The following is a 72,089-nucleotide window of genomic DNA, read 5'->3' as shown; positions in this document are numbered from 1 at the left end:
CATATTTATTGATAATCTTATCAGTGAAATGAGTTATCGACTAAAAATGCAATGTCCTCCCTCCTTCGCCAAGATGATTGAGAATGGTCTGAAAATAGAAGACGCGATGGTAAAGAAAGGAGAGATAAAACTTTACAATAATTCTCACAACTACAACAACAATAACAATGACAAACCCAAGTTCTGGTCAAAGAATAGGAATGTCATCAATGGAGGAAATGACAACAATAGTGCTACAAAACAACAACCAATTTTTAATCTATCAAGTCAAATCCCAAACAATAACAATCAAGAAAGCAATAAAACCAAGTCTTTCTTCTCCAATCCTTGTAGGAAATTTGCAAACATTGGAGAACCATTGGAATCAGCTTTAAAAACTCTTCTTGCAAACAAATTGATTGTTTTACCAAAAGCAAGAAGTTATGAACCACAAGTCAAGCCTAATTGGTGGAATGACAATCATTTTTCTAATTACCATCGGAATAAAGGACACCAAACAAATGATTGTCAGAGATTGAAACAACTTATCCAGGATCTAATCGATAATGGAACTATCACAGTGGATAGCCATAAGACAAACGAATCACACCTAGCTTTCAAAACTCCACTTCCGAATTATGACAAAGGTGAACAATCTCAATTAAAAGATGACAAAGGAAAAGCCAAAGTGAACTACACTTATACATATGATGATGTGGTAAATGTCATCATCTTAAAGATAATCCACCTTCAGAGCCAATCAATGTCATTATGAGAAGCAAAGCGAAGGTCACCTTTACGGATATAACAAAAGACTCAACATCCACTTCACAACAATACAATTTAGTAGAGCAATTACAAAGAATATCCGCTCAAATATCAATTTTGGAACTTCTCAAAGTTTCACCTATGCATAAGGAAATTTTGGAAAAAGCTTTAGTGGAAACAACAGTTTCAAAAGACTTGGATGTAGATCAATTCCAAAACATGGTGGGATACCTTATAGCCCCTCATTGCTTATCATTTTCTGAAAATGATGATGCGTCCTTGCAACATCCTAACAATGCTCCTTTACATGTTGAAGTCGCCATTAATAAAACTCGTGTCAAACGTGTACTCATATATGGTGGAGCAGGCTTAAATATTTGTGCATTAAGTTTAATAAAAGTTTTGGGATATTCAGAAAATGCAGTAGATCCAAAGAAGAAAATAACTATTAAGGCTTATGATGAAGCAGAGTGTTCTTCTAAAGGAACTGTGGTGTTGCCAATCAAAATAGGACTTGTGGAAAAGAATACATTATGTCAGGTTTTAGATTTGAACCTCTCTTACAACATTCTTCTGGGAAGGCCATGGATTCACACCATGCAAGCAGTTCCTTCTACATATCATCAATGTGTAAAATTTCCTCATGAAGGACAAGAGGTCACTATAATTGTAGACTCTAGCCAATATTGCAATAATCTGAAGCCAACATAAGATACAAGAGTTTCACATAACAGAGAATCAGTATATCCTACCAAAGAAATTCAAGAAAAGTTATGGGAAACCTTTGAGAAAAAGCTCAAATTGAATGATGAAGGAATGGGAAAATATTATTTGCATAATTTTCCACTTTCACCTAAGTCATATGGAAAGCCTACAAATATCCAATCAAAGACCTCAGAGAAATCAAAAGACATGTTTAACGAAGCATTTGTTAGAGCTGGAATACTTGAAGAAGAAACCAAAGACAAGGACATTCTTGGTTGGTTGTACAAAGATGAAAATGAAACTATAGCAACAGCTGCAGAAATCAATATTCCCATAGAACAATATGGCAATGGTTATAAGATCATGAAAAAAATGGGTATGAAGGAAAAGGACCAATTGGTAAGCGACATCAAGGTATTTCAGAACCTATTTATCCCCACTCGCAATCTAAAGAAGATAAATCAGGACTTGGATATCTAAAATCAAATCAAAAGCAACATAATCAACAACAACCAAAGTGGAGAAAGAAATCAGTCTCTAAAGAAGAACAATGGCAAGAAAAGCTACATCAAGCAACAGAAGTAGTAGCCAATAAGCAGAAACAAGAAGAACATGAGAAACAAGAAGAAGAGATTGCAATCAAAAGAAAAGAAAAATCTTGACAACAAGTTCAAGGAATACGAGCAAGTGCAAAATTTGAACAAGATATTCCAAAAGCAGTGAAAATCGAGATGGCAGAAATAAGTGAACTCTTTGCACCATACAACATTCTGGTGTGGTATAGTGGTATAGTCCTAGACAATGGTTCAGAGACAAATTCAAATGAATATGAATGGGGTCCAGATATCTCATCTAGTATATCGAGTGAAGAAAGAAGTGAAGAGCAAGCAGCTACCACAAAAGAAGACTTGTCTATTACAAAACAAAAGATGGAGTTAGAAAGAAGACAAGAAGAACTCAGAATCCAGAGAAAAGAGGCATATACAAGACAACAAAAGAAAGGGGATGACAAAGACAAAGAAATAACGCCACAAGAAGCAAAAACAGATATGGATCAAGCATCTGGAAATATCAGATTTCTATCAAATAAAGAGCAAGATGTACCAAGGTATGGCAGAACCATAGAAGAACTAAGAGATAGTCAAGTAGAATTGACTATTAGTTCAGAAGAAGTTGAGTTTGAAAGAAGACAAAAGTTAGCAAAAGAATTATCTATATCATGTGCACAAGTATGTCAACTTCAAAATGCAAATGAATTTATTGAAAATAATCAAGAAGGAACTTGTAGTATTAAAGATGTGTGTGTTGATATAATTCATTCATTTAAGGGACAAACGTCAGATGAAGAGCCATTTGAGCGTGAACTACAAAATACTAGTACTGATTTTGTTAAGATAATCCTCAAGATCATTCTATCTATGACATTACCTACTCTACGCCAAATTATGACCATTATGTCATGAACTTTGAAGCACCTAACTATGACAATGATTATGACTTACCCCTTCTTCATCTTGAACTAATTGATTGGGATAATCTAGAAAACCCTAAATTAGATGTCTTTTTCAATGATCATGACTTAGTTGTGTATCTTAATGTTGTCAAACCCATAACACCTAAGATATCTTCCATTGCGGAATCAAGTAAAATTTCTTGCAGTCAGGACAATACCAAACTTTCCAGTCGCAAAATTGAAATAAAATAAGGAAAGAGACCTACTGTTGAAAACCATTTCATGGCAACACTAGATCAATCAAAAGGGAAAATAAAGGACGTATCTGATGGTGAAAACCTCTTGGAGGTGCTAGAAGATGGAAAGTTTGACATCCTCCCTGCATATTTTCAGGAGAGATTTGTTATTCTAATAGAACCAACTGAAGCAATAAACATTAGAACATCAAAGGATCCTAAGATACTTCATTATGATGCCTCATTATCAGATAAATAGAGGAAAGAATACATAGAATTCTTTAGACAAAGAAAAATAAATTTTGCTTGGTCCTATGCAGACATGTCGGGACTTAATCCAGATCTTATAATGCATCATCTCAATGTGGATTTAAAACTGAAACCAGTTAAGCAAAAGCTAAGGAAGATGCATCCACATATCGCTCTTCTTGTAAAAGTTGAGCTAAAGAAATTATTAGATGTGGGTTTCATAAGACCTATTGCCTATCTAGAACAGGTTTCAAGCATTGTACCAATGTCAAAGCCAGATAAAAGCATAAGAGTCTACACCAATTTCAAAGATTTGAACAAAGCATGTCCCAAAGATGATTTCCCACTACCTAGCATTGATATGATTGTGGACTTATCAGCAGGGCATGAGATCTTTTCATTAATGGATGGCTTCTCAGGATACAATCAAATAAAAATAGCCCCTGAAGATCAAGAAAAGACAACATTCACCTGTGCATGGGGTACTGTTGTGCGTTGCACACGCTCCCTGTCACCGACAGGGTCCCCCTTCCTGTTTTGAGCTTTCCGTCGTTGCCCTGCTGAGTTTCGCGTAGAGTTTCTCACATCTCTTCGAGCAAGTCTGCGACTGATCCATAAAGTGATTGATGTTAGAGTAATGAGCCGATGAGTCTTCCCAGCTAGTCCAGCTCTCAGGCGTGAACGCCAAGAGTTTTGTTTGAAGTTTTGAGAATTGCCTTGGGTAGGCGTAAGGTAGTAGGAATTGGCGAAGCCCGCCAAGCAAGAACAGTGCGCCTAAAGGTCGCATGAAGACCAAAGTCACTGTTCTTTCGCACAACAGCTGTGAAGCAGACTGCATAAGGTTTGTCGCCGCGATGTTTATAAGATTTGAATAAGAGATGATTTTCGCCTACTGATGAACGATCGAATTGCCTGGCCAAAATGCCTTAGAATTCTGAAGCCTCCTAAATCCAAATTTATGGAATCTGGCAAAAGGCTAGTCTGAGGTCCGATGTTTCGCGCAAGTTTTCAAAATTGCCTAAGGGGCAAATTTCGGACCCAGAGGCCCGAAGGGGTCAGAATTTCACTAAGTTAATCTTGCCAAAATCGCCTAGGGGGGCGAATTTCGGACCCTGGGGCGAAAATTTCAAAGTCTGATGCTTCCTATTTGGTCCGAAAATAATGTAAAAGCCTTTAAGTGTTGCAAAAGATGGTTCCATCTCCGAAATTTGAAAAAATGGCAAACGTAAAGAGCACACGCATATAAGCGTTCAGGTCCGGAGTTTGCCAAATGTGCTTCCAACTCTGAAAAGCAATTGGGCGTCCATTTTCGGACCCCAGGGCAAAAGGTATAGATGCAAGATGTCGTAAGGGGTAGCTCAAAGTCCGAAAACCCTTAATACACCCATTTTCGGACCTTGGAGCGAATTTTAAAAATGGAGATAAAATGCAAAGTGTTCCAAAGACGCTAAAAGCCCCGAAAATCACTTAGGTTCCTATCTTCGGACCTTAGCGCGAAAATGAAAAGCGGTGAAATCGCAACATCTCCAAAAGTACTCCCAGCTCCGAAATCCGCCTAAGCACTTATATTTTCAGACCCTGGGAACGAAAGTGGAGAGAGTAAAAGGCGTTTATTTTTTTGCGAAGGACCCTCCCAGCTCCGAAATCCGCCGTAGACTTATATTTTCGGACCCTGGGGAGCAAAAGGAAAAAACACAAAATATTTGAAAAGGGAAGCACTTGGTCCGAAATTCACCAAAAGTGCCCCCAACTTTGAAAATCACTAAGCAGTTACATTTTCGGACGCTGGGGAGCAAAAGGAAAAAACATGAAAAATTTGAAAAGGGACACACTTGGTCCAAAATTCACCAAAAGTGCCCCTAGCTCCGAAAATCACTAAGCACTTACATTTTCGGACCCTAGAAGGCATATGGAGAGTGGGCGAAATATTTGAAAAGGGACGCACTTGGTTCGAAAATCGCGAAAGTGCCCCAAGCTCTGAAAATCACTAAGCGACTATATTTTCAGACCCTTTGGACCAAAATGAAAAATGCGAAATGTTTCCAAAGGCGTTAAAACTCTGAAAAGCACTTAGAGCTTGTTTTCGGACCCTAGCTCCAAAATGAGAGAGAAAAGGAAATCGCGAAAGATGCTCCCAGCTCCGAAAATCGTTTAAAACCTTGAAGTCCTTCTTTTCGGACCTGGGAAGCGAAAATTAAGAAGGATACAAGTGTTGCAACTCGCTAAGGAAAATCGCGAAGATGCTCAGGTTCAAGGCTTTTTATTTCCGAAGGAGGGCGAATGCTTCGAAGATCAAAAATGCCTTCAGGTCTGAAGTTCCAGGCGAGGCGTTAAACTCTTGAAGTCGCAAAAATTGCGAAGGGTGGCATAGTTTTAAAAGGTTGGTAAATGCACTCAATCCTCCGAGGTTTTTTTTCAGATCTCCAAAACCCTTCCTTAGGTGGTGAATGCATCTAGCGCAAGCTTGCAAATAACGTTCAGGTCCAAAGTTTGTCTAAATTCACGAAATACACTCCATAGCGCCCAGACCTCCAGCAAGGTAGGATCGCGAATTTTCCAAACCGCAAAGGTGTCAATCCTCCGAAGTTTGCGAACAAGGAAGTGTCAAGTCCGAAGTTTTCCTTGGGCTCCAAGCTCCGAAATTCGCTAGAGGCTTGCAAATCGCGAAATATAAAACGCGAAATTTGCGAAACTTGCAAGGAGGAAAATGCAATTCAAAATTTGAAAACCCTCCGAGGTCCGAAAATAAGAAGGTAAAACACTGCATTAACTCCCTCCTGGTCATTTGAATTCATATTGCCAATTACCCAAGGTAAAACCATTTAAAAATGATAAATTCTCTTTTGTCCGGTAACCGTGAAAATTTAAAACAAAGAGATAACCGTTGGAACTCAAACTTTGCAGGATCGTCCATTCATTTCACGTGACAAGGTTGGGTAATCTCTCGCCATCCACTCCCATCAGGTAAGTACACTTTGTTGCATATGATCATTTGAAAAATGCTTAAATTGAATAGACAAATGCATGAAATTTGATCACAATGCTTGAATTCTTGAAAATCTGCATCTCTTTTGCTCATAAACGTTATTCAAAGCACTCAAAAATTCATAATTCACTCCTAAGGCTTCACCAGAAATTGCATCTCTTTTCAAACTTAGGAAAATTTCCATGCTTTGCCTCTATTGAAAATTAATCCAAAATCCAAAAATGATAAGTATAAATGTGCAGTCAGAAATCTTCATAAATATTTTGGTTTCAAATTGATCAAGCTGTTAGCTAGAAATATTGCTCCATGTCCAAACTAAACTTTAAATTAATCCCGGTAGGCTAGAGCATTTTGTTATCTAACCTGCATTACTTTTCTTGTATCACCTCATTATCCGCATCCGGTTGTGCAGGATAAATGCCTAAATCGGCAGTGGAATCATCAAAAACGCTTGCTGCAGCCGAAACCTCACGAGCATCCAAATCAGATATCCCACGTAAGGTTGAAAAGATGAGGTATCAATATCAGAAGGGAGGATTGAGGGAGTCAAAAGTTCAGAGCGTCTGGGACAACATTGGTGATACTGACCTTGGCCATATCGATATTCAGGACTTCAGGAATCGGGTCTTCTCGCCCAATGCATATGGCAGGCCTAGGCATATGGTGGAAAGTGGCATCGCCCAAGCGGCGGGTTTTCCTCCAGCAATACAAAACTATGAATTAGTAGTGGAGGTTGCCCAGCATTATGAACCGAATTCCAGACTAGTGCTCCTGGAGAACATGACTATCGCCGACTTCTCTCCTGAGGCCATTGGTGATGCATTTGGCATCCCCTTTCCAAACAATCCCACAGCTACAACCATAGACGAGGCACAAGGGGCATATGATATGAATCCGGCCTGATGCAAGGCACTGATCAACGAAGAATGGTTCAAGGAGAAAAAGCCTTCAAGCACCAGAATTGTGAAAAAGACCCCCATGAGTGATTTTCATAATGAACATGGGGATATGGTCACCTTACTCAGCTGAGTCATGGGACTTCCCAAGTCCAGCTACTTTGAAGAGTGGATGTTCTATTTTACAGAGTAGGTCTTCGTCGGGAAGTCTAAGTTTGACTGGGCCCAAATCATAAGCGATAACATCCACACTCAGCTGATTGAGCTCGAAACGAAGTACTTCACCATGACCTCTTATTTGGTCTATATGTTCACCAAGAACCAGCCACTGCCAGGATTGATAATGAAAGGTGAAATCGGGAATGGGCCCGGTCAGGTGAAAGTCTATGATTGTTACCCCCAGCTGCACTACCAAGATATAGCTCAGAGGGAAAAGAACAGCCCGGCTTATGCGGTTGGTCAGTATGAACGCGTCAATGATGCCTTCACAATGCGCCTGGTCAGGCTAATGCAGGGAGGGTTACACATAAGGCTCTCGAAGCAAGCTACTACTTTAGTGTAGAGGTATGGAGCCTGGTTCATTCAGTTCCCAAGGTTTTCCTACATCTGAATAGCTGGCTTCGATGGTGCTCCCCTCTGACTTCCACGGTATCCAACCGACAAAGTAATTCTTATGGAGGTTGCAAGGCAGTCACGCTCGACCGACATCTTACTCTGAGAAAGCAAGCAGGCTGGATTCACATTTCCTATGATCATAGGCAGCCATGATGTCCATCTGAAGACCCCTACCCTAGCAAAGGAGTCCATTGCAGAGCTAGCCTCTTATGGCCTACAGGACCATTTTCCAAGAAGGTACTTCGATCATGATAATCTGGCAAAAAGAGCCTATGGTCGAAGGTACAGAGCAAAGGAGTCAATTGAAGACTATTGGAAGAATTGCTCTGATGACTACGAAGTCAAGCAACGGGAATATTCTAGGTTGAGTGTGCAACAAATGCGACTCTTTGAATACCGTCGGGTCCCAGATCAGCTCACAGACTCAGGGAATTGCCTCCAGGTCCGAGAATTTGAAGCAGTAAGGCATCTCTTGCCAAGCATTGATTGGTCCCAGGACCCAATCATAGATTTTGAGGCAATTATGGCAGCCCCAGCAAGGTACATAGATCAGTGGTTACATCAGCAAATCGAGAGGCTAGTCCATGAGGGAGTCCAGTTCACTTACCATTTGATGGGCAGCCTTGATTCTCAGCCTTTACAAGACGAAGGAACATCTAGTCCACCCCAGGAAGGAACTAAGAAACCAGAGAAAAGAAAGAAGGCTAAGGCTTACAGAGGGACTCGGACATCCAAAAGAACAAGGAGGGAAAAGATTCCTATAAAGAGGTCGGAGGTTGTCTCCTTTGATTATAGCATCACAACTGTCCCCATCGGACGAGCTACCAAAGAGCAGGAAAAGGAAGAATTTAAGGATTCAGTGCAGAATATACTCAGGCAGCTTGAAGAGATCACAGCGGAAAAGGACATGTATCGGGCCTGTGCTGAGCAGGCCGAAGGATACATCGATCAGCTCCTAAGGCCATTGCACAATCCCTCTGAATCCCATATTCCCCCAACAGTGTTGGCGCTAAGGACCACAACTGAATTTGAAGGAGTTCAGGACACCGCAAAACCTTGAGGTTGTCTCCTTTGATCAAACTTAGAAAACAGCATTAGAGACTTCCTTATCTCAAGAGAGAGTAGGATAATCAGTTGGCTATTCTATTCTACGTTGGCCATATGGAGTTTGCAGTAATGCGATTTCAGACATGTCAATAGGTACTTATTGCTGGAATCTTATGCCATTTGGGCTTAAGAATGCAGGAGCGACTTATCAAAGGGCTATGATGACAATTTTCCATGATATGATGCATACATTTATGGAAGATTATGTAGATGATATACTTGCAAAATCTCATACAAGACGAGAACATTTGAACATCTTAAGCAAGATCTTTGATAGGTTGGAAAGATATCAGTTGAGATTAAATCCAAAGAAATGTGCATTTGGAGTAACCTCTGGAAAACTTCTTAGGTACATTATATCAGCCAGTGCAATTGAAGTAGATCCTGAAAAGGTCAAAGCCATCATGGAGATGGAGTCACCTAGGAACATAAGTCAATTGTGATCTTTACAAGGAAGATTGCAATCAATTAGAAGATTTGTCTCTCAATTAGCAGATAGATGTCATCCATTCACTCATCTTTTACATAAAAAAGTTCCATTCAAATGGGATCAGAAATGTGAAGAGGCTTTTATGCAAATCAAAGAATATCTCATGAATCCTCCAGTACTAGTATCACCAATCAAAGGGAAACCATTGTTTCTCTATATCTCAGTGACAAACGTATCATTAGGTGCTCTCCTAGGTCAACATGATGAAGAAGGAAAAGAAAGAGTAGTGTATTACATTAGTAGAACACTTGTTGGCTATGAATTGAATTATACATCAATAGAGAAGACATGTCTAGCGGTTGTATTTGCAACTCAGAAGTTGCGACATTATATGCTCTCATTATGTGAAGCTAATAGCAAAGATAGATCCACTAAAGTATTTGTTGAACAAGTCAACTTTGACAGGCAGATTAGCCAAATGGGTTATGATACTGAGTGAATTTGATATAGAGTATGTTGATCAAGAAGCTATCAAAGGATAGGTCATTGTTGATCAATTAGCTGAAGCACCTTTACAAAATGACATACTATTGCACATTGAATTTCCTGATGCAGACATTCTGACAGTAAGTACAAAATTTTTGGAATTATGCTTTGATGATTCTTATACAGAATATGGATCAGGCGCAGGAATTTTATTCATCACACCTCAAGGACACACAATTCCAAAATCATATAGGTTGTGGTTTCCATGCACAAACAATACTATAGAATATGAAGCATTGACTATTGGGCTCAAAATGGCTATTGAATGAAATATCAAGGAATTACATGTTTATGGTGATTCATAGCTTATCATCAACCAAATAAATGATGATTATCAAACTAAGGATGACAAGCTCATTCCCTACAAACAGCTGGTAGAAGAGTTTAAAGAACACTTTGCAGAAGTATCATTTACTCAAATACCAAGAAATGAGAATAAAACAGCAGATGCAATGGCTACAATAGCATCTCTCTTGCAGAATTAGGAGAATTGACAGCGTTACGAATTCCTCGTGGAAGATATCTTAACCCCTACCATTCAATCCCAACATACCTACATGATTTTCCATATATCGGAGATCAACCAATCCTTATACAGCCAAACCTATCAATACTTAAAAGAGAATATCCTTCCTCCTGACCTATCCCACAATCAAAGAAGAAATTTTATCTGTCACTCATCCCGCTATACTATTATTGCTAATACCTTATATAGGCAAGGTCTAGATAGTACTTTATTGAGATGTCTTGAACAAGAAGAATCTGAAAAAGTTCTTAACGAAGTTCATGCAGGTATTTGTGGCACACACTCAAGTGGATTAACACTGGCTAAGAAACTTCTTCATATGGGTTACTATTGGCCTACTATGGAGAGAGATTCATTCACATATGCCAAAAAATGCAAACAATGTCAGATCCATGGGAATCTCATTAACGCACCAGCACAAGAATTGTATCCTATGGCCGGATCATGGCCATTTTCTCAATGGGGCCTTGATTTGGTAGGAAAGATAAATCCTTAATCTTCTAATGAACATATGTTCATTATGACTGCTACTGAATATTTCACTAAATGGATTGAAGCAGTACCTCTGACAAAAGTGACAGGAAAACAAATATCATCATTCATCTTGAATTATATAATCTATCGCTATGGAGTTCCTATGACCATTATCACTGATAATGGACGACCATTTAAGAATCCCAATGTGAAGGAACTATGTGAGCAGTTTTATATCCAACTTAGGTTTTCTACTCTATATTATCCACAGGGAAATGGTCAAGTTGAGGCATCAAACAAGACTATCTTGAAAATCTTGGAGAAAACAGTCAACGACACTGGAAAAGACTGGCACATTCAACTGAATCCTGTTCTTTGGGCATACCAAACCAGTATCCGCACACCAGCGGGTGAAACTCCATATTGTTTAGTCTATGGATTAGAAGCCATCTTACCCATAGAAGTAGAGATACCTTCTCTACGGGTTTCCTTGAAAGGTCTTGTACCAGAGGAAGAACAACGAGTCTCTAGACTCCAAGAACTTGAACTGATCTACGAACGTCGCCAAAATGTAACAGATCATTTGAAAGTATATCAACAGAGAATGGCAAGAAGTTATAATCACATAGTCAAGCCATGCATTTTTCAGATTGGAGATATAGTTCTAAGGGAGAATCCAAGAAATCAGCAAGACCGAGAAAAGAAGGGTAAATTTGAACCAAATTGGCTAGGACCTTTTGTCATAGTAGCAGCATATGGCTCAGGAGCGTACAAGTTATCCACCCTTGAAGGTGATTGGTTAGATGAACCTATCAATTCTATTCATCTCAAGAATTTCTATGCTTGAGATATAAAGTCTCGAAAAAAATCAATACAAAAGCATATAAAGTCCTGAAAAAATAAATCAAAAAAGCAAAAAATTCCTTAAAAAATATAAAAAGAAAAAATGCAATAAATTTAGATGGTGAAAACCTAGTAAACAGGTGCTATCTAAAAAGTGATTTCTTCCATCTATGAGATCACTTTGTGCACCTATGCACTCCATCATATCCAATCTATCGCTTCCTAGCTTATCCATTCCATCTTTCACATCTATTGCTTTCAACCATTTAGCAGGAAATATGCAGCTTACCAACAGTTATCAATCTTTGACATACTTGTCGTAGTCACTGTCTCAGATTTTATCAGAATCAATCAATCTGCATTTGTATATTGCCATGGTTTGGATCTTGATCAATTCATACATCCATAATAATTTTTTGTTTCCGCTGGGGGCAAAATCTTAATTCTTTTGCAAAAGGTGATCTTTTAAATCTTTGAAAATCTAAAAACTTAGAAAAACTTAGAAAAACCAAAAACACCTAGGGTTTTTGATACAGATAATGAGCAACAAAACAAACGAAGGTCAAGGCATTTCATGACAACTGAATCGTGAAACTCTGAAAACGAAGAATCAACCAGCAAATAATAAAGGATTATCAAAGATCATTCATCAAGATGATTATATCAGTTAATGACCATTAGAACATGTGAATGGCATACAAGATTTAGTGTTTATATCTTGATTTATTGCTAATCATGTACTCTATGTGACTCAAGGATGTCCATGACTAAAGAAGCTATGATGAGGCATGATTATTTTCTTTGATTGTTGTATGTGGTTTATCTCTTACTAAATTATGTACTTGTCTAAGGATATGATCGACAAAAGATCAAGGAGGATGTTCCGAGTCATTCATGAAAGGAGATAATCCTTGTTTGTTCTGCAAGCAATACTCAGGTCAACTTGATTCATTATATCAATTTGCTTGTATTAACTTGCTATATCAAAATCCATGTAAGAAATACTCAGGTCAGCTTGGATCATTATGTCAAGTGTCTTGTATTTTCTTACAACATTTTAAAGCTCAATGATGAAATCAAGCACTGTTACAAGATAACATATGAAGAATGGCAGTAAAATTTTTAGTTAGATCATTTCATTAGCTCATTATTCATCTGCATTATAAGCATTCAATGTCAGTTGCATTATAAGCATCTCATTTCATTCACAGATCAACGGTCATGAATAAAGATTGAGTATACTTGGACAAATGAAAACAATTTGCATTTGATCATTATAGGTGCATTTTTTTTTCATCATCCATTTCCTTTAGTTGCATTTTAATCATTGCATTAGTTTGCATTCAATTTAGTACATTTCATTAATCATGTAGTGTATCATCATTATTATTTGTATTATCATTTCATTAATGATCATTCAGTTGTATCTTTGCACTTAGATTCATAATCATTATAAGCATTACATATAAAAAATCAAAAACATTTGAATAACATATTACATAATCATTCATTTGCATTCCCATATAGATCATTGCATTCATATCATTTAAGTTAGTAATCATTTTGTATCCAAGGTCATCAAAAATAAAAAATAAAAAGCATTTATCATTGCAACATCATAATGAAGAGAAAAGATCATAACATCATCCATATAATCAATGCATATAGATCATCATAAAATAGAATAACATGCATAATAAAAGATCATCATCATATAGAGTCCATTTCTACATATAGATCATCATAAAAACAATAAAAGTCCAAGTATACAATGATATCATATCAAAAGTACAAATGCCTCATCAATACAAAGTCAAGTCACGGCTATCATGTACCACTACCACCTTATTCTATCCGTCTCTGTGGTTGTGGGCGAGAAAATCCTCCAGATGCCTGTCTCCCACAATCACTACTCCTTTGAGGAGGTCCCATGACTCCACCGCTGCTAATATCCATCCTCACAGTGGTATGATAACTACTTGCTCTCTGACTCTCTGCGATTAAATCCTCATATAGTCGTCGCCAATGGGAAGTCTCTTTCCTGGCCTGAACTAGTGCTCTAACAGTACCAGCTAAGAGAATGCTAGATCCAACCTACTGAATGTGATCAAGGAAGCCCTAAGCATCCTACTATCTCCTAACATCTTTGTCTCTCTCTGTCATGAGTGTTTGTACCTTTGCTCTAAGCTGATCTATCTGTGCTCTGAGACTATCCATGGTCTCCTGCTATGGCACATCATTCTCTGGCACATCCTACTCTAGCACATCCTGCTGTGGCACATGAACCCCATTACCCTCATCTCCACCTCCCTGTCCACCTGCTGGAATCTCAGTCCGAGTAGCTCTCAGAACCCATCATCTAATGAGTGGAACATGATCCTTTGGATCATCATCCTCTCCACCATGAGCTGCAATAACCCTAGGGTCTGGCTGAATCTGACCAAAATCAATGCCTCTCCCGCAACCCCCATCCAGTCCAGTCATCTTGCCTTCTCCTATAGAGGGCAACCCTCTCGGTGATCTCATCCATGCCCTGCCAGTATCCATCCCAATCCGTCCAACCTCTCTCCCACCCATAGGAAACATATGGTTGCCTCTCTCCATGAACTCTATGATGAATAGGTCGAGTAATAGCAATGTGCTCCCAGCACCAGATCAACAAAATTGTGCATCTTGTCGACAGACTAGCACCCTCATCGAAAACAACCTGATGAAGATCATGATACAAATGAGCAAGCATACAAACACCCCACGCATATCGAGTCTGACACTGCATCATGCTCTGAAGAATCTCACCCCAACCAACAGCAAAACCTTGAGATCTCCTATCTAGACAGATGAATCCCCCAATCAAACCTGCAAGAATCATAGGGAGAGTCTCGTAATACATAATCATATCCTCCCATCGAATCTCTCCTCTCGAAATGCTCTTATCACCAAATACGGCTCTGCATGCCTCTGTCTCTCCACGATCCTGAAAATCATACTGAACTAACTCATCGGTCACTAAGATGTGGAGAATCCTGTAGACATCATCAAGCGTCACACTAATCTCACCCGTGGGCAGGTGGAAAGTGTTATGCTCGCTATGCCATCTGTTGGCTAACACTGTCAACAATCCCCTATTATGGATAATATCAAGCATGTATAACAAGTGGCGTTATCCGCAGGCATCTATATGTCTCACCTTTGCCTGTGTAAGCTCTGGCACTAAGTGTCGCATCACTGAGAATTTATCCCGATACTAGAGAACGTCAAGTTTCTCCTATTTACCAAGAGAATTCAATCATCAATCATCTATCTATCAAATCAAAGAGATCGCTAATCTCTAACATCAACAATTGGTAAATCTTTTCACATGAAGCAAATCGGGCTATCAAATCAATTTAAACCTGTCAATCATGGTTTTCTATCAATCACTAAGTTAAATCAAACTCTGTTATGCTCTTCATTAGAAACTAAATTGGTTTCTTAGAGTTACTCTATCCAATCAAATCAAATCGATCAATCGTTTATCCTATCAATCAACATTATCAAATCAAACAATCAAGTACCTATTCATCACAATTGCGCATCAAAATGCCTAAATCTAATCATCAAAGTGAATTTTTTTACTATGAAATACGTTAAATGCACTCATCTGAAACAAAAGTGCTAATCTTTTTAACAAAAGCACTATTCTATTGAAGGCAAGCGCTAAACCATACATATGCATAAACCTTTTTAACAAAAGCGCTAAACCTTCATGCATATGCATGAAACAATCAAAAGTGTTGTTTTAAGCATCATACGCGCAAACACTAAGAGCAAAAGCGTTGACCAAGAAAAAGTGCTAACATACATCACACATGCGCTAACAAAATGAGCACATGCACTAAACTTATCAAATGTGCTAACTTTGAATGCAAAAGCACTAACAAAGAAAACAAAAACGCTAAACATAATTGTCGAAAATCAAAATAACCAAAAATGCGCTAAACAAATATGAAAAATCGTACGACAAGTTGCAAAAGGTTTAGGCTAAGATACATATTGGAAACCCATACTCAGGAGGTCGTTGATATCGTTGAACGCGCTCAAATTGATGGTTCTCCAATGGGATCACCATTTTGCCACCTCAGCAATACAATTTCTTCACAAAGCTGACAAGGATGCAAATGAAAATAAAATTAACTTTGGTTAATTTTATATTTACTATTTGGAAGGGTAATTAATGTTTTTCAATGGAGCAATTATATTTATTTTTCATAAATTTAATTGATGGACCTTTGCAATTATCGCGAGATCAATCGCTTATCCAAATTTTTCAACAAATTCATGATCAATCTCTCGAGGGGGCACACAATTAGGATTTTTATCTCCATCAGGCACACTATCGAGACTTGATTTAATCTTTGAAACAATGTTGTCTTGACATCATTTCAAAGAGGGGCAAAATGTATACACATAAAAATTGGCTATGAGCAATTAAATAAATATTTTATATTTGTTTAATATTTATTCTTCTATTAAATAGTTAATTTGAAAAGATTAATTTATTTAATTCATTTCGTGTCTTTCTATTAATTAATTTAATTGAAAGATTTTATTAATTAATTCATCTATCCTATTCCTCTAATTAATTAAATATCTAATATTTAATTATTCTTCTGATCAATTAATTGAATATCTAAATATTTAATTATTTCCTTCAATCATTCGAATATCTAATATTTAATGGTTATTCTTCTATCCTATAGTCTCAAATATTAAATAATTTCTAAATTATTTAAATCCCTTATCCAACTCATCCTTCCATCTCCATTTCATCTTCCCTTTGCCAACTCATCAATCATGTGGCTAAAGATATTAATATTGCTTAAATATTAATTTATCATTTATCTCCAACCTCCAAATTTAATGAAATATTGTGTACGTACACATATTTCTTAAATTTTCTTCTATATTCTCTCCAACATCCCTACATCTTAGGAAGGACTTGAGTCCACTTGTCCTCTCATGCCTAAATTTTCTCCAACCATCCCTAGATTTCCTCAGTCAGCAACCCAGTCAAGGTGAGATGAGTGACACTTGTCTTCTCCTTCCCCCTTTCTCTCAACCTTCACCTTTGCTCACAGCCATCCAAATCTATAGATCTGATCATGACCGTTGATCTGGGCCACATCATCTTATCCTCTCAAAGTCTATAAAATCAGGAGTTTGAGTTGAGAAAGAATTAGTCTTCAAGTGAGTTTTCAAAGCTAATCATTTGTGAAACTTATGCATCTGTGAGTTTTAATCTTGAAGCAAATAGCATAATCATTTAGCATTTCATATCATAGTATCAGTTAACTATTAGTTATCAATCCATTCTTCATATGCCATCTTGGAAGCTATCAGTGCTTGTCTAAGAGCACACCATCTACAACCAGGAACAGTGGAGTTAGGACACAATGAGACATAAATCATGAAGGTAGTAATAGTATTTTTATTTTATATGTATTTCATGTAGTTTCATTGGTTGAATTTGGATTTCTTGTAGCATTTCCTTTGTATTTTGTCAAACTAACATGTTGCAGGTAGTATTCTGATGATGAAATTCAAGTCGACACAGTATGTACAAATTGCTTATCATGTGCATGAGGGTGATATTCAAAGGATTTTCATTAATAATTTGCAAAAAGGCATTAGAGATGATCTTTTATTTTTTGGCTTCACATCATTCACACAATTGTGGACAACATTTCATAATTACCAGCTTCAAGCGAGTCAATATGAACCCTTTTCATCTTTGAATCTGGTTGATAGGAATGAAGATTCTGACCAAACATTTTTTAAAAATAGAAGAAAAAAAAAAAACTTTATCATGGTCAATGTCAACAATTCTTCAAATCAAATTGATTCTCAAGTAGTAGCCACAACAACCCATGTTGTAGCTCACTTTTCTTCAAAATTTAAGCATCACAACTTGACTCTTCTTTTTGAGTCTTTACATAGAGTCATACTTCAATTGATTAATAAAAATGTGATGATCCTTTCTCATGTTCGCCCTATAGATACTTACAAGCCTTTTCCACCTTCTGACTCAAAAGCCTTTTACCAATACCATTGTCAACCCAAACATAATACGAAGAAATGTATTCGTTTGAAACATGAAATTCAAGATCTTATTAATTTTAACACTATAGTGGTGGATAGTGTGAACAATGATAAAGGAAATAAATATGTGGCACCTCCTAAAGATACCCAATACCAAATTTGCAATCTAATAATGAGTTGATAACAGTAATATCATAACCCTAGATATGTAACTATTAATATCATCAACCAATTACATAGAGAGATATACTTAAAAGAATATTGATCTACTTATCAGCCCATAATACACTCAAAACAACAATGAAAATAATCATAGCCAAAATGGTAAAATTTATTAATGCTCAATTCATGGGTACATAAAAAATTCATATTGTGGTTGGCTGCCGGACTAGCAATCTCTCTTCCTCTAGTGCAATCAGATTTGCCTTTGGTATGATTCTATACAGTTCCACAATGTCAATTAGCTGATTCAATAATGAAGCACAAAACTTGGTTGATAACCACATCACTATTTCAATAAAAATATAAATTGACAACCTTAATGTCTTTGTTTAATAACAACAACTATATTTAGAACTTGGAAGATATATTCCTGACTAATATTAGGAAGCCTGCAACCTTCATATTACTCAACTAGATCGACTCTTGGAATAAACCCACTGTAATTACCAAGCCACAACTCCCATTAAAGTCATCAATATTGGCCACGATAAAGGCTCCTTACAACAAATATTATCTTTTCAATCACTATATTAGGGGAGAGGAGCCAGTACATGCTCACCCTAACTTCACGCTTCTCAAAATCATATGTGGACATTTAAAAAAAAAATCAATTTTACACAGTAGCTTACTTGTCAAGTCCCCTACTCAAAAACAAAATTTCAAGTCCATATGATCAAATATGATGCCACATTAGCATGCATTTTTGTGAAGGTGTCCAAAATGATCCCAAATTGTCATAAGACCCATAGGTGTGCACTAAATCATGTTTACTTGTGCATTGATGTGGCATCACATCATTGGATTTTTTATTTATTTTAGAGGTACTTTTTTGGGGATAAGCATTGACATGACATTTTTAGGGCACCACTATTGGTCTAAAAGTATCTATGTACTATAACATGTATTGGTACCCCTATCACCTACTGGTCCCTCTCCCCTATATCGGACTCAAAAAGCAATGATCGGGATACCACAATTGCAATATTTGTAATATAATATATTTTCCCCAAATAACATTCAATACTAAATATCTCAACCTGACAATAACTTTATTCCTGAAACTATCAACAAATTTGTCTTCAGAGGAGACTTCACAAATTTGGTTCAGTTGAGAACTCTTCGCGAATCCACCCTTTCAAAAGAGCTAGGTTTTCGTCTAGTGCTTCTCTCTCTCAACTTCTGAAGGTTTTCATCTCCAAAAATCATAAACGTTTATCACATCCAAAATCATGCGCAATACATCACAGGTACCCCTTATAAAGAACTCCAGGATGAATCTAGAAGATAAGATAGGCCGACTTGTTGGAGAAATATATTTAGTAAAGTAATATTATAATAACACTTTATTATTTAATTAAATAAATTAATATTAAGTCATCATTTGCATATTTTATTGACTTAATATTTTATTTATTTTGTTGACAACTTAATTTAATATCAGCTAAAAATGGGGACATTGCAGTCCTCCTGGCCAAAACATTGCTTGTCCTCAAGCAATTCTTTGTTGTGCCACTAGGATCCCAAACTAGCCATAAGAAAAACATTATATCATTCTATCGCTCCACTCTGATGCAACTTAATGTTCAAACCTTGCAACTCTGGTGTTCTAAAACCTTCCTACTATCACTCTAATTAGTGGATCCCAAATCATCACTCTGTCACATCCATCAAATTTGAGGAGATGAAAGTATCTCAAGAAGATGCCAACAACAAACAACTCTCCAAATCCACATGATCTGCCATGAATGTGAAAAACACCCATTGTAGGCACATAAAAAACCATATCAACCCACCCCAAATTGTTGTTGCAAACTTGATTAGCACCCATAAATATGAAATCAAACTTAGGATGATGTAAGAAGTGCCTCTAATGATCAATGACGATAATGACTCATCATTATGCCAACCTCCAATAATCAAGAGATGATCCACATCTCTCCAAAACACCCAAACATTTATTTCCCTCGAAGTGCTTCCCAGAAAATCCATGTTCAACAATGTAGAACAGTCCTTACTCAATAATGTATGCAGTAATAACTTATGTATTAAGGTTGGACCACTTTTACCATGTTCATGTGCATACCATAGATCATAACCCAGCTAAAACTAAAACATTTGCAACTCAAGACCAAGTATCTTCATGACAACTTCTCTACACCTCAGCTCATAAACCAACTGTGTCTCCACTTCATCAAGTGCATACCAATCAAAGGCAAGTATCTCCATGCCATGTGTCACAATTCTTGGAATTAGGGCAGTCTTATACTTAATCAAAGAATCATCAATACCCCCACTCATGTGCACTCCTTCATAGGCTAGTCTTAAAATGGTAATCTCTATCATGTGAGCCTCTAGAAGAGATGACTCCTCAAACTCACCATGAATGACCAAAAGCTCAACCACATTACTTATGACTCCCTTTACATTTGTAGGTCTGATACTAGTGGCTAATCCACCAAGTGTATGCTTAACCATCCCAATAAGATTTTTTGAATCATATCTCTTCTCTTGTTCATGCCAATTTGAATGTTCTTCTTGCTTGCCCTGATCAAGAGGATCATCTCCTATATGCTCCATCTACATATCTTTTCCCCTTGGAAATAATGGTGATCAAAGATAGGCTCCTCTTTGTTTTCTTTCTTGTAAGTGTTGTCTCATTTGAGCAGCCAACAACTTGGTCTCCCTAGCTCTTTGTAGCCATCCTTGGCCCAATTCCAATAAATTTATCCCTTATACCATTCATAAGTGTTTTAAGTTTTCTCATAATGGGCTAGTTATAATGATAAATCATAGTCTTTACTACCCCTTAGCTAATTGTGGAAACTTCACCTTGATTGCTTTTGGCCTAAAAAACCTCAAGATTTGAAACCTCATCAAGATGTCATCTTCCTTTCTTATGAAAATTTTAAAGCCAATAAGATATTGACCTTAAGTAAACCTTCATGGTCCACTTTGACTACTCTTACTAATGATTCTTCATTTATGGATATGGAAATGATTGCTTCGTCTCCACATTTTAGACCATGACTTCTTCCTATTCCTATTCCTCCTATATATGTTGTGGTTCCACCGCCTAGATCCTATAAAGGGAAAAGACATAAGCATCCAACATCTTCTAACTCTCAACCTAGTGTGGTTTCCTCCATTCCTCTTTTTGCTCCTATAACAAACGAAGAAAAGGAACCAATGTTTGATTGATCCCCAACCTTCTTCTACACAAGATTTTAGTCATAACAAAAGAAATTGTAGTGCAAGAGAATGCCAACAAATTCATCATTCCAAGATTCATGAGCTTGCTTCCAAAAATGATTCTTCTCTCAAGAAGCCAAATGTTGATTTGATTCTCTTTTCCCAACCTTCGCCTAATCTTAGAGAGGAGCTTTATCTTTATCACCCTCACCAAAGGTTGAAGTTGTCGATGCAAAATGACTCTTCTTCATCATGTCCTCCTTGCATGAGATCTCCTATTGTGATAATTTTGGATGATGATATTGATAATAATGTTGAGAGTACTAATGAATTTGATGATATGTATGAATTTGTTGAAATTAATCATGAATTATCTTCAAGGTTTTTCAAAGCTTTAACTCTAGCTCCTAATAACACATATAGTGATGCATGATTAGAGCATGGACCTTGTTTGGCACTAACAATAGCTCCATCTACTGCACTAGTTGTGGCTCCTTTAACATCTTGTCCACCATCTCTAAATGATGTTGAGCAAGATTGGGAGCCAGATTATTAGACTATCTCACTCATGTAATAGATTATTTTGTGCTTGCTTACATGTAATGTGATCCTTATAATTTGATGCTTGGCATGTCTTTGTGTTTTGTTAAGCTCTCGTCAGATGACCCTTTTTGCTTCATTGGTGTAAGGAAACAAAGGGACCAATCCTATTGTAACATTCCTCTATTTGTATCATCATTTTTGTATATGTTGTACACATGTTGTGTTGTAAATGTGATCTTGTTATAAATGTGCTTTTGTGTTGTTTGCTTGGGGATGATGCAAAGTGTTGAGATATTTTTTATCTCTTCCATGTTGACGCAAAAAGGCTTTCGTTGTTAATCTTATGCGCTCTTCTTCCATTGTGCTTATAGTTCCACTACCTTTGGGGGATGAGGTCAATTCAATACAATCACACTTGATATACATGATTTATCGAATGTGCATGCTGACCCTAGATAGTAGATCTCTTATGTGCGCTTTTGTATTTTATGACCATCACCTTTGATTTGCCTATGTTTGTGGGCATCTCATTGTTATGATGTGCTTGTCTTTCAGATGTATGTACGCTAACTTAAAGCAATTTCTCTCGGTAAGGCGTACACAATCACTCTAACGTGGGGTCATACACTGCACTATATGTTATACTTTGTGGACACGCCATGAGGTTTGGTTTGTATACTTTGATCACACACCATGAAATGCTTGGAGAATATTGCAACACCCATTTTGCAATTGCATTTTCATATTACTTTGCAAGCAGAGTTTTTTTTTGTAATCTTTGTGTATGATGGACATTGTAGCACCCATTTTGTAGTTACTTTTTATTAGATAATCCAACAAACTGAGGTTTTTCTTTATAATCTATAGAGTTAACTAGCATAACACAACTTTCTAGACCATTTTGACTCTCCATTCTCTCATGTGACTCATAGAAAACAACCCTTACTAAACCAATAAGTCATGTCTCTTCTCTTCTCTTCTCACATGGTTAATAGTAAGCAAGTCCTTAATAGATCTAGAAGTCATCTCTTTTTATTCTTGCATGCTTCAACTGTGTGTAACTATGCTAATCATGTTTCTCCTTTTATCTTGATGTTTTAGACCAATGAGATCCTAAGTCCTTGGGGGCTTGGTGTTTGCTTGTCTCTTTAATGTCGTGAAGTTATTTCAATGTTATCTTATAATTTACTCAGAGAATGAGCGTAAGGTCATACTCATGCTAATATTGGGGTTAAACGTAGTGTCATAAATTGTATCCACATACAATTTCATACTCATTTGGGGCTCGCATTGGTGTTTCTCCCTTCATGCCCTTGATATTAATTGATTTTACTCAAGACAGTGCCAAATTTGGAGACTTGGCACCTTTTCAAGCTCCCTGACCAAACTTCAGCACGTGAGGTCTATTGGCATTTTGATGATGTTGTGATTGTCATTGATGGACACACACTTGCTTTGTGTACACTTTCTTGATGTATGAGTTATGCTCAACCGGTATTTATTCCAACTGGTATTATGTATTATAGTCTTTAGACTATTGGTGTTTTGCAGAAGATGTTTACCAGTCACAAACTGACTGAAGACCTCAAGCGGTATGAAGACCTCAAGCGGTTCGAGAATCTCAAGCGGTACGAAGGAACAAAGCGGTAGTTAACATTTTTCCAATCTTCATTTTTGACAACCGGTAATCGATAAATTGTATGAACCGGTATTACTCTATGATGAGTTACCAACCGGTATTTCTGTGATGAGTTATCATCCACCGACACTTTGGCGGTGATTTTGTGTTGTGTTACCAAATGTGTCTAGATGCACTGAACCTAGGAACTTGTAATTTAATCCTATTGGACCGACATGAAATCAGACTCCTTTATAAGGACATCATGTCTAGGGTTTTAGATGATGATGAGGTTTTGTATGTGCGATCACAGAAGAGAAGATTAGGTTTGTGTGAAGAGTAAGAGTGTGGAGATATTGAAGACTAAAGTAATGCTGAAATGCATTAACAGTGAGTTATCAAGGATCTAACCAAGCATATTGTGCTAGTATCTAGATCAGTCACTTGTTGATTACTCACATCTTCGACAAGTCTGAAACCCTTAACCGGGTAGGCCTCGCAAAGCCCTTGTAAATCCTCTAACAAGGTGGTTCTATGAATCCGAAATCCTCTCACAAGGTAGTCTTTAACAAGACTTATCTCCTAACAAAGATCTAGATTCCTAACAGGATCTGTTCTGGTGAAGAACATTGTATGACCTTAACCGGTCTGGTTTCTATTATGCAGATAGTTACTTGTGAGTTTCTGCTCACCGTGGTTTTTCCCATTTGGGTTTCCACATCAAAACATCAAAGCAGTAATCCAACAATTGAAGTGGTGTGTTGTGAGCAATATTGCAAAACCCTAAATTTCAAAGTGTGAAGGTATTTCTCAAAAAATTTGTCTATCATTTAATCATGGCTTCTGCATCACACCCCAGTTCTAGTGCACCTGTAGACTCAGCAAATTTTATTCAAAAGAAGATGAAATACAATGCCCTATCCCAGATACCCGCTGGAGTCATAGTTGAGGAAGATATTTTAGCTTATATTGATTGCAAATTGGAAGACCTAGGATCCCTAGTGATCCATTCCCAGCTAGGTCTATTCTGTGGGGATGACAAGAAAATCAAACCGAAATATTGCATCTTAGAGAGGAAGAAACTACACAATGCAGTTTATTTTCTTGAAGAGTTCACAAAAGACCACATCCGCATCATCTTGAGTAGAGTACACGGTGATAAAATGTACCTCGAGCGAATGCATGATATCACACTAGAAGCAATTCATGTCATCATCGGATTCTGTAGCATTGGTGAGGTGCCAGCTTTAAGGAAGGTCATCAAGACTGAAATGACTAAGCTCACTGGTTCTCTGAGCGACCAACGAGGAATGACTGTCAACCCCGTCAAAGATGACTTGGTTAAGTATGCTTGCATGGTGATCGGCTACTGGTTGTTTTATGCCAGCGGAATAAACTCTGTCCCCGCTACTGTAGTGAATGCCACTTACAGAATGATTCAGGAAGACGCCTCTTTTGACTTATGTACCTATTTGCAGAAACAACTACTATTGAACCTGAAGTCCATCAAATAGGACAATGCTAAAAGGTTCAAGTTTGGACAGCTTTTGATCGGCCTATTTTTCTACTTTCAAGGCTATTTTCCTGGAGTAGGTGATATTCAATGGTCTGCTAACCAACCGGTCACTAAGAAAATTAGGGAAAGTCTCCAAGCGGTAGGAACCAGATATCTTGAGGTTCTGAATAAATATTTTGAAGAATTCAAGCAGAAAAAGAGCCAAAGGATGAGGATTTATGGAGATATTGTAAAGAAATATGAAGATGACATCTGCTTTATCATAAAGGTAGATGAATGCATAATGAAAGCGGTAGAGCCAAGAAAGGAAGCAATAGAACCTATGGGGTATGAAGTAATGTATGACATGTTGGATGGGTATGCCTCTACCCTGATTGCCTCACCCTTAGATGCAAAGAAAAAGCGAACTGACACCTACTTAGAAAGGGTAACACCTATTGAAGATCCTACAGTGAAAAAGGGAAAGGCAGTGCCATCGATATCGGCACCGGTTACCTCAGCCAGCCCAAAAGTGACCAAGCGGTCACCTGCCAAGAAGAAACCAAAATTTACACCCGCTAAAGTATTTGAGAGGAAGCGGAAGACCAAAAACAACTCACCGGAGTCAGAGGATACCGTACCGAAAGTGCATCCTAAGAAAACCAGGCAATCAAGCAAGAAGGCTAAGTCTACCGGTAATGCACCTACATCATCAACACCGGTAAATATAGACATCTCTTCTTATAAGCCTCTGACACATTGTCAAAGGACTTTAAAGAATATTAAGAGAAAGGTGCTTGATAACTTAAAATAATATTTTGATGATTTTTCTGATAATGAGAAGGAAGAAGTAGAGTAGGAAATGATAAAATATCTATGTGTTAATGACCGGTCGCCATCTGAAATTAGATCGGTGACACCTAATTCCTTATATAATTCTTTGGACAATAAATGGGGCATTGCCATTGAGAAAGAACAGGAAATAAGGGAGAAAATCTTTGCTCGGTGCTTTCCCGATGCCTCCAATTCTGAATTGTTTGAGATAATGGACAAGAATAAAGGTCTCTTCTTCATGAGAAGAAGAAGACTTAGGCTGCTAGAAGGTAGAACCTCTGAAGTGGAGAAGGACACTCATCTACGTGCCAAAGTTGTCTGGTTACATCAAGTGTCTGAGGCCAACAAGAAGGCCGAAAAAGAACCTGACCTATCCTCAGCCAAACCGGATGAGGTATTTGAGGGTGAAGGAGAAAGAGTTACAGAATAGGTTGACACTATTGATGTTGATGCATTGGATGTTGAAGATGTCACTCTAGACACAGAGAAGGAAAATGTTGATAAGGAAAAAGCAGAGAAAGAGAAACAGGACAAGGAAAAAGAAGAAAAGGAGAAACTGAACAAGGAAAAGGTTGATAAGGAGAAAGAGGAAGAGAAAAAGAAAGAGGAAGATAAAAAGAAAGAGGAAGAGAAAAAGAAAGAAGAGGAGAAAAAGAAAGCAGAAGACAAGAGGAAACAAGAAGAAGAGAAGAGACAAGAAGAGGAAAAGAGGAAAGAAGAGGAGAAGAGAAAAGAAGAGGAGAAGAGGAAAGAAAAGGAGAAGAGGAAAGAAGAGGAGAAGAAGAAAGAAGAGGAGAGAAAGGAGGAAGAAGATAAGAAGAAGGAAGAATTGAAGAAGAAACAAGAAGAGGACCAAAAGAAGAAAGAATATGAAAAGAAAAGAGCAGCAGAGGAGAAGGAAGCGGAAAGAGCCAATCAAGCGGAGACTCCCAAGGCAACCGGCGGTCAAGCCAAACCGGTTGACATCGCCAGTCCTATTGATCTCCAATATGTAGATGAATCTGAGCTACTCCAAAGCATAAAGCTTGGACAGGAACGATTGGAAGCATTGAGGAGGAAGAAGGAGCAAGATGTTATTCAAACTATGGTTGACACTCTTACCAGTTTGATTCCCGGTACTAACCTCCCCAATACCGATTCCTCTCTGTCAAAGAAAAAACTTCTATGTACCATTGTAGAAGACCAGGTCCAATGCCTGGAAGAAGTTGCTGAAGCAAATGCAAAGAAGAAGCATGACAAGGCACTCAACACTGCCTTAGTCAAGAAACTGAATGAGCTTCGGTCTCAACTTCAGAAACAACAGAAGGATATAAGTGTTGCTATGGATGAGGGAAAACTCCTATTGAGCAAAATCAGCCAACCCCATCTATTTTGCGATGATGTGCTCACACAAAAAGATAAACTCCAATCATATTTGCAGGCATACATAAGCAACTTCAAGATGCCATATGATTCATTCACTACATATGGGCAAACAGTTCATCGTTATCAGCTTCAGTCTGCCAAGATAGAATTAGAGATCAACAATCGGTTAAGAAATTTGCAGGAGCTTCAACTGGTCTTATTACCCAGACTGCAAATTCTTCAGAAGTGCTTTCTCAATCTGGAAGCCTTAACGGTAACTCAAGAGATGAGTACCATTGATGCCATGGAAGAATAGGTATCTCAGATGCAGACTGAAAGTGAGGTTGCTACCTCATTACTTGAGTCATGGTCATTAGCCATGAAGACTTTTTTGCAGGATTTTAAATATGTTTTTAACAAGTTTCATTCCTTATTGTCATAAACATTTACTCAATTTTAATGATAATGAGAAACAAGGGTTATTTTGCAGTACTTTGTCATTGTTGGCAAAGGGGGAGTAGTATTTCAAATTTTGGTGAATGTTACCATTTCATGTATACTTTCATGTTACCTCTTTAAGGGAGTAGTATACATTGTAATTTCTGCAAAAGGGATAGTGTATATGCTTAGGGGGAGTAATTTTGCATATGGCATATTTTGGTTTTAAAAACACTTAGATGTCAAAATTTTCCTAACTGTTGCCATCAATGCCAAAGGGGGAGATTGTTGGCATTTTGATGATGTTGTGATTGTCATTGATGGACACACACTTGCTTTGTGTACACTTTCTTGATGTATGAGTTATGCTCAACCGGTATTTGTTCCAACCAATATTATGTATTATAGTCTTTAGACTATCGGTGTTTTGTAGAAGATGTTTACTGGTCACAAACTGACTAAAGACCTCAAGCGGTATGAAGACCTCAAGCGGTTCGAGAATCTCAAGTGGTACAAAGGAACAAAGCAATAGTTAACATTTTTCCAGTCTTCATTTTTGATAATCATTAATCAGTAAATTGAATGAACCGGTATTAATTTGTGATGAGTTACCAACAGGTATTTCTGTGATGAGTTATCATCCATCGACACTTTGGCAGTGATTTTTTGTCATGTTACCAAATGTGTCTAGATGCACTGAACCTAGGAACTTGTAATTTAATCCTATTGGACTGACATGAAATCAGACTCCTTTATAAAGACATCATGTCTAGGGTTTTAGATGATGATGAGGTTTTGTATGTGCGATCGTAGAAGAGAAGATTAGGTCTATGTGAAGAGTAAGAGTGTGGAGATATTGAAGACTGAAGTAATGTTGAAATGCATTAACAGTGAGCTATCAAGGATCTAACCAAGCATACTGTGCTAGTATCTAGATCACTCACTTGTTGATTACTCACATCTTTGACAAGTCTGAAACCCTTAACCTGGTAGGCCTAGCAAAGCCTTTGTAAATCCTCTAACAAGGTGGTTCACAACTGTGAATCTGAAATCCTCTCACAAGATAGTCTTTAACAGGACTTATCTCCTAACAGAGATCTAGATTCCTAATAGGATCTGTTCTGGTTAAGAACATTGTATGACCTTAACCGGTTTGACCTTAACCGATCTGATTTCTATTCTGCAGATAGTTACTTGTGAGTTTCTGTTGACCGTGGTTTTTCCCATTTGGGTTTCCACATCAAAACATCTTGTGTTATGGTGATTGTGCTCTTGTGGGTGAATGCTTTGTTTGCTATTTGGTTTGCATTTATCTTAACCGGTTTATTAGTGAATCTATTGTACCGGTTATCTGCTAAATTGTTTAGAAGTTTGAGTTCAGTGTTTTTTGGTATACTAATTCACCCCCCCCCCCCCTCTTATTATTCATCAAGGTCTAGACTAAGGTGCTTAGCACCCTTTTCCTTTTGGACTAAGGCACCTAGTGCCCTAAGCCCCTTGGACTATGGTGCCTAGCACCATGGTCCAATCAAAAGGGGCCCAAATTTGAACCCTCCCATGGTCAAAAGAATTTGAGTGAAAATGTGCTCACTAATGTCGGCCTTTTTCAACATTTTAACACATTTTGTGAGGTTAAGTATAAACTAAAGTATTTCCCCCTAATTTAAAACATCTTTTAATAAGTAATTCAACTCCAGCTAAGAAATAAATCAAATATTTTCAAGGAAGAGAAGGAGGGATCAAATATCCAAGCATTCAAGCCTTCAAGATGGCATCCATGATCAAGTTTATGTGTTTCCTCCATGAGTGAAGGCATGCATGAACTCACACTTAGCAACATCAACCTTTCATGAGGAGGCTTCAAGGAAATAGGATTCATGGAAAAGGTATAACATTTTAATTTTGCATTTTCTTAAAAGGTTTTCAGCCTCTTCCTTGCAAGGGTAAGCTCTCTTTTTTTATCATCATTGTTGTAGAAGGAGGTTAATTCCTATTCGACGTTTGACTTAGGTAAGCTCCTATACAACACAACACTATTTTCTATCCTTTTGTATGTAGGATCTAGATCTGGCGAATTTGGACTACAGAATTGTGAAGTACAAATTGGGACGAACAAATCCAAACATTGAAAGAAGCAGAAGACCCTAGTCATTGTGGCTTAGCCCCAATTTTTGGCACTTTTTTGATGAAATTTTAGGGATGTGATTTGCAGGGCGTCCTAATCCAGAATCTGTTTATGAACCTTGCATCAGACACCTTCAAAATAGTGGCGCCTAACCACATAGATCAACACTTTTGGGCTCAAATTGCAAAAACAGGTTCCTTTTTTAATTCGATTTCTAGATTTGTTTTCAAAATTTAGACATTTTTTTGTAGCTTGTTGTTTGAATAATTTCTACTAAGTACAAAATATTGGTGCAATAACATAATACACTCAACTTTGTGGGGAAACTAATCCCACGTGGAGTAACCTAATTTCCTAAAGTAGAGGCTCATTTAATTATCAACTAAGGACATGGCTTATTGGATGATTTCAACACTATGTGTGCAGTAGAGAAGCCTTCTAGGTTGTTCTTTTGATGTGTATAACAAACTAAACCCAAATTGATAATTGAATTAAAAAGATAACAATGCTGGAAATAAATCTAACAACACAGTAGTGGTTGCGAGCTTATTGGTTAAATGACACAACAGTGGTTGTAGATTGACTATTTTGAAACTATTAGAATTAATTATGTTACAAAACAACCTATCATAAACACCTCACTACTAATTGTAAAGCTTATTAAAAATAATCTAAACTACTCTAAAGTCACAGTACCTCAAGTGCCCTTGCTTGAGCGACTTCAATATTAGTTATTAGTATTCAATCTTCAATATACAAACTTCATTGTCATAACTCATCTGCTTATTGCAAATCAAAGAGAATAAATGGACTAATATCAAACTTGTTGATTAAACAAAGACACTACTAACAAAATCTAGCACTAATTGGTTACTCTCCCCTTTCTCAATTCAATAGGATATCATATTTATACATGTGAGGCTTGAGAGTTGGATTAATTATATACCTTAAACAAATTAAAACACATGTCCATTCTCCCATGTAAATGAGGAGATGACTTATTCTACCCATAACTCCTAATAATTACCAAACTAACAAGATTTGATGGTGTCACAATCCCAATCAAATTCTTACAACATCAAAATATAGTTATGGTTGAAGAATACATGTAGACACATGTCATAATAATTTATGAGTCATGATCTATTGCTTCAATGATTTTTTCTATTATTTTATAACTTCAATAACTCCAAATCGATGAGATTAACAAGAGGTGGAAGAGTCCAAATTGAACTATAACTCATTACTTATCCGCTACCTCTAATATTGCCACTTTTGTCTCAGTCAACTTCTAGTGAATATTTTAACTATTAGAAATCTCTTCACACAATTTTTTGGGTTTGTTGCTCCTCTTTTTAAGTTTTCCAAATCATTTTGAAGATATAAATTTCATCAAGAAACATGGTCTCGTTTTACTAAAATTGGGTTTTTGACTTTTTATGCACTTCCAGTCAAGAGCTACATGGTGATAATTGTCAAATTGTTTCTTCATCTTTCTAGCTGCATGAAAAACTCAAATATCTCACAAACAATATTTTAATTCTTCTAAAATATTTAACATTTAATAATAACCATTCATTATAATATATTACCATAAATTAGCAATAACTAGCTAGACATACAAATGCAAACCAATAATCATTAATCATAGTTAATGCTTCATGAAATCAAGGTATTAATGTTTGGAAATATATTTGATTGACATTATAAACATGGGTAAGGTGTCATAAATCATGGAATGAATATGACGGTTTATAGACTCATCACTGTGCTGATTATTGTCAAATTTGCATCTTTATACCTAGTTCTTGCATTTTCTCATTTCATCTTATCCAATCATATCAAAAATTAAAAGAGAATAACTCAATTCATAGTTACCACCTCTCCCAAGAGTTTGAATTTGGACCTATTGATTATTCTCCAATGTATGTTTATGGGATTAGGTTTAATTCCTAGTTTGCATGTTTAGACCAGTGAAGCTCATTTCCTCACTACTACATACTTATACATATACATATACATATACATATACATATACATATACATATACATATACATATACATATACATATGCAAATACATATGTATGTGTATATATTTGTATATATGTATACGAGTGTGTGTGTGTGTGTGTGTGTGTGTGTGTGTGTGTGTGTGTGTGTGTGTGTGTGTGTGTGTGCGTGCGTGCGTGCATATATACATATATACAATAGAGGAAAAAGATGGAGCACAAAGAAAAATTAGAACATTTGAATTTGCAGAACAATTTGAAGCAAATTCGAATGAGCATAAGGCAAATTACAAATGGTGATATTTGAAAAAGGACCATGAAGGATTATAGATGATTGATCTATCTATGGAGGCAACAAATGATGTAGAAATTTTGGAGGAACTTGCGGTGATATGCCGATTCATCAAACCTAGGGCAAACAAGAAGAAAATTACAAATTGGATCACTGAAAGTTGGAAGACAGAGGAGATTAATAAAAAAAATTCAAAAGGTTTGTTTTTATTGTTATATTTTTTTCAGCAAAAGAAAGAGAAAAAGGTACTTATGGGAGCCTTATGGATGATGGGATATTGCCCTGTCTATATGCAAAAATTGTTTGCAAATTTCAATCCCATAGTATTACAACCATATGATAAAGTTGTATGGATCTAACTTTAAAATCTCCCCTTAGAATACTAGTCTAAGGGGAGAAGATCAGTAGATCACTGGGAACATTGGTTGATTTGGATGTAGATTTGGTTGAAGGAGACTCATACATATATGCATGGTTGAAAATTGTCGTGACCCGGCTAATTCCGAATGCAATCCAACTCTATTTTGAAGGGAAACATTGGATTCAACTGATTGAGATCAAATAAGAAAAATATTACTATTTGAGGTATCAAAAGATAAATCAAAGGGAGATTGACTGCAAAGGTAAACCTAAATTTGTTTAAAAATGGGTTGTGAAACAAAATAAGCAAGAACTCGAAAGACACATAAAAAAATCTAGGGTTGCAGATCCATTACACACAAAAGGAGAAAACAATAGCAAAGAAGGATTTGCTGAGATCAAGTGCAATGGGAAGGAAATAGAAAGTTCCAATTCGAATAATAAGATGGTGCTAGCGGATTACAAATCTAACCAATTGAAGGAAGAGAACAAGGGGGAGGACTAGATGGTAAGTGAGGAACCAAATTTAGGTATGGAATTAAAGTTGGATGCGAGGGAACCAAACAAGGAGAAACTAGAGGTGAATGGGATGGATGTTGTTGATATAGAGAAATTTGATCAAGAGCAATGGGATTCAGATGAGGACCTAGAGGGTGATGATGAATTAGGTTTTATTGACCCCAGATGCATTAGTCAGTCAGTGACCAAATTGATAGGACGATATAGGAAGGGAAGAGGTAGAAAAACAAACAAACTGAAAAGATAGGAAGAGGCTTCTAAGAAAAGGCTACAGAGTATTAAATCATTATTTTATTACATCCAAGGGAGCTAAGGCCTCCCTTGGACAAAAATGAGAATCATAACGTAAAATATCCCTAAAAAAATACCCTTGGTGAAGTGTCATTTGGAGAAGTTGTCAATGAACATCATCACTCATCAAGAAACTAAAATTAGTTCTGAAGAAGGCTTTAAATTTGTTAAATGTTGTAAGGTGGAATGGTGATTTTAAGGATGTGTGTGGTAGCGTGAGTGGATTGGGATTATATAGTCACCACAAAATGTTGATGTCAACTTTATCAATTCCAACTTTGAATGGATTGGCATAAATGAAGTTTCAGAATGGAGAAAATGAAGTTTCAACTTTTTAATATGTACGATCTGATCTAAATAGAGGAAAAATAAAAAAACATGGATTAGCATAAATGAAAGAATCAAACTGCTAAATGATGATATGATTATTATTGACTTTAACGCCATTCTTGATCCCAACGATAAAAGTGGAGGACATAGTAGGGAAAATAAGGTAATTAGATATTCGTTGGTTCACCGAATCTACTGGAGTTGTAGATTGCATTCCAAGGAACAATTGATTCATGTAGACAATTAGAAGAATGTGATTTACAAACATCTCTGAATGATTAGATCACTTCTTTGTTGGTCAAGGATAGCTTGAGGAATATATTAGATGTGACGCTAGAATTCTTCCCATTTCGGTGTCCGATCACTTCCCCAACCTGTTAGAAATAAAGTCAAGTGAGAAACAAAAATAGGTATTTTAAATTTGAGAACATGTGGTGGAGAGACTCCACCTTGGTCGAGACATTAACATTTGGTGGAAAGAGAGTACCATTTTTAGAGGAACTCTGTCATATTGCTTTATGAAAAGATTGGGATACATAAAAAAGAAACTTAAAATCTGGAAAATCGAGCATTTCAAGAATATATTTGCATAAAGGGAGGTGTAGGAAGTTGATCTAGGAGAACTAAATGAAAAAATTATTCACTTTGAGATGTTTGAGGCTGATTTCATTAAGGAAGGAGACTTATAAGAGAAGAATGTTGAATTGCTCGCCAGTGAGGAGTTATTGTGGAGAGAAAAAGTAAGAGAAATCTCGTTAGTGGATGAGGACATCAACATACAATATTTTTACTCTTTAGTTAAGTGTCACAAAGATCAAAATAGGATAGAAGGCATTGTAATGTCAAATGGCTCGACTGTTAGGGAAAGAGAACACATAAGAGGAGGCGGTTACATACTTTAAATCGATTTTGGTAGGTCAGTCCAATAATTGTCAGGGCTAGGAAGATGAGATGCTTGACTTCATTCCAAAGAGCATCAATGAGTCATATAATTAAATGTTAATGTAGAGTTTACGTTGGAGAAGATTAGAAAAGCTACATTCTAGTTGCATAGAGAAAAGACTCCCGAGCCAGATGGCTTTTCAAGAAAATTTTATCAGATTTGCTAGGACTTCTGTGGGTCTGATGTGTAAAAAGTGGTGAAGGATATTATGATGAAGTAGAAATATGTGGGCGATCTAAATAATATTGTCATTGCCTTGATTCCTAAGAAGAATATCTACAAGTCATTTGATGATTATATACCTATCTCCTTATGCAACACGATATATAAAATTATGACAAAGGTCATGGCAAACAAATTGAAGCTAGTATTATGGAATATTATATCAAAGGAACATAATGGGTTCACTCCTAGAAGAGAAATAATGGATAACATTATTGTCATGACGAAGGCAATCAACACCATCAATTCTGAAAGATTGAGAGGTATGTTAATTAAACTTGATATTAGCAAGGCATATGATCGAGTTCATTAGGATTTTCTGTTAGCTATTTTGAGGAAAATTGGTTTTAATTCCTCTTGGATCAATATTATTAAATCATGTATAACTAGTCCTCGATATTTGATTTTGGTAAATGGCTCAATGTGTGGTTTATTTGATGCAACCAATGGGTTGCATCTAGGAGATCCCATATCCCTTTTCCTATTCATTATAATGGTTGAAGCTATGGGGAGATTCTTTGAGAAGTTAAGGGGGACAAATAAGTGGAAAGGCATCAAAGTTGTAGAAGGGATAAATAATTCTCATACCCAGTTTGCAAATGATACAATTTTATTTGGAGAGGCTACGATGAGAGAGGTAAAGGTAATTGAATATGCACTTAAAAAATGTTATTCTTCTTCTAGTCAGATCCTTAACAAGGAAAAATCAAAGATCTTTTCAACACAAAAAAATCCATCCAGAGAAAGATTGCTAACCATATAGGATTCTCTATTTCGGAATTACCATCAAAACACTTGGTAGCCCCTTTTTAATTGTCAGCGAGAGTACAACTGTGCATTGGGATGATACATTAAATAATTATAGGTGTGAGAATTTGCCAAGATCTAGAGTCTAATTGATAGCACAAACAAGAGAGAATAAAATATGTGACAAGAATAAATTGTATTCCTATCAATGATGCAAAATACCCAATTGACTGGGTTGACTGAAGTTGTTGAATTGTTGTTTTTACATACAATGTAAGATGAGCCTTCTTACATAACCAAGGTAGGTAGGAGTAGGTAGGAGAAATAATAAAATATTCCACAAGAGGTGGATCACCCACATAAGGTGCATTTATCATTCCACAATAAGTGGATATGACAAAGTAACAACAATATCACACCATAAGAGGTGGAATTCTCCTACAACTTACATTCCCAATGTATGCACATCTCCCTAAGTGTCTCATATCCAAACTACGATGTTATGCATTTACCTAAGTAAACTTAAGTAAAGTATAATTATGAGAGAGAATTTACACCAACAATTTAGGAATAAGATTACAGCTTGGAACAATAAAGTGTGATGATGTATGCTCTAGCTAGATTTTGGCAAAGTATAGGTATGATTGCTTGTAGATGTTGAATGAGAGGAGGAAACATCTTTTATAGAGATCATCTTAAAAATGGAAGGTTTGAATTAAGAGGTTAAAAGATGAATGACCAAGATCTCATAGATAAAAGAGATTCAATAGGATTGAAAGGTAGGTAAAAATGAAGGAAGGAGGTTAAGAGGTGGGAAGGTAAAAGATAAGGGTTGATAGAATTAAGAGGTGAATTTTAAAATGGAGGGATGAGATTAAGTGGTGGGTTGACTTTGGAGAAAGCACAAATTGAATGAAGAGACGACTGACACTTGTTACACGACTACAAATTTAGATCGTGATCAATGCGAATGAGTTGGAGGGGTAAGATTAGAAGAGGAAAAAGGTAAGTGTATTAATTAAATTAATAAAAGTATTTATTTAATTAATGGAGGAAATGCTAGATAAATTAAATATATAAAGTATTTATTTAATTTAGGAGATGAGGTTGGATTAAATAAATAATAAATATTTATTTAAATAGAAAAGAGGCTTAGTGAACTAATTAAATAAATTAATATATTTATTTAATTAATAGTGGAAGATGCTAGTAAATTAATTAAATAAACATAAATATTTATTTAATTAAAGGACAATTTTAGGTGTCTACAGGAACAACAGTTGAGCCAAGTTCTGGCTTGATTCTTGGAATGGCGAAGAGGCATTGATAAATCTATTTGAGTCTACGAACTGGCTAACAAAGGTTGTTAGTGTGCACAGTGAATATGTGGCTGACTATATTGTCAGGGTGGATGACAAGATTGGTGAGCACTACGTTTGGAAATCAATGGATAGCTTTAAATTGTCAGATATAGCAAAATCTACACTCAAGGATGCACTCGATAATTGGAAGATAATGCTTTCAAATGGCGATGATGAAGTTATATGGTATGGGCCGAGATCTAGAAATTACTCTACCAAGTTAGGATATGTAATTCAGAATGTGCAAAGCTCAATCTCTAATTGGCCTAGATGGTTGTGTTGGCATAAATATGTGCTGCCAAAATTCGATGCCTTCTTATGAACCACAATGCATGGGCGGGTTCTAACTAGCGACATACTCTATACCATGGAATTCATGTGCCAAGTAATTGTTCGTTTACGCGTGATGGATGGAGAATCGACTGATCATCGATTACTTGCTTTCTCTTTTGTTGCCTCATGCTAGGACTGGTTGATCTCATCCATCAATTAGCAATGTGCTAAGCATAACAATCTTTTAAAATTTCTACAAAGCTAACCCTGCATGAAAGGAAGAATATATGGTGTGATATATGGACAATTTCCCTATCAATGCTTGTTTGACATATTTGGAAAGAGTGAAATTGGAGAATATTTTGTGAACAAAGCTTTTTGATGGAAGAGGTAAATTAAAAAATTGAAGAAGGTATATGTGAAGTTGCTAATTCAATAATAAAAAAAAAGATCTTCTTCTTCACAAATTGGGACAGTTACATACAAAGGAAATAAGGAAGACTTTGATCCCCCTCTAGAATCATAGCCAGTAATGGAAAAACAAGACATGATGTTAAATGGAAGGCACCAAAAAGTGAAAGATACAAATTAAATTTTGATGGGGCAACGAAAGGAAATATGGAGTAGGTAGGTTCAGGTTGTATAATAAGAAATGAAAGGGGAGAAGGATTTTGGGCTTTGTCTTAGAGTATGGGTGTTGCAACGAACAATGAGGTTGAATTTGGGGCATTGGCACGGGGTCTATGGCTATGTGAAGAGAAAGGAATTCGAGATGTAGACATTGAAGGGGATTCCCTAATCCATATTAATGCAGTCTATAAGAATGAAATACAAAATTGGAAACTTAAGGTATGGATTGGTAAGATTAGAAAGAGTAAGGAAAATTTGGGGAATGTGATAATTTCACATATTTATAGGCAAGCCAATCGGGTGACCAATCTCATAACAAATTTGGTGTGAATCAAGATCCTATGGAGATTTTTTTGGGTGGTCAGAATTGGGAAGTGCGATTGGCAATGATATATAAATAAAAAAAACATTAGACAGGCCCGCAATCAAATGGGTGCTTCAATATTTTTATTGTGCTCTTTCTAGAAAAGATGATATAGACAGTTTGTTTGGTCTCTTTTATTTCAAATAAGGAGAGATGGTACTCTCTGCAAAAATCACACGTTTCACAAGAATTAGGTTGGATGTTGACTCTCAATACCAAAAAGATCAAACAAATCTAAAAAAAAGTTGGAAGGGACGGTTGAGAAAGATATTGTGTTACACCCCATTGTGATATTACTTATTTATTGTTATCTTGTTTAGTTAAGATACTTTAGCACATGAATATGCTTTGAATATATTTATCTTGATTAGAAATTTGATGAATGAATATGCAATCAATGTGATATTTTGAGTATTTAAAAGGTGAAATCTATGATATAAATATGACTATTGTTATGATGTGCTAAGTTGGATGTAGGAAATGAACAAGCCTCCAGAAGGGAAGAAGAGTATCACTGCCACCACTAAGACTATGTGACTTCTCCTCTAACTACAAATTTGACATGTAAACAATCCAACAAAATTCTACTACGAATCATCCATAATAATTTACTAAGTCAAATATGATTAGTTATCATAAATCATTTACCTAAACAAATAGGTTTCTATCTCCAAAATTGCATACCTATCAACTAAGTCTACTCTAACTATTTTACCCATGTTTATTTGCTAAGAGTAAGGTTGTGATTACACAAATGAGCTTGCATTATTAATTGGGTCGATTTGGTTGGTCAAATGTATCGACCACTATGCACTACATCCTTTCCTTTTAAGTTGAGGTCAATGGACAATTAGCACTTACCATGTAAAGCACTCACCTTATGTGTTCATGTAAAAAGGTGGCGACTTTTACCACTGCTTCCCCCTCCTTTGGAGTAGAGTGTGCCACCCTTTCATGGTGTGCACCCCCTCCCCAATCCTCCCTTCCTACTTACCATGAGGTGAATATCGTGGCAACACCAATATGTGGTGTTTGGCCGATTCACATATGGTATACGTGGAATGCAAGCCAATTATATATATATATATATATATATATATATATATATATATATATATATATATATATATATGTATGTATATGTACATACATATATCTATGTATACATACATACATATATGTACACACACGCGCGCGCGCGCGCGCACACACACACACACATATGTGTGTGTGTGTGTGTGTGTGTGTGTGTGTATGTATACATATATACATATATGTATGTATGTATGTATGTGTATATATATATATATATATATATATATATATATATATACACATACATACATACATACATATATGTATATATGTATACATACACACACACACACACACACACACACACACATATGTGTGTGTGTGTGTGCGCGCGCGCGCGCGCGTGTGTGTACATATATGTATGTATGTATACATAGATATATGTATGTACATATACATACATATATGTATGTACATATACATACATATATGTATGTATATATATATATATATATATATATATATATATATATATATCGTGTGTGTGTGTGTACATATATGTATGTATGTATACATAGATATATGTATGTATGTATACATAGATATATGTATGTACATATACATACATATATGTATGTACATATACATACATATATGTATGTACATATATATATGTATGTACATATACATAGATATATGTATGTACATATACATACATATATGTATGTATATATATATATATATATATATATATATATATATATATATATATATATATATATGTACATACATATATGTATGTATATGTACATACATATATCTATGTATACATACATACATATATGTACACACACACACACGCGCGCGCGCGCACACACACACACACATATATATGTGTGTGTGTGTGTGTGTGTGTGTGTGTGTGTGTGTGTGTGTATGTATACATATATACATATATGTATGTATGTATGTATGTGTATATATATATATATATATATATATATATATATATATATATATATATATATATATATATGTATATTCCACGTATACCATATGTGAATTGGTCAAACACCACATATTGGTGTTTCCGTGATATTTGCCTTGTGGTCAGTTGGAAGGGAGGATTGGGGAGGGGGTGCCCACCATGAAAGGGTGGTTCACCCTACTCCAAAGGAGGGGGGAGCAGTGGTAAAAGCTGCTACCTTTTTACATGAATAGCTAAGGTGAGCGCTTTACATGGTAAGTGCTAATTGTCCATCGATCCCAACTTAAAAGGGAAGGATGTAGTGCATAGTGGTCAATACATTTGACCAACCAAATCGACCCATTTAATAATGCAAGCGCATATGTGTAAGCACAACCATAGTCTTAGCAAATAAACATGGGTAAAATAGTTAGAGTAGACTTATTTGATAGGTATACCATTTTGGAGATAGAAACATATTTGTTTAGGTAAATGATTTATGATAACTAATCATATTTGGCTTAGTAATTTATTATGGATGATTCGTAGTAGAATTTTGTTGGATTGTTTACATGTCAACTTTGTAGTTAGAGGAGAAGCCACATAGTCTTAGTGGTAGCAATGAGAGTGAGAGTAGTGGCAAATTAGAAAACTTAATTATAGCATTAAGTCTCTCAAACTTGTGTATAAATAGAGGAGCTCTCTTTCTTCTTGGAGTATCTCTCATCTTGATCATTTTCATCATCTTCATAATGTCTTTTCATTTTGCGTATTGCTCATTATTTTTGTTGTTCTTCATTGGTGAGAGAAAGAGAATAGTTCAAGTATAGTGAGAAAATAGGATAGATGTTATCATTGAGAGCTTATGAAATTCTATGTTAGTGGTTAAGTTGTGAAGCCAGCGTGATTGTGAGAAAGAAGGAATTGGTATTTGCGTGGAAGCTATAATCCAGGCATGAGGACTCTATCTTTTCTTTTATATTGCCATATGTTATGTAAATAAAATAAGATTTTTTAGAAGCTTAATTAAAGCAATGATTTAAATTGTGTTACTTATAGGATACACATTCTTGAGTTGATAGAAACTTGATAATCTTTATGAATAGATTTACATATATGTATGTAATAGCTAAGTTAGAGTTGTGCTATGGTGTGTATCTTTAGTTTATGGGAATGATTGATTTGGTTAATCATGGGGTTAGGTCAATCTGTGAATAGGAATAACCTAGTTAGTCATTCTAGCATTAACCTTATGGGAATGATATGGGAATATAATAAATGGTTAGTATACCAAATAGAGCAACACAGTGGGTGGACATACGACTCACACTTGAAGTACTGGGTGATGAATTCTTTGGCCAAAGTAGTGTAGGTTGCCACTGTCTACACTGTCGGTTCAATGTGATCCAAGATTAAATACTAGATAGGGAACATCATACATGTAGGTTGTAGCCAATGTATGATAGATCTAGTTATGTAGGACACAACACTATGCTCATAAGATTGTTATTTTGAGGTCACCAAACTAATCTCTTCGTTGAAGGGTCAAGTCCCTTCTATTAGAAGAGGCATAGGGGATTGTAAAGTCTTGGTTGGGTGGAAAAGCACTTGAGTGATGCTCTTCCTCATGCATTTGGCAGCATAAATTTGAGGATGTATGCCAGCAAGGACATTTGGATGATAAAAATTGGCATACACAATCGAATCTAGAAGCAATTATTGAATATCTGGACTATATGCTTCTTGATGAGCCTATAAATTGACCATATTATTTAATGTTTTACCTCATGTCTATAATGTCCTTCCAAGTAATTTCCAAGCATTACCTTGGTTTTGTGAAGCATTAACTAGGATTAATGGTGTTTGATATGCATATGTGTGTCTAGCTAGTTGATGCTAAATTGATGATAAAAAATTATAATAAATGGTTATTGTTTAATGTAAAGTACTTTGGAATGATTAACATTTTGTTTGTGTGTGTTTTGAGTCGATCATGCAGCTAGAAGGAAGGAGGAACAAGTTGGTAGTTGATAGATGTAACAATTGACTGAAAGTGTAGAAAAAGTCAAAAGACCAGTTTCAGTAAAACGAGAATATCTCACTTTTTTCTTAACGAAATTAAGATTTAAAAAATGACCTGGAAAGATTAAAAGGAGATCTAAAATGGGTTTAAACCGTTTGAGCGGATTCACAATAGTTAATGAGAAGCATTCACCAGAAGTTGATTGAGACAAACTAGCAGATTTTCAGGCAGCAGTTAAGGATTGAGTTCTAGTTCAACTTGGACTCTTCTACCTCTTCGTGAGTTCGTGTATTTGGAGTTATTAAAGTGAAGAAAAAATGGAGAAGATTGTGGAAACAATATTTGATGATTCATAAATAATTATAACATGTTTTTTACACATGTTCAACCATGGCTGTACTTTATAGTTGTAGAGTTCGAAGAGGATTAGAACTCTCTCAACTCTTGTTAGTTTAATCTTTATTATCAGTCATGTGTAGAATAAGTCATCTCCTTGTTGTCATAGGAGAAATGACATTTGTAATAAGTTGTTGAGTTTGTAATTACTTCAACTTTCAAGCCTCAAGCATAAATTTGAGATTTTGTTGAGTTGTGAGTGGGTGGTGTTGAAAGTAGTGTTGAAAGTAGTGTTGAAAGTAGTATTGAAAGTAGTGTTGAGAATAGTGTAGAGAGTATCCAGTTAGTGTTGAGTCTCGTTAATGGTGTCCAATTTCAATCAGCAATTCTAATACATGCAATATTTGATTTTGAATAAGAAGATTGTCTTTTGAAGATGGAATGCTAATGATAGGTTGAAGCAACTCAAGCAAGGGCCACTTGAGGAACTGTGATTTCATCATAGTTTAGATTTTTATTCAGTATGCTTTAATTTAATTAGTGAGTTGGTTATGATAGGTTTTGTTTTCAACATATTTGATTTCACTAGTTTTAGAACAGTCGTCCTGCAACCACAGTTATTGCAAATAACCAGTCATCCTGCAGCCACTGATGTTGCAAATAACCAGTCTTCCCGCAACCATTGTTGTGTAGTTAGTTTTATTTCCAACATTGTCATGTTTTCAGTTCAATTTATTATTTTGAGTTTATTTGCTATACACAACTGAAATAACAACTTAGAAGGCTTCCATAGTGCATATACAATGCTGTCTCATTTCAAGTTCACGTCCTTGGGTTGATAATTAAATGTAGATTTTAGTTCATGAAGGGTTGCTTAGTGTGGATAAAATCCCTAAGTTGTGAATTAGTATTCCAACCTCGATTGCAATTAAAAAGCCCAACATTTCTCTTATGTTTCATTAAGCTCATAGAAGCTTTGCATGTATTCAAATATTCCTAAAGTAAATGGAAATTTGAAAGCAAAAATGTAAATACTTTCATATGTTTATGAATATGATATTGTATATAATTTATGATGAAATGAAAAAGTTGAAATGAGAATTATTTCAAATATGCATCTTGTTTATGAAATGGAAAAAGGAATTTTTTTATTACTTGTATGTTGACAATTTATTTCATTCACTTGTGGGTTAAAACTTAGTAAGTTGTATGGGTAGATCAATGGGCATGTTGCATATTGAAGGTTGAGATTGACAAAAGAAGACATAATCAATGGGTAGATTGTAGGTCATAAGAGATGTATACAAATGTGAATCTTAAATTTTTTGTAATGAAGTCTTCGGTATTCATGATGACTCATGACCATTCCTAGCCCATTGACATGGAATATGTCACTACAATGGAGGTATTTGGAGTGGGTTAGGCTCTATAAAAGGTACCTATAATGTTGGAAATCAATCATATTGGTTTGTTATGAAAAGGTGACCTACAAAGGAAGATAATCTCATTCTTTTGGAATGTTGCTTTGTCAAAATTTTTGTAAGCCTTTGTTGTCTGGTACAATGTTTGGAATATCAATGGTTGTTGAAAAGTATTTGACTAACAGTTACTTACTGACTTAAGTGCAACATATATTAATTTGTGTGCTTGAGTACTATACAAAAGAACAAAATATATACATTTTTGAGAATCCAAAATTGAGAGAATTATTCAATCAATTCAAGATAACTTTACATTGCATTACATCCACTTAAATAAGCATATGCACATAGTGACCAATTATGGTGTAGTACACAATTGTTTATATCTTAAATCTTTGTTTCAAAACTATTAAATCATAATCCAAGGGTTTGACAAAAGGAGACGATCCTCGCCTAACAAACTCCCATAAAATGTTTGCCAATACGATTTTTTCTTTAGACATAAGTTCTAGACAATAAGGTGAGTAACTTCTAGACACATTAGAAGGCAAAGTTCATTTCTGTCAACATATATTAAATCTAAAAGAAAGTTTTATTTTGACATGTGCAAAAATCAGTTATGCAAATATAAATTCAACCCAACATAAAGAACATAACATCTAACCAATTATCATAACTTATTAAAGACATATTCAATCATTTAAAAGAAATTTAAGGGAAAAAATACTCTTACCATTAAATTTTTTAAAATCATTGTTTATCATTTCTATAGTTGCCCTTTATCCTAGAAATATGATCATTATCGAGAGGCTTTGTTTTCTACCTTTTGAGGTCACTTCCAACTCTTGAATGGTAGTGTTGTCAATATTCACCGACTTATGCGAGCTCGATAGTAAACAGGAAAAATATAGAAGCCAACCAAAAAAAGATTAGGTAAGTAATGATACAGAATAAATATAGAGGATTACAAGAAGTTAGGTCCCTTCGGAGCTATCGGTTTGAGCCATGGCTTCTTCTCTATGCTTGCTCAGTTCGCGCCCTTTCCTCCTTCAAAGGCCTTCTAATGCTGACAATTCTTGTTCTAAATCTTACAATCCTTCTCGTTCGGCATCCCCGTCCACTTCTTTCATCAGATTAGCTCCAATCAGAGACGCGCTTCATTTGGGCAGATTACAGATAACGAGAGGGCTAAAACTCAGAAGAAGATTTGTTGTTAGAATGGCACCTGATCTAGAGAGATTGACAAGGCGTAATCCATTGGATTTTCCTGCTGTAAGTCGACACTGTTTATCATCTTTTTAAAATTTTTTGGAGTGAATTTTATTGGGTTGTGTTGCCAGTTAATTATGTTTGTGCCTGAAATAGGTTTAAGGATACGGGCCGTTCTCATTATAAATTTGCGGTTATATAATACCCAGTTAATATATATCGAAAACTTAGTTAAATGTGGGATGCGTCTTTTCTGTATGGGATTTAAAGATATGCTTGTATTCGTAACATTAATTTGTGTTGATTTAATGTGCTCTTGAAGCTTTATCTACAACTTAGCTGAAATTGATCTAATCTTAGCCGCATAAATCTTACAAGGGCTTTTGAAGATTTTGTCTGTTCTCATTATAATATATATATTTTTCCAGATACTCAGTCAATATTCATCTAAATCCCGGTTAAACGATTAACTGCATGACTTCCCACTCCTCTAATTTGTTACCACATATATCAATACAATTTTTTTTAATATCCGGTTAAAATTATTCTAGTACACAGGCAAGATTTTATTGCTGTTTGATTCCTGTTAACTTTGAAGAAATGCTGTTTGAGTTCTGCCCTCTTTGTTTACCTAGTAACCATTTCATAGCAGCAAAAATCTTTAGGGTAAAAGATTCGCAAACCAAAACATTAAAACGTTAGGCTTTAATCAGGGAAAAGTTGGATTTTCACAAAAGATAGAATTATACAAAAAAAGAAGAGAAAAATCCTATGTTCCCTGAGTATGGATTCTTGGGATTTTTTCTGCTGTTGCAGTGATGAGGGGATGGCTTGGGATAGTGCCCTAGCTGTCCTGGAAACATTTCGGAGATGGGTGATGATGAGGGAATGGCAGGACTTTCTCGAGATAGTTTGGGGTTGTCCTTATAGGTCCCTCGATGGCCCTCCCCGATTTAAAAATAAAAAAACTGTATGTGAAGAAGGTAGGCCTTGGAACTTGGAATGACTTCCAAACAAATGTTCACATTTGTAGCAGAGAGGTTTTGTTTATTGGACACTTGTTTTTTTTTCCACATTACTGTTTGAAATAATGCTATGAAAATGCTTTCAATCCATTAAGATACGGATTATGAAAATAATTACTAACTGTTCTTTGAAAAACTTGTCATGAAAGAAATTTAGATGCTTGTACAAGTCATTATATTGAAAATTCAATTTGAAAGAAATATAAAACATGAAAAAACAATTGCATATACAGCAGGCTTGGCCCTGTCCAAAGCGGAGCTCTATACATAGGGCCAACTATGCAAACCTATGACAAAGCACAGTGCTATGGTAGGGCGCACACAGCCCTGTAGAGTGTGTGCGGCTCGTGTGTATATAATCTCACCTCTTTGTAAAGGGCATAAAAAAATTCAAAGCTTCTTTAATTCGATTCGATTTGTTTTATATAGAAATTTTATAAAATATATATTATTTTCTTTTTTGTTTAGTAAGTTGGCGTAAGAGAGCTGTACCCCATAAACAAAATATTAGATGGCAGGAGTGCCACAAAAAATTGACAAAAAACTTTAACCTCATCAACAGGGTAGTTGTATGGAATTACAAATCTAATTCTTAGCATCCCTTTTGATGTGGGAGTGAAGGAGCATGTTGAAACTACGTTACCCCGAGTTTCCAGGACAGTGATGGCAGGAGATGGGGAGACGCGTTTTTGGGATGACAATTTTTTTTCCCAATTTTGGGGATGGTTAGGGGATGGCAAAGGGGATGGCTATATAAACATAGAGAAAATTTAAAATATATAGGGAAGTTTAAAATATTCATATGAAAACATAGATAAAACATGCATATATATGTTATATTCATATGAAAACATGGATAAAGCATGTACATATACATTATAGAACCTTGACATATAACATTTGTGTTCAATTGATGCCCTTGTTTGACCACAAATATTGATGGTATTGATTAGCCCACACTAGCCGTTCCCATTGATATTTATTTCCAGCCCAAGCATGTGAGTTTGAAGGAGTATGAGTGGTTTCCAGCCTGAAAAGTATGGCCCAATATAGGTTGTACCTCTTTCAGACCTGGCGTGATCTGCTGGGTATGATTCCCTGCGTTTCTTGGCCCCCTTGTTTTCTGTTTGGTGGTGCTGGTGGTGTATGTCGCTACTGGGTAATGTTGGGGGGTGTTCATTGATGTTTTGGGAAGGTGTTTGATGAATTTTGTAGCTGTTTTGACCTGCAATAAAGTTTGAGCTTTGCATAGTGGTTTCCAGACTTGCATTGATGATTCCAGTACTTGTTTGCAAGTAGCTCATTGTTTTTTTTCTGAGTGGAGGATATTTTGATAGTATTCTATTACTATTATGACCTACAACTGCTTCTTTATGCACTACCAGGTTTTAGGTGTTTGTGAATTTGATTACCAAGCTGTTTTTCATATTTCTGAGTGCTTTTGGTTATGATTGAGACCTGTTTACCCTTTATATCAGTGCGCAACCACTTTTTACACACTACCAAGTTCTGAGCATTTGTGGAATTTATTACCAGGCTGCTGTTCATTATTTCTAAGTGCTTTTGGCAGTGATTCAGATGTGTTTACCCCGCATATCAGTGAAAAATCTAGTGTTGCAGACCTATAATCACTTTCATATGCATTATTAAGTTCCGAGTGTTTGTGAAATTGAGTTGTGCTTGCTGCTCAGATCTGTTGCAGCACTTTAGTGTTTTTTAGACTTGTTGCTATAGTTAGAACTGACACATGTAGTTTAATGTTTTTGAAATTTATCAAACACTTATGCACTATTGCTGAGGTGTGGGGGCACATAAAAAGAAATTAATAATGTTTTTTTAAAAGCATTTGAGTCTTTTCTTTTTTCTTTTTAAAATGTGCTAGGAAAAGGGGGAGGGGGGGACATCCCCTCTGAGAATTGCTGCCATCCTCATGTTTTTGGTATGTTTTCTACTATTTTCCAGATTTTGGGAACGGCTAGGGGACGTCCTTGATCCACCCACTGTCCCCAAAATGCTATGATAACGGGGATCTGTCAAAAAGGGCTGGGGACGCGTCCCCGGGTTTCCTAGTGTTGAAAGCAGGCACATCTTCTTTTTTTTTTTTTAACTTTTCACAACTGTTTAGTTTTCATTGGCATTGCCAACATCCACAACCATATCCACAACTCTTGGGATATAGTAATCTTTGTCCTTAGGGGCCATTACAGCCGAAACCTTTGTTAGCATTGATGATTCTTTTTCAAGCTTGGAGTTCTTTGGATTTGAAGCCAAAACGCTTCTCCTCCCATAGGGAGTTGAGCCATTAACAACAGTAGGAATGGATTGCAAAACATAGGTAGAATCAATTTGGCCAGCATTCCTACTAGATAACGCTGCTGTAAGGATGCATTTTGAGCTTTCACTTGAGAGGTTCCATCCTCAAAAGAAATGAAGACTTCTTTTTCCATAGAGTAATGGTGGAGGGAAGCATCTTTCTACCATGTGGCTTCAAAATTAATCTTGTGTTTGAAGTTAACTAATGTGGCCAACACCAAAGCACTTGCGACAGTGAAAGGGTAAACCCTCATAATCCAAGACTTGTTTCCAACAATGATTTGCGGTTTCTAGAGAGATATCTATTGACACACTTTTGGAAATATTGAGATCGGCCAAAATGTGAGCATATGTGGTGTGAAGGTAATTGGAAGAACCCTCATCAAGCTCCAAAAATTTCCCCAAAGAATTTCGTATTACCTCAAAACAAGAAACAAACCAAAATTGTAGAGGAAGATTTGGTAGTCGTACCCACACCGGAGTGAGTAAAATATTATGTGGTAGGGTTGAAGGAAGGATATATAGAGGAAGGATATACTCAATTCGGACCTTCAAACGCCTAAATGCTGATCTTCAAACTTTAAATCACAAGCATATTGTACTATCCCTTGGCTAATCTGACCCTGTTTCGCTTATTTGAACCCCACGGAATATTGTCAAACACTTGGCATACAATGTTTAAAGCCGCTGTGGTGAATTCTTTATTTGTCTTCTTTGGGTTTGTAGGCTGCAAATGAAGTTATGGAAAGCTTCTAACAATGCAAAGTTGTTATAGAAGTGATATGCTAGCTGTTTTAGACCTTTACACACACATGGAATGACTGAAATTAACTAGTACAGCTAGTTGACATTAAGACAAACACTTGTCATGCATCCCAAAGTATACCACTGTACTATCCCTTGGCTAATCTGACCCTGTTCGCTTTGAACCCCAAGGAATATTGTCAAACACTTGGCATACAATGTTTGAAGCCGCTGTGGTGAATTCTTTATTTGTCTTCTTTGGGTTTGTAGGCTGCAAATGAAGTTATGGAAAGCTTCTAACAATGCAAAGTTGTTATAGAAATGATATGCTAGCTGTTTTAGACCTTTACACATACATGTAATGACTGAAATTAACTAGTACAGCTAGTTGACTTTAAGACAAACACTTGTCATGCATCCCAAAGTATACCTTCAACCATTAGGCATTTAAGCAAACAGTTGGCATGAAAGCTACGTGGCTGATCAATGTTGAATGTCACCATGAATGTGGAATATGCAAATTATATCTCCATTAAACATATTCAAACTCCAAGTATTTCATGATATAATCATAATAGCAAATGATGCAATGAAGTAATGATTTTCTAATACAATGACTATAGATAGAAAACCCGGAATTTCAATGGCTGCCTTGATATATTGGTTTGATTCTCCTCATATGCAAAGCCCTTGTCAAATATATATAGCTGTTCACCTTTCTAATTTCCCTTCTATAGAATTCGAACTACTGTAGCACACTGTTCATCTGCACTGTTCACGTGCACTGTTCATGCACACTGTAGTAGCAAATAAACCCTATGTATGATGTTCTCAGTCTGCCATATACATATGCCCTCAGCTATGCCAATAAATCTGAAAATAAATCTCCAATCAGCACAATGTCAATTTCTGGATGAAGCCAACCCTAGGAGCAACTTCAGATGAAAATCTCACACCCTCAGATTGCTGATGCAATGAAGTCTTCACGTTCTCCAATGCCGATACTCTGGACAAGCTGCAGAAACCCCAATTTCTTCTCCAAAGCCAAGAGACAAGTCTTCTCATCAAAAATAACAATGATCAATCCCCCTTCTCTTTTTCTTTTCAAAAGCCTTATATATATATTTTCCATGAAGGTTCGATTTTCTCCAATAAGGCATTAAATCAATTAATGATATTAAATGACATTTAATGATATAATATTTTCACTTTGTCATTTAATATTTCACCTTGGTATTTTCCATGAAGGTTCGATTTTCTCCAATAAGGCATTAAATCAATTAATGATATTAAATGACATTTAATGATATAATATTTTCACTTTGTCATTTAATATTTCACCTTGGTAAAAGAGCCACAATTAATTAATTAAATGGTCCCCTTTAATGGTACTTGGACCCTTACTTAAGTTATAATATAAAATTATATTATAACTTAATAATATAAGCTCAAAACATTAATGTTTATTTAAACTAAATAAACATTAATATCTCCATTAATACTCAACATTTTTGAACGCCCTTTGAACTAGAGCTGACGTGATGAAGTTGCATATGACCATACCCCTTTACTAAAAATAGAAGGGGTCCATCTCTAACATCTCAAACTTACTATAAATAGTAAGTATAGCAAATGAAGTCCAAATGATACCAAACGAAAGCTAGATCGAAACACATTGAACTCTAGAGACGATACAAGTCTCGGGAGACCTTCTATCCATACTCATTAGCCTACGAGGGTCAGAATGATAGGCTAATCACCCAAAAACCATGTCTGCTAAAATGGGGACATTACACTTTATCTCAGCAATAACAAATTATGAAAGTATGAGGCACAACAAACACATGAACACTGGATTTAAGTGGAAAACCCAATTAGGGAAAAATCACAGAGATAATCAAACTCACAAGATAAATATAATTTGCTGCAATGTTGCCTCTGAAACACCCTGCTTCTGAAAGGACTTGTAGAACTAAGGCACACAACCTTAGGGCAAGATACAAATGACTTGCAAGATTGAAATTTACCGTTTAAGAGCAAGATACAAAAAGCTGCCAAGAGACTCATTGTCTTCCGATAGAGAAAACAATAGATGAATTGGAATGAACAAGATCTCCTAATCATGAAATTGATCTTGAACCATTGTGTCAAGCAATCAATATTAACAAACTCTTTTGCTTCCAAAACACAATCTCTAAAGTCTATTACGTTGAGAATATCATCATCAAAGCTCTTCACAATAGTCTTTCGCACATCTCCGATTACTAGATTTGCTTGTAGGTCTTTCACACCTTTGGCAAATCAATTCACACCCATTCCACACACTCATTAATACATCCGCACTCTTTTATATACAAGCTTAATCATTAAAACCCTTAACTAGGTCGACCACAAATAGAATATAAATTATTACATAAATTCAGCCACTCAGACCTAAAATATCAAATACAGTCCGCTCCAGTAGTTAGAGAGGACCCAAAAACATTACAATACAACATTTCCAAAGGCTTCAAACAAACCGCACACTAACACATCCACCAAGGTCGACAGCAAATGAAACGTGTAGATGAACAATGAAGCACACCAACTAGTCGGCCTAGTAACATTCTCCAATGCATGAAACTCAATGCGGATCTACACATGCCACGGTGAGACCCAAAACATTAGCCATACACATCCTCCGAAAAAAAACCCAAACCAAAAGAATATGATCCAAGTAGGATACAAAGTCACAGTCAGTTGGAAACCAGACTAGCTGACAACACAAAACACAAGGCATCATAACTTCACATGCCAGTCAAACCATCATTTGAAAACTGAATTGGAACACTAAACAACCCATATGAACATGTCATCCGAACTGCAACACTTGACTTTACCTATCTGGAAACCATTAGACATGTTTTGGACCTCATTTGAAGGATGACCTTACTATTAGAAACATTAGTAATCTGCTCAGCGAATTGAGCCATAGAGCATCTGCAAACTTGATAGCGTAATATATGTAGAACATAAGCAATGTATTTAGGACCATAGCACATAGTCTTCACAAACTGGAGGAATGCAAGACATTCTTCCATTGAGACATTAAAAATTCTTTCCTGCATATTGAAACTTTCACTATACCAATCTTTCGAAAACACCACAACATGAGACATCAAAACCTCTTTTTTGCATATAGAAACATCTGCTATACTATTCTTACTTCCATATCAATACAAGATAGGTCGACGTCAATGACAACACATGATAGGTTGACATCAATGACAATAAAGCACAACAACTCAAGTTTCCTGCTTGATATTCAAAATTCTGAAGCGCTTATACCTAAAATGGCCTCAAAAAACTTGTCTTGGAAACCCACCCCCTTGTCCCTATCTTATAAACTTGGTGGAACATGAGAAAAACTTGTCGATTTTTAAATCTAAAGGGATTATTAGGATAGAGTTATAGAGAATAAATAAAAATGAGAGTGAGGTTTTGCGTGTGGTAGCCCCTAGCAAGGTTGAGGGGTGTAGGGTTAGGGCCCCTTATTAGGTTTTGTTTGTACTGCTCCCAATCAGGTTGAGTGTGGGATTTGGAGGCTACACTCTTGTTGTGCTTCATGTCGTGATATATGGCGAGACCTAGGGGTGAAGCCTCCACCACCAAGTCCAAGTTAAAGCATTTAAAATTAGTAGACCTTCATGATGCATGCAATTTTTCATAACTTTATCTAGAGAAGCAAAAATTGAGTAAAAATTGCAAAAATCAGATTAATTGTGAAACTTTTAAACTGTCAATTACTTCCCAAAAAACATGATTATGTTTAAAAACCATTGACCATTGACTTTGATTTTTTTGACTTTAATCATGATTAAATTGCAAAAAGGCATCTAGGTTTGACAAGTTTTGTGGGTTTGATGAATTTCATTTATAGAAGTTTCAGAGGCTTTATGAATTTTGTTGACAATAGGGTTTATACCACACATTTTGTAGTGGTTTCTAACCGTTTGGTAAAGTTTGTGCACAATTTCAATGTGTTTTTTTTATAGATTTCAACAATTTTATTTATGTGGGGTTAATTTGGTAGGGTTTATGCCTTTGTTAATAGCAACATGACGGGAGGATGCCATTTTAAAAGTTTAAAATAGAGAAAATATCATTTCTAATTCTGATGATTGGTTCTAGGCATTTGGTGATGCTTATTCACTCATCTGGTTCCTTGGTGCAATATAGGTGCTAGTTTCGATTGTTCATGCCAAGGGTTCACATCTAAGGCTTTGAATCCCTACTCATTCTCATATGAGGGCTGACAACTTGTTTTTTGTTGTTTGTTTAAAGTCATGTTACCTTGTTTGGAAACTTCTAGTGGTGTTCATCTATATTCCTTTTTTAGGTTAATTGTTAGTTATGTGGACTCTGGAGTTTAGTCTTGGTGCCATTGAATAGATTTAATGTGAATCATACTCGTGGAATTCAAATTCATTTAGAGTTTCATTGACTCCAAATGTTTTGTAGGTTGAGTGTTAGGATTTTAGGATCTTCTCTGTTTCTAATATTATAATTGAAAGCCATAATAATTTTATTATAGTTATTAATTAAAAAATAAATTATCTTTGACAACACTGAAATCTATTAGAATATTTAATTATATTTTAGTCACCTATATTTAGTTCCTTGTTTAATGGTCATTGAGCTTTTTAGTTAATTAGCTTTTAAGCTTTATCTAGCATTTAGCTTTTTCTTTTTAGTTAATTAGCTTTTAGCTCTTTAATCTTTTACTTTAACGTTATGTTCTAATTATAGAACATCGTCTTGTAACCTCTATATATACGTGTGGATATCGTTCAATGTAATCATCCGATTATTGAATCATTCATTCAATTTATTTTTCATGGTATCAGAGCATGGAAATTAAAAATTTCGAAATTTTTTGTTATTAAAATTTTTCGAAGTTTTTTATTGAAGAGATTTTTTTTTCTTAAAAAGAGCAGATTTTTTTTCTCTTCCTGGGCAGATTTTTTTTTGTAGGTTGAAAATTTTCCTAGGGTTTCTGCAATTTTCGACTAGGGTTTTGACCTTTAGTTCAAGTCAAAATTTTATTCTGGTTGTAGATTATTGGTGGGTTTTTTGCGATCTCAAGTGGGTCATTGTCAGATTTTTTTGGGTGCATCGTTTTTCGTGCCTCGATTTTTGAGCCGTTGGATCTGCATTCTGTTTTCAGATTCTTGGTGGGTTTTTTGAGAGATTTTTTGGGTTGGTCTCAGATTTTTTTGAGTGCCTCGTTTTTTGCACCTCGAATTTTGTGCCCCCAAATTTGCCTTGGAATTTAAAAAACAGTTCACTATTTCTGCTATTTCTGTGGACGTTGGGGATTTTTGCTGTTTTTTTTGGGCACCATTTATGCTGTTTTAAGTGTGCAATTTTTTAAAATTTTTTTTTGGTTTCTTCCAAACCTCGAAATTCGTGCCTTGGAATTTGTGCCAGAATTCTCCTATTGGGTTTCAGTTTTTTCAGCAGCTGCTTCTATTCTGAAACTTTTTAAAATCAAATTCTTTTGTCTCTTGCTGTCACTCAGTTGACCTTGATCAACCTCGATTTCTGTGATGGCATCATTAACCAACATCATGTGGAACACAGTCAGAAGTTCAACGACTGCAACTACAACACTTGGAAACAATGTATGCTTACCATCTTTGAGTATCGTTGCCTTGATCAACTTGTTTTGGGCAAGGAATCTCGTCCTACAATAGCAGGTGAAGATCAAGACAAACATGATGTGAAGAATTGAGAGGTTGTCATGCTTATCAAACTCTCTGTCACAGATGATCAACTCCCACAGGTGCCTTCAGGTAAAACAGCAAAAGAGATCTGGGATCTTTTGAAGGGTCTTCATGAAACGTCCGACAAGAGCCGAGCTTTTTTTCTGAAGAATATGTTGTTTTCCATCATGATGGATGAGAAGTCATCTATCTAGGCACATCTTACGAAGATCAAGGACATCCGTGATCAGTTAGAAGCTATAGGCCGAACCATGGTGGAAGACGATATGGTAGTGATCACGCTGAAAAGCCTTCCTAGATCCTACGAGCATTTCATTGATACGCTCAATATCTCCTCTACTAGTGTTGATTTGAAGTTTCCTGATCTTTGCAACAAGCTGCTACAACAGGATCGATGGAAGCAACAGTTTGGAAGCAGCGCTAGTTCATCCATTGAATAGGCTTTCACAGCGTCATCTTTGCATAAGTACAAGGGTAAAGCTCCGTCCTTCTAGCAGAAAGGACAAGGTCAAGGTCAACCTCAACAGTCTTCCAAAAAGAAGAGCTTACAGTGTTCCTACTGTCATATATATGGCCATTTGGTGAAAGATTGCCAGAAATTGATAGCATCCCAGCAATCCAAACAGGGAGGGTCCAAGCAGAAAGCCAATTCTGCCACGCATCCTGATCAGAAGGAATCTGCCTTCTATGCGTTCATGGCCCAAACCTCCTCTGATGATGTTCAATCATCAGCCTGGTACATTGACTTTGGAGCCTCTCGACATTTCACACATCGTCGGGATTGGTTTTACAGAGTACATGCCTTTCACTGATTTAGTGATCTTTGGTGGAGGCGAAGAGTATATTGTTGTTGGCAAGGGCAACGTTGAGATTTCATCTGGTGGGAGGGATTTAATATTCCTCAATGTATACTTTGTACCTTGTATGAAGCTCAATCTATTGTCAGTCAATCAAATTATGTAGCATTCACCACGGCTAGATGTCGTCTTCGGGTTGCACAAGTGCAACATTGTTGACAAGGAGACTCACACTACAGTTGCAGTTGGTATTGAGGATCACTGTCTTTATAGACTTGTTGATTCTATTGGTTCGCAGGAGCTCGCCATGGCAGCTAGGAGTACTTCCATCAGCACTCTTTGGCATCGGCGATATGGGCATCTCAATGTTCACTATCTCTCTCAGTTGGTTCGAGAGGATCTAGTCGTAGGATTACTTCAGATTCAAACTCAGAATCATGGAATTTGCGGAGCATGTCAAGCTGGAAAGCAGCATAGGACTCCGTTTTCAGATGGAGATGCTTGGAGAGCATCCAAGGTCTTGCAACTCGTTCATGCAGACATCTGTGGTCCCATGAACACTCCATCAATCACTGGATGCAGGTATTTTCTATTATTTGTTGATGATTTCAGTAGACACATGTGGGTTTATTTTCTTAAGCAGAAATCAGAGGTGTTCACCATGTTTCAAACGTTTAAGGCCTTAGTGGAAAAAGAGTCTAGCTGTCAGACAGTCACTCTTCGGTCCGACAATGGAGGGGAATTTTGTTCTACAGAGTTCACCAACTTTTGTGCATCACATGGCATTAAGCATTAGCTTACCACACCTTACACCCCACAACAGAATGGTGTTGTTGAGCACAGGAACCGTATAGTCATTGAGATGGCTCGGTCTATGTTGGAGCATAGAAATGTTCCAAAACACTTTTGGGCGGAAGCGGTCTTCACTGCAGTCTACCTTCTGAACCTATCTGCCACAAAGGCCGTTAAGAAGATGACTCCAAAGGAAGCTTGGTCTGGCAAGAAGCCCAAAATCAGTCATTTGAAAGTTTTTGGCTCTACAGCTTATGTTTGGATTCTAGATGCCACAGGCACCAAATTTGATCCAAAGAGTCAGAAATTGATGTTCATCGGCTACAGTGACAACCACAAGGCATATCGGCTGGTTGATATAGACACTAATCACCTCATATTCAGTCGAGATGTAGTATTTGATGAAGAAAGAGGGCCTTTTCAGCCTTCCTCTCCCGATTTGAGCACTAAGGATCACCCTCCAAAGGTTGTAAGTATGGGTGTTCGTCTTCCCTTAGCTCCACCTGATGGGAGGGATTTAGTTGACTCTGAAGTTGTGGGGTCTCCCAGGCATGACATTGCACCCCCTGACTTTCCTCGGGATCTTCTTGATCCACATCCAGAGGAGCTTGCTCTAGATATTCCAGGCACTCTTCATCCTGCAACAGATGTTGGTACTTCTACTCTCCGGCCTAGGTAGTGGGCCAAGACCATTGGTGATCTTCATGATGATGAGCTCATTGAAGGTAGATCAGTTAGAGGTAAGAGCAAGCGCCACACAATTAATTTTGCTCTTATGGCCAACATTCACAGTATTTATGAGCCTCAAACATATACAGAGGCTAAAGGTGTACCTGAATGGGAAAAGGCTATGGCAGCGGAGCAACATAGTCTTCTGAAAAACAACACTTGGGTATTGTCCGATCTTCCTCCAGGAAAGAAGCCCATTGGCTGCAAATGGGTGTTTAAAGTCAAGTATAAAGCTGATGGGAGCCTTGATAAGTACAAGGCTCGGTTGGTGGAAAAGGGTTTTCACAGATGGAGGGCCTTGACTATGAGGAGACATTTGCTCCCACAGCCAATATGAGTACCATTAGGCTTGTCCTCGCTCTCTCAGCTCAATTTGGATGGAAAGTCCATCAAATGGACGTCAAGAGTGCCTTTCTCAATGGTGATTTGCAGGAAGAAGTCTACATGACGCGGCCTGTTGAAATAGTAGCTAGCTCAGATACCTATCTATTGTATTTTAATGTTGTCAATGACAATTAAAATACACATGTATTATCTATTATGTAAATTGAACTTAGGGCTGGGCCCAAATACATGTAACTTGTAATTATGTCTTGTTTGGGCAAGACCTATATATAATGTAACTTGTGGATAGGATAGGCCCTATAAATGTAACTTGCTATTTGGTCTGACCCTAATTGGGCGATGTAACTTGTGGTCCTATACTGAATGTAACTTGTAGATAGGGTAGACCCAAATGTAACGTGGGAAACAATTAACTATGTTTTGGGCTGGGCTCAATTGTAACGTGGTGACTATTGGGCTGGACCCAATACCTAATGTGGGAAATGTATAATATTAATTAACTATCTTGCAAGCCGACTTGAGGATGTTTAGCACCAAAAGGGTGGTATATAATCCACTCGAAGATGAAGTCATTTACACAATCATTCTTAGCAAATGCAATCTGCTCTCCTACATTTTTAGCGAACTCTTCACTTGTGCGAATTCAGTCAAGGATATTGTTGGGCAAAGTTGTCAAGATCTTCTGCAATTCTGCTCCAGCCTATTGTTGTCATCTGCTGCAGATCCTCTCTTTTGGTCATCTACTGTTGATTAGGGCTGCATCCTTCATTACCTTGTCAACTTGCTGTTTGGACAGCAATCTGAGATAAGTTTGGTATATTGTAATTGCCTACAATTGAGATAATACATATCACATTTAAGGCTGGGTTTTTCACCTCCAAGAGGGAGGTTTTCCTAGGGTATTGGCGTCTTGTGTCTTGTGTCTTGTGTTTTATTACTATTACTGTTTATTCACAGTCTGATTATAATTAATTGGTTAGATTAACATCTGATTGCTTGAAATTAACACAGCCTCCAGGTTTCAAGGTTGCCAGTAAGGAACACCAGGTATGTAGACTAGTCAAAGAGTGGCCTCAAACAGGCTCCTCGTGCATGGTACATCAAAATTGATAAGTACTTGATTGATCAAGGCTTTCAAAGGAGTCCTTCAGATCCCAATTTGTATGTCAAACATACTATTGATGATATTCTATTTCTAGTAGTCTATGTTGATGATTTCATCATTATTGGCAATGCAGCACATTTGATCATGCAGGTTAAATAGAATTTGTGTCAGCATTTTGATATGACAGATTTGGAACTTCTCCATTATTGTCTCGGTGTAGAAGTTTGGCAGACTGATAGCCACATATTCATTTCTCAGTCAAAGTATGCCAAGAGCCTACTAGATAAGTTTTGAATGCAAGATTGTAAACTTGCATCTACACCTATGGAGATAGGGCTCAAATTATCAGCCAAATTAGATTCACCTGTAGTGGATGAGTATTCATTCAGGCAACTAGTGGGCAGCCTCATCTATCTCACCGCCACTAGAGTTGACATTAGTTATGCTGTGAGCTATATTTCTCGCTTCATGTCAGCCCCAAAAGTTGAACATTGGGTTGCAGCGAACTGTGTGCTTAGATATGTGAAGGGCACTCCTGATTTTGGCATTCTGTATAGCAGAAGCAAAGATCCTAGGCTGGTTGGTTTCACAGATTTAGATTGGGTAGGTTGTGTTGATGACAGAAAGTCAACTTCTGGGTATGTTTTCAGCTTGGGTACAGGTGCAGTCACATGGACCAGCAAGAAGCAACAGGCAATAGCTCTTTCCTTGACCGAAGCAGAGTATTGGGGAATTGTTAAGGCAGCATGTGAGGCAATTTGGCTACGTAGGATGCTTGTAGACATGCAAATGTCTCAACCAGGACCTACTCCCTTGTTTTGTGATAATCAAGGGGTTTTAAAATTTACTCCCTTGTTTTGTGATAATCAAGGGGTTCTAAAATTAGCCAAAAATCTAGTCTTACATGAGCGGACAAAGCATGTGGAGCTTCATTGTCATTTCATCCGTTAGCATGTTGAAGATGGATCTATGATACTGCAGTATATTCCTTCAGAAGATCAGAGTGCAGATATCCTCACCAAGTCCTTGAGCCCGGCAAAGTTTCTCAAATTTAGAGGGCAGCTTGGTGTGATAGATAGCATGACCATTAAGGGAGGGTATTAGAATATTTAATTATATTTTAGTCACCTATATTTAGTTCCTTGTTTAATGGTCATTTAGCTTTTTAGTTAATTAGCTTTTAAGCTTTATTTAGCATTTAGCTTTTTCTTTTTAGTTAATTAGCTTTTAAGCTTAATTTAGCTTTAGGTTCTTTAATCTTTTACTTTAACGTAATGTTCAAATTATAGAACATCGTCTTGTAACCTCTATATATACGCATGTATATCTTTCAATGTAATCATCCGATTATTGAATCATTTATTCAATTTATTTTTCAAAATCTAAAAGTGCGAAAGTCAAGCCTTTTTTGAAAGGTTTGAGAGAGTCTTAGAGCTTGGTTGAAAGTGAAAAAATAATGAAAAATAGCATGCCCCATGAAGGTCTGTGTGGTTCCAAAGGCTTTAAATTGGGTTGGTCATAGGAACTAACCCCTCGTTTAATAACCTTTAGCAAGACACAGAACAATTAATTAAAATCAATATGTTTTTTCTTTTGTTTGATGCCTTCAAAAGTAACCTTATATCTTACCTTTATTGTAAATGAAAGTGTTGCAAGTTAATGGTAAGAGCATATTAGAAAGGTGAAGCTACTTTCCTAAGAAAATTAAATCCCAATATGCATGCTCTGCACTAAATGTTGCAGACAAAAATATTTTAAAGTTTTAGAAATATTTGACTTGAGAGTTAATGAGAAGGTACATAATCTTAGTCCTTTATTGTACAAAGCGTTCATTGTGAGACTAGTTAGTCAGCAGCACATGCTTATGCCAGACCAAAACCAATTAACTCAATTAAGAGCTTAACAAGTTCAAACACACAGGATTTGATGTAATCATATTGATTCTTCCAAGCTGTGTGTTCTCATCATCTAATGGTTGTCGCCTTACCTCTTTTTTAGCATAATACACAAAGTGCACATATGGAAGCTTCTGTTTGTAGCAAGAGTACGATTACTACATGTTAGATAACCCAAACATTGTCATGATATTGTTTACATGGTACATTGCCCCACCAGGTGACATCAACTGGTATTTTCACCACAAACATAAGAAAGAACTAGGTGTTACAAACTTAAATCTTTATTAACAACCCTAACTTACCATAGGACCTCCACATTATTACTTAAAATGACACAAATAGCTCCTGCATTACATAACAAAAGAAGTCGTGTCCAGGTTCACAATGAAACATTAATTACTATGGTTTGGGAAACATCTCACTAGAGGCCATTTTCTTCTCCAGAAATGTAACATAAACAGATACTCACCCAAACATCTCATGGAATTTCCAGAAAATTCTCCCATGCCATTTCCAAAATTAGAAGCATTTCTATGTGTTTGCTGGCATTTTGTTTACATCTTTCCCTGAAGACATGAGGAATGTGAAAAAATGTAGCTGATTTTGCAGAAGGATTAAAAAAATTCCTATAATTCTTATAAATTTGTGCTGAATAGAGGAGAATTTAAATTGAAATTTTTAATCTGATATTCCTATTTGTAATTGCAACAGGACATCTCATAATTTTGCAACAGCTTGGTTGTTATCTCCTTTAGTTCAAGGCAGTTAATTTTTTTTTTCCTTTGGCAAAAGGCCGAGGTCTATAATATATTAATTATAATAAAGTAAAGATAATTACTAAATACAATAAGAGTATGACCATAAGAGGGGACAGAAGGCACCCTCAAAGACCAGGGATGATCCCGAACTAGAATTCCACTGAGGGAATCATACATGAGAAAATTAATCTTCATAGCTCTCTGTTTTTTGTACTATTTTAATCAGCCATTAATAATCCTTATAGTTAGGTATAATATTCTTTTAATAAAATTTGAACAAATTGAACTCCATTGTGCGCTTCCTAAAGTTCATCTTGCAGCTAGCTGCTCTCTATATTTTTGCATTCCTTCTTCCTTGTGAATGGTAAAATTGCCTAAATTAGACTGATGATATGCAGTGCACCGATGGAGTGGGTCAGTTCTAAGTTTCCTATAAAGGTTTAGGAGGTGAGGTGCAAGACCTGAACTGATTTTAGTAGATTAGGAACCCCTCAGACCTGACACCATAACACAATAGAACAAGTGTAATTATGTGTATGTAAAAATGCACATGTTTCTTGCGGCCTTCAGAACAAAAGCTTTGTGCAGATGTTGGAAATCCAATCCAGGTTGTATATTACTCTTATGCAATGTTTCGTGCTCATGAAAAATAAACATGCACAACCTCAACTCCATTATAGTCACCATGACTTTCTTCTTCCTTTGTGTCTACGAATGAAACAATTTCTGTGTCTTTCCTTCACCAAAATCTGGATTTAAGTGGTATCTGTGTAAGCATAAGTATCTTTCTAGTCGGGTCACTTGTGGGCCTTGGTGATAGTAAATGTGATTTTATGTTCTGACTGCACTTTATTAAATGAATTTGTTATGACTGCTTTTACTTTGAGTAGTTATCAAAGCAGCCAAGCAAGGTCAATTCTTTTTGCTATAATTATTTCTTCTTTTTGTATGGAGGAATCGGCACTAGCTGGGACCTTGTTTATGAGGTCCTAATTACACAGCTCCTATAACCTCTGGCCACGAGCTGCCCTTACTCATGCTGTGCTTGAAGCCAGGGATTCGAACCCGCAACCACCATCCATGTCTTTCAACAACTTAACCATCCAGTCTACAGCCTGTAGGCAATTCTTTTTGGCATATTGAGAAGGTAGATATATTGGAGTCTCTTGGTCACTTGAGCTAACTTGACCAACTTCAAACCATGTATTTTGCAAGTAGACAAACCTATTTATTCACTCGGCTAGTACTTTGTATCAGTCAGGTGCTTTCAATAAGTATTATAGATTTCAAATTGTGTACTTTGTTGGTAGCTTGCTGGAAGATTTGACTATCTTTCCCAGTACTATTCAATTTACTCTTGGGCTGGAGCCTCTAGATAGGTTTAAATTATTAATATATTATGTGTTATAGATGCTCTTGCCCCTGGGATTCTTGTATGCAGAATCCTAATTTTTTGGTGAGTTGCTATTTGAATCTGTCTTGTTAACTTCAACTAGAGAGGGTAAATTGATGAGAAAATGGCCAATTGAATCTGGGTTTTAAAAAATTCATGTTTTGTAGGCAACTTTTTCAATGTCATCTACGAGGCTAGATGTACTTCCTTCAAAATATGTTAGGTGCTTTTTGAAAATCAACGCTTGCCATTATTAATTTTGTCAGGAAATCACGGATTAGGTGAAATGTTTGTGAGAGTCTACTTGTAGAACTTTGAGAAAGTGTAATAGTTCATTAAAGTAAGTGAACTGCCACTTTGGTCATCATATCAACACTAGCCAGAGGCTGCATGCTTTTCTTGTTTTAACTGTCCTCTTAGAATGGTATTTATTAATTTTATGTGGGAGTCCTTTTACAAGCACACCATCTCAAAATGGCAATATTCCCCTTAATGGTTGAAATTATATGCAAGTAATAGTTTCCTTTAATGAATTTGTAAGCATTTTCACCAAGCTCACTGGAGAATGAGATCAAAGTAAAATCAGGCCGGTCAGCTTTTATTTTAATTCTTAAATGGAATTTCTAGAAAGATTACATGTCTACTGCCGGAAAGACTTTGTTGTAACTTAAGCTAATGTTGATTATGGTAACAATTGCTGCAGTTCATGCTATGGAACGGTTCGTAGGGGATTTAGTAGAATACATTTTTTGTGAGATTCGAGATAATTGCATAAGTGCATTGCCCTCTAATCTCCTTGTAACCATTTCTACGGACCTATAGTTTATTCAATGGAGGTTTACTGATCAATGCACAAAATTTATTTGTTCAAGGCAGCCTATGTGGAAGGAATTTAATTTTTTGTGTTTTGCCTTTGTCCTGTTGAAACTCAAGATTCCAGTGTTTTTGAAATAAAGGAAGATGGTAATGTGTATATTGTAGAAACATTATTAGGTTATCAGTCTCTTATGACATCAACTTCATTATAGACCAAACACCATGACCGTTGCTGAACTAACAGTATACCCCATCTCTTCCTTTATTGTCTGAATTTTTTTCCTCTTGGATTCCTTGTCTCTCTCTTTTCAGTGTGACTCAGAAGTTTGATGAAATCTTATACAGCTGGGGCACAATTTTGTGTAGAAATAGCACTTAACTTTTTTCTGCTTGATCCATCCATTATATCTTTTGGAAATGGAGAGGAGGTTTTGATTATCTGAGACTTGTATCTTACTTTGCTATTCATTACTTACATAAAATTATATTTGAATATTAGAACTCTTTTTCTTTTCTTTCAAAATGTGCTGGGTAAACTTTTTAATGTGACCAGTGATGCTGGCACAACACGTCTTCCGGTGTCATGTTAAATGCTTTTGACCAGGAGCTATGCACTAATGAGGTCACAAATGGGGGACTTCATCCCCAATTAACAAAGCTGAGGCTCAAACCTGCAAGCACATTGGATCAGCAAAGGCCCAAGCCTATGATCACAATGGCCCAGCACGGGTTTGAACCTTGGTGGTCACAACACCACCACCGCCACTTAACCAACACACCATGGGATGATTCCCAAATATTAGAACTCTTATAATGCAAAGGCATATGACTTTATTTTCCTCACAAGGTTCAACAGTTTCATAGTTTGAATAAGTTTAAATATTTATATTTTTTATTTTGGGGTTATGATTGGGTTTGCAAGATTATTTAAAATTGATATTTCAAAAAATCTATTATGTTCATTTATATATAATAGTGAGTTAGAAGTTTACAGTGTCAAAATATTCAAAATATTCCCCTATTTGGGAAAACCTACAGTAACATCCAACTTCAAATCTTAGAAGTTACAAATAAAAGAGTGTAAAGCCAGATTTTCAAGATTTTGATTCTGGCAACATTTTTGTAATGGTTTTTCACATGGTTTTTGTACGTAGAATCCTCCATCTTGGTCTGTTCCAGATCACATCACTATCCGTGTGTTTAGGTCATTTCTCTTAGGTTGATTTTATAAGGAACTTTTTCAGATTTCCAATTTTCCATCCAATATTTTACAACATAAAAATATTCTTACTGAACCAAAGCATGAATATTTCTTGTTTCAAGCCTGCCTATTGGTAATGATATACATTTCAATGGAATGATGACTCTGCTGGGTTGATGATCGGCAAGTTGGAATGCTCTAAAATTGCATATTCCATTTGCAGTTGTCTGTATGCATGGTATTCAGTTCCCAAATGTATGGGAATGATAAGTTCATCTGATTCCAAATGCATAAGCTTGAATGAATTTATTAGTTCTGTTAACCAGAACAAATTCTTAGGAATAATGAAAGGGTTTTTTGAACCATTTCTTGATCCCTCATTATTGTTAGTTGCTTCTTGGTCATTAAGGAAGCATACGCATCATAATATTTAAGAGATGTTTCATCGACATTGAATTTGATGTGATAGTCAACATACTTGCAGGAATGGGATAAACCAAGGAACCCTCGTCGGCCTGATATATTACCTCAATTTAGTCCCTTGAAGACACCTCTTCCTCCCCCAATGCCATTTGACCCTCCTCTTGAGGATGATGAGGAAGAGGGAGAGGAGCAGCAGGAGCAGCCACAGGAGCAGGAAGAGGAACAGGAAGAAGAAGAAGGAGATGAAGAGTAGCAAATAGTGATGTTGACATTATAGATTTTAGAAGCTGCCAGCACTCAAGTTCGTTAGTCAACCACAGAGATTGTCAATTTGAATGCTCATTGGTGTTTTCTTCTTATCTCATTAGTATCCTGTTCTCAGTTTCCCTGGCTTGATATGCCCAAATGTAATTTATTGATGTGTTGGTTTTTTGAGCATATGCAGGTTTAGAGGTTGAAATGTACCTTGAAACTGTCCTGCTAGATTGTTTTATGGCATAAAACAATATCCATTGGCAACAATGTTTTCATGATACATGTCGTTTAACTCCAGTACTTAAATCACAGGAGTTAGAGATTATATAGAAAAAATATGGGTTTAGCAGGGTATACAATACATTCAACTTAGTCTGAGAATATTTTTGTGCAATACATGCTATATGCTGAGTTCAAACTTGCGTTGTCGAGGAATGTCAACTTGCATGAATGACATGCTTTGATATGTCTTGTACTGCAATTATTTTGGCATACCATGCAAAGTAAATTTGTTTATTTTACTGAAACTACATAAATAGAAATAAATTATTGGGGGGAAACTTATTGCCTTGTCTTGAGCCACAGGCAAAGATGCTTGCATTTTGTTTGATTTGATTACGTTCAGTACATTCACTACATATTTTAGTGCAATGTTGTTAATGTTGGATTGTCTATATTTTTGCTTTATTTACATTTATTTGAATCTGTGAAAGCTTATGTGCATTCAAAAGAACTGAAAATAATCCCAAATTGAGATGCGTAACTTCCACAACTAAATGATGTAGTTTCTATATAGACAGAAATAGTTGCTATGCGAGGAAATCGACTTGAATGTATGCCAGCAATGGAAAGTTCTGTTGAACGTACTTTGACCTTGCAGTTACAGGGCACCACAGATAGAAAGAGGCATACTATTCAAGCAAATATGAAATGAACAATATAATATATATGGTAAATTTATGATTGGTAAATGTCCTTTTTGGTCTCTGTTTTGCGTATTAAAATAGATTGGGTAGCTTAAATGGTTGGATGGCATTTTGTTGACAGAGAGTTGCAGGGTCTTTTGCCTATCTAAAATAGATTTTTTAACGATTTGTTTACCAGATTGGAAGATATATTATTATTTTCTAATTTGTCCAATTTACGATGACACTAGAATAAATTTTGTAAACATAATCAAAGAAAATATTGACTATTTTCTTGAACTAAAGATAGTATATTAACCACAAAATTACAGCCTCGAAAGTCAGGTTAGCATTCAGCTAACTGCGAAATGTATCATATCAAAAACACAATCAGCCAGGCTATTGCTATCAGTTCTAAGAAGTAGTTCTTAGTTTTGACATCATAATATTACAATATCTGCTTCGGTCACTACTATGCCCGAAAATGGACATATATAACATATATAATCGTTGTGTCAACCCTTGTACTAAAAGTTGGCACTCTTCAGTGTACTGATCCAGATTACCCCATCCAATGGGGGGGTTGATATCAGAAATTTCACTTTTAGATCTCACAATTTATATTCCTTTTCTCTGATTCATTTATATGTGCCTTCATCCTGCTGCTGTTCTCTTTCTTCTTCGCCCCATCATTTTGACCTCTATCAACATTATATTCTTCCATAAATTGCTTCAGTGCTTGCACAGAAGCTTTGTTTTCTTCCTTGTTGTATGCCCAGGTATGTCATAGCGAATTTCTGAAGTATTAATCGTGACAATTCCATTTTCCATCAGCTTTAGGAACTTGAATCTGGATATTTCCATTGTGATAGTCACCTGCACAACAATGTTGTAAACGATGAGTCTCTTTTGAGTCTTAGTAAGCACCCTCCTAACACCTTTAAGCTTATATCCAAATTTACCAAAGTATTTAAGTTGAAAGAATCCACCAGAATAAATTGTAATTTCTGTTCAATCTATTAATGTGACCTATTAGAATCTTGGTCCAAATGATGTTGCCATTCCATCCTTTAAGATCAAAGCAAAATAAGTTCCGTATTCTAGCAAAATAACAGTCAAAGACGATGTAACTTATAATTTCCTGTTGTCTATAAATGCTGCAAATCTGAAAGTCAGAATGATTCATTTTTTATTGTAACTTTTGTAGTATTAATAGCCATTTGAAGCAGTTTTTCTTTGGTTCAGCAACATTATTCCAGAGCCTTTGAAAAATATCATGCCACTCTTAATTAGATAAGGAGATATTCCAATTATGGTTAAGAAAAAGAATTAAAGAATCATTATTGCACACTTATATTAGAGACATCAATCCAAAGATACTTTTTGAACACCTCTTTATCCTTAATGCACTTCTTGTGAATTTGTAGGTTAGTACAAGCATTTCTAAGAATGGAGTATGTACGTCTGTTAAGAGGCAGGTAAGTTATACTCCATACTTAAAGGCAGCCCATTATTTATGTCACCCGTCTCTAAGAATATCTTCAAACATACGATGCCTTTGGAAGCCCAACTTTTGGCAGAAAACCCTTGCAACAAAGCAAGAGGCTTGTTATTGTGAAAAAGGTTCCACTAAATGGACCTTTCAGAATGAATAAGGTTATGTCCAAAAGCTTTAAGAGCCATGAGCAACTAGACCCACTCCACACCCTATCATAGGTTTTTTCAATGTCTGGGAGGAGCATGGTAGCATTTTGGTTTGTAGACAGCCCAATTTATCGACTCCCAGTTTGTTAGGTGGTGTAAGAACTGCCATAATATCAAATTAACATAATTTACAAAATACACACCATTAAGCATAAATTAATGCCACATGTTTAAATATATGAGTTCAAAGACATGAAATTACAGTTTGACTCAAAAGTAAGAGTACACAAGCTAGCAACAAGGTTAACCATAAGAAAACATATACCTTTACAATACATCACAAGTTGAGTACAATGAATACCAAATGCACAAAACAAGGTGGTCGCCATAATAGGAACTCTTGACATCTATCTCTTGCGAGCACATCACAAGCGAGAACATTGTTGAAGCTTGTTTCCACCCTACCATAAAATATTTACACTTCTCTAGAATATTTTATGATACGAAAGATATTCAACTCAGCACGAGGAAGAATAACAATGCGACACTGACAAGCGTAATGGAATTTGTGCAACATGATATATCAACATTTTAACACTAATGCATGATATCATGGGCACACAAGAAGCATATTACATAAATATGAAGATAGAAGCAACAATCCTTCCTTAATTATCTAAAATTATTTCAAGATCTCAAGTCGATCTCAATCACATTTATTCCAAAAGACAAACATGATAAGAAGTTACAAAGAAATCGCAAGAATACAACCATGCACGTATCTTATTAATAATGGAATACAACCATTAACTCCAACATTATTACACGTTTTTCATTCATAGTTACTCTTGATTGATAATCAAAATGACAAGGTCATGTGTTGGCAAAAATGTTTAAATACCATAAATGTTCATTACCTCAATACATTTTGAAGTTATTGTATGATATTTAAGCACCAGCCATAACAAAAATAGAAAATACACAAGCGTAAGAGAGACAAAACTAGCACATAAGAGTGTACAAGTGCATACAAGATCATATAAAAATACTCAAGTGCGTATGTCTATGCATACTCCTATTTGTTAAGATTTGATTATATCTTCAATATGTTATAATAAGCTAAAGAATATAAGTCATTAACTATTTATACATTGATTGTCATAATCAAGTCATGTCTATTCAATGATGAATCCAAGACTATTTACCTAAACTTGATATAATTCTTATATAGGACTAGATCCTAGTTTAATGGTGGTTCAAGGAAACTAATTTTAGACACATAAAATTAATTAAATTAATATTTAATTAATTATTTCATGTCACATAATTAAATTTAATTATGTTATCTCTTTAGTCCCCCTAAGTTAATTAAATCATATTTAATTAATAACTCTTTTCCATTTCTCTTAAAAGTTTATTTTAATAAATCAAACTCAGCCTTACGGAATATTCAATCTTATTCCTAATACCAATTAGTCAAATTAATTCATAATTAATTAGACTAATTTTGTGATTCCTACAAACCTACCTTTTAATCCCCTCATTAAGCTAATTAACTCAAAGCCTAATCCTGTTAGTATTTATGTTATTTTTAAATACTACGCACATACCCAAGCCATCTCACCTATCCACCTCACCTTTGACCAAGGGGTGCTTACACGTGTGAGAATTGCTCTTCCCCATGGAGCCACCCTACACCTTTCCATTTCACCTTTCCATTTTGATCAATATGTCATAACCCCCCCTTTTCATACCTCTTACACTTTGCCACACCACTTGTCAACTTCATGAGCTTCCCAAGGTTTACTCACACATGTATGAGCACACCTTCCCCTTTTCCCTATGACAATTGTTCTTCCCAAGAAGTGTTCACACATGTGTGAGCACACCTTGCTTTCACCTTCAATCTGAGCCCTTCATCACCCTTTTGATCCAGACCGTCCATTTCAAATCTTCAAACTCTTTAAATAAAGGTCTCCACTCATCTCATATCATCCACTTTTCATTGCACTCTTATAATGCCCTTTTGATTCCAAATCTACTCCATTAGCAAGCTTATGCTCTTAGTTTGCATCCAAATCCATATTCATATTCACATTCACTCATGCACACTACATTGTTATGCTAATATGAGAGCATTCCACACTGAACTCCACCTATCTCTCCTTCTCTTCATTCATCAACCTTGGAGTAACAAGGTTCGTGAAGATGAGGAGGATAAGGAAGAGAACAATGGCATAGGGAGCACAAGGAAGGTGAAAGGTTTATATTTTCTATCTAAGTAAGGGAGGTGAAAGGTTTATATTTTCTATCTATGTAAGGGAGGTAAAAGGTTTATATTTTCTATGTATGTTTCATTCATGCTAATGCTCTTCTTTTATATTACTTTAAAATGGTTTAATTTATGTTGATTATTACTAACCGTTTAATGTTGATACAATAATCCTTCTCATGGTGAAGATAAGAGTCAACGTATTTGATAGATTCAATACAAAATGATTTATTGCCACCTTTAAGCATTTCTTAACTTAGCTTCAATTTAGAAAGTAAGACATTATATCAATAATGGTGGTCTAGAGCTAAAATGATTATTATGTAATTACCGAAGAACAAGAGTACTTAAATGACCAAGCATAAACTATAAATTATACTCGACTCTTTAAGGTGAATATCTTCTAAATAACTTACCATAAACACATAACTTATTGTTAAATAACAAATCTAATATTAAAATAAACCTTGGATAATTATGTGTGATGCCTACTTAATGACTTTTCTAATGTGAATTTAAACTTCCACAATATGCTTCCTCGATGAATTAGACTATCTAGATCTAACATTTATAATTTGATAAAAGAGCAACTAATGCCTAACATCAAGAGTAATTGATAATCATCTCAAGGAAATTACCAACATAGGAGATCAAACTTAATATCTTGTGATTTCTTAATTTTATAATATGTATGCTCATACAACAAATGATAACATTTAAGATAAGTAATCGTGGAATATTGGTTGGGGACCAAACTGTAACTCAGAAGACAAGCCATACTCCAAGGTGAAGCTGCTGCGATGTCGTCTGCCGTTGCTACTGCCCTAAGGCCGTCTGCCACTGTTGCTGCCCTAAGGCCGTTGGCTGGTGCTGCCGTCCAGCCTCCTATTCGATCCCCTGCATCCTCTGCTGCTGATCGGGCTGATTGTGGCTTGGGGCATGTGGTTGTTACCATGTGCAAACCCTTGGCTTTCAGGGTGTTTGCTGATACTGATATGGAGATCATCCACAATTCCTCTGTGTTTGAATCTCATGGCCTGATTTGCAGGTTTTGGGGCTTTTGGCCAAGCCTTCTTCAGCTGCACACTTGGATTTCCCAAGGCTGGGAACCGATCTTAAAAGGTTCAATTAACATTTTTCCTTCAGCCAAGGGTTTTTTCATTACTAAATTTGAATTTGCAGAGGATAGATCGAAAATCTTAGGTATTAATCCTTTCAGTTGGGAGGACAAATTTGTTTTGATGGTTAAACCTTGGTTCTCGGGTTTTAACCCATCTACTGATTCATTTAATGAGATTCCTATTTGGGTTAGGCTCCCTAACCTTCCCCTTCATCTATGGACGGACTCTCTGTTAGAGGAAGTGGGGGAGGCTTTAGGCGAATTCCTAATGATTGATAAGGATTCTTTCCAAATTTATCATTCTACTTATGCTTGGAATTTGGTTAGCATTGATGTTTCTTAAGGGCTTCCAGCTGAGTTAGAGATTGAATCTTCCTTGGGATCTTGGGTCCGACCGCTCGACTTTGAGGGTATCCCCTTTAGATGTCAAAAGTGCTTCCAAACTGGACATGTTGCTGCATGGTGTAAAACAGATAAAAAAAAAAAGATCTGCTTCTTGGTGGAAGGGTGCCTCCTCTGAACACTATTTTGTTAAAAAGAAAAGCTTCTCCCAGGTGGTGGCATAGGTTCCTCAGGCCGATGGTATTGCGCCTCTGGTTGCTGCCTCTGTTTCTGGTGTTGCCTTGCCTCAGGAGTGTGTGGATGCTTGCAATGGCATCTCGACTGATCATTTGAAAAATGCTGGATCTTCTTCCTCAATGGATGACCCTCCCGCGTCCCAAATTGCTGCTGGATCTTTGTCTGATTCTTCGATTT

At 36.2% G+C, this 72,089-nt stretch overlaps 1 protein-coding gene across 1 annotated transcript; it reads left to right on the top strand.

Annotated features, from left to right (window-relative positions):
* The first annotated feature begins 44,690 nt into the window (after window positions 1-44,690).
* Window positions 44,691-65,970, top strand: LOC131039589 (uncharacterized). Its single transcript, XM_057972375.2, has 2 exons — window positions 44,691-45,096; window positions 65,199-65,970. The coding sequence occupies exons 1-2, from the start codon at window positions 44,830-44,832 to the stop codon at window positions 65,388-65,390; spliced, it is 459 nt and encodes a 152-aa protein (XP_057828358.2). The 5' UTR covers window positions 44,691-44,829; the 3' UTR covers window positions 65,391-65,970.
* The last annotated feature ends 6,119 nt before the right edge of the window (window positions 65,971-72,089 follow it).

The sequence above is a fragment of the Cryptomeria japonica genome, chromosome 5, assembly GCF_030272615.1.
Source record: "Cryptomeria japonica chromosome 5, Sugi_1.0, whole genome shotgun sequence".
Taxonomy (NCBI): Eukaryota; Viridiplantae; Streptophyta; class Pinopsida; order Cupressales; family Cupressaceae; genus Cryptomeria; species Cryptomeria japonica.
The sequence above is the reverse complement of the archived record's forward strand: the minus strand, read 5'-3'. Positions and strand labels throughout refer to the sequence as shown.

Coding starts and splice junctions, on each gene's coding strand:
- LOC131039589 (XM_057972375.2), top strand. CDS start 44,830: ATGGCTTCTTCTCTATGCTTGCTCAGTTCGCGCCCTTTCCTCCTTCAA. Junction 45,097..65,198: donor ATCCATTGGATTTTCCTGCT/GTAAGTCGACAC, acceptor ACATACTTGCAG/GAATGGGATAAACCAAGGAA.